Raw genomic sequence first — 72,089 nt, 5'->3', positions numbered from 1 at the left:
ATTGTTCCTCTCATCATTTCTCATCATCCAATATTATTTCATTAATTCATATACCATAATTTCTTCAGTCATTCCCCAGTTGATGACTATGTCTTTAGGTTCTAGTTCTTTGCCATGATGGGAAGAGCTTCTATTAAATATTTTTATACTCACAAATCCTTTTCCTCTACCTAATCTAAGGGGTAGACAGATGACACAGGAAAGTGAAGGTCTGGCACTTTATCCACTGTACCACCTAGCTGCTCAGGGCTGAACACAATATTTAAGATGTGGTCTGACCAGAGCAGGACCATCATTTCCAGAATTCTGGACATTTTACTTGTCCCACTTCTGAAGATAACTTCCTGATATGCAAATGACATATTTCTTCTGTTTTATCCATATGGATATCACCAAAAGGTCAATGTATGAAATGTATGGAAATATGGAATTGAATAACGTGAAAGATTAGAGTTATAGTGTTGAGAAAGATCACAAGAATTTTATTGGCTCTGTCTTTTCAGATTTTTATTTGAGGCGTGATTTGGAAGTTGTTTGACGACAAGAGGACCTGAGTTCAAATATGGCTCCAGACACTTACTAGCTGTGTGCCCTGGACAAGTGACTTAATCCTGACTGCCTCACATCCAGGGCTATCTCTGGTCGTCCTGATTCATATCTGCTCACTAAACCCAGATGGTTCTGAAGGAGAAAGTGAGGCTGGTGACTTTGCATAGCAGCCCCTCACTCAAATCCAATTCACATGTATGTCATATAGTCATCACCTGTCTGTTGTCATGGACTTCTTTAAAAATGAAGGACAAACATCATCATTTAAGGGGTCATGATTTATTACTCTTGCACCAAATAGGGAAGGAATGCTTCCAAATGTTACCCAATATCACAGGGAATAGAGGGATAGTCTAATTAGCCTCCTATTCCTGGCAAGAAAATTAGGCAACACTATTTAACATCACACCCAACTGTGATAGTAACTGCTTTCAATTCCAGTAGCTCACTACACAATTTTGCCATCAGATGTCTTAGCCAGATCCCTCAGGAACCCGACCAACATCTTTCTCTGCTTTTTTTTTCCCATGAAATGTCACCACCCCTCCTCCTACCTTGAACCCCAATCATCAAGACAAATCCATCAAGGGTGCTCGCTGCCTACTGGGCAGTGGTTCACTTTCATGTTACCCCACTTATGGAGTGGTCCATAAAAAATGCAAGCATAACCACTTTTCAAGTAAGTGTTGCCAGTTCTGATCTCCATAAGTTTAAGAGTAGGAGTCTTTGGATGGAGAGGGTTGAAATGTGTTTCATTCCCCTTTTAAAATTCTCGTGGAGGTGGAGCAAAGCCAAGATGATAGAGTTAAAAACTTAGAGGACTTCTCTCGACATTCCCCTTCACATAACTTCCAAATCATGCTTCAAATTAAAATCTGGAAAGGCAGAACCAATAAAATTCTTGTGGGAACTTGTGATCTTTCTCAACACAACTCTAATCTTTCATACTATTCAATTCCATACTTTCATACATTTGATACATTGACCTTTTGGCAATATCCATATGGATGGCACAGAAGAAATGTGTCATTTGACCTGGTGCCCTGGTCTGACCACATCTTAACATTGTGTTCAGCCCTGGGCAGCTAGGTGGTAGAGTGGATAGAGTGCCAGGTCTTCATTTTCCTGAATTCAATTTTGGCCTTGGATTCTAACTAGCTGTGTGACCCTGGACAATTCACTTAACCCTGTTTGCTTCAGTTCCTCATTTGTAAAATGAGTTGGAGAATGAAATGGTAAAACCATTCTAAGTACATTTGACAGAAAACCCCAAATGAGGTCATGAAGAGTCAGACATGACTGAAATGAACAACAATATGAAGGTGATGATTATGGCCTTGTCAGACCACTTTTTAAATATACACGTCTTAAATAAAATTAAATAATAAATCAGCTCTGGGTACCACATTTTAGGACATTAATAAAAAAGAAGTTTGTCCAAAGAAGGGTTGATTAGGATAACAAGGGGACTCAAAATCAAGCTACTCTAGTACAAGGGTGGGAGATCCCCTTGCACCCCAGCTGATATAATGACAATGTGTGAAGTATAATCTGATGAGGGGAGTGAAGCCCAGAAGGGGGTGTTATACTAGGAGTGGTTAAAGGAACTGGTGTTGTTTAACTTGTTGCTGTAAAAGAGAACATGGGGAAAACATGATAGCTGATATTTTCAATTTCATTTTCACTGAATTCATATTCATATATTAATTAATAGTCCTTTTAGGTCATATAAAGTTGCAAGGGAGAGTAAGGTCAATGGAATTGGTTGGGTCACAAGAGATTTATGAGTTTTGCTATTCATATTCCTAAAGAGAAACTCAGATTGAGTCATCTAAGGGGGAAAAGAAGTGAGGTCTATGGTCTGATCATGTTCAGTTAACAGTCTTTCAAGGATGGACTCTTGTGAGGGGCTTATGCCCCAGGAGAAGTGCATAGAAGATGGAACTGGAGATCAGAGTGCCATCTGCTGGCTTGTACAAGCATTGGCCCCAGAGTAGCGATTCTTTTCTGTCTCTTAAGACTCTTTTGTTTAAAAGAGATAACTGGAACTAAGTGACTTGCCCAGGGTCATACTGCTAATAAGGTCACATTTGTACTCAGGTGTCCAGAGTCCAGAACTGGTGTTCCATCTATTGTACCACCTAGATGCCCCTCTGATCTATCTCTTTAGGGGTCAATATAAAGAAACACCCTTTACCAGATTTTTTTTTTTTTTTGGACCAGTGTATTACGAGCATGGAAAATCTCTCCACTGGTGATTGACAACCTATTTGGAACCTTTGGTCTTAGTAAACTGTCTATGCCACTGAGATTAAGTGACTTGTCTTTGGTCCCATTTCTAGTCTGTATCCTGGCAGAATTCGGGGGGCCCTTTAGACAAGCTTCCTCTCTATGGTGGTCCTAGGCTACAGTGGACTAGATGACCTTTAAAGATCCTCTTGACTTAATTCTGTGAATCCAGCTTTTTGCTAAATCGTCTATCCTGCAATGCTGAAAATGCAATTGCATTATTTAAAAGTAAATGTTTTAAATAGCAGACCATGAAGTTTTATAGCCCCAGATAGCTAAAAATCAAAATAAAATAAAACACTTGGCCAAAATCTTTAGTCTTAAGACCTTATTCAAATTAATAAGTACTTGGTAGACATCTACTGTCCATGCTAGACTTGGGATAGAAAGACAAAAATGATCCAGGCCCTCTCCTCAAGAAGAATTTGTTGCTGATTTGATTTTGTTTTATATGTAAACTGTTTCTTTTATTCCACACTACATCTCTATGATTCCTCTTCATCTAGAAGCTCAAATCACTTGGAATTGAATTCTCTTCTGAAGAGTTTTGCATCACCTAAGTGCTGAGATCATATGGGTCAGAGTAAATGAAGATAAGTATTGTGACAATTTAATGTTTGGATTCCAAGAAATTTTCTCAGATCCAAGAAATGGACAGAATTTTCTCAGTGAGACTATGAAGGATTCAATTAGGCAAGAAAAATGTGGGAGATGAACTACTTGTAATAGCCACATCATCTGAAGCAATGTTAGGGTTTCTTTAGTTTTAACTGGCACACCAAATGGTAAGAAGTTGTTAGAGATGTAGTCTCGGTTGGGTTCACAGGCATTGATTGAACACTACTATGTTCAAATCTCTGGGCCAAGGTCTTTTATTAGAGGCTCTTTGGTGGGGAAGGAAGTAATGAGAACATCCATCACCTCTAGTTGGGTGTCATCCAAGATCAGATCACTCACGGAAGGAAGTGTCCGAACCACAAGACAGCTGCTGTACTCACAATTTATTCTGCACACTTACAACCAATTGTTCTTCATCATCGTATTTCTACGCTTCTAGGCTTTCCATTCTGAGCAAATGGAAAATAAGTGGAAATCTGGAAAACATGAGTGTGTGAAAGCAAAAGAAGGCTTCCTGAATCTGGACAGGAGAAGTGAGACAAATTCCCTGGATGTACGTTAGAAAGAAGTTTGACATTGTAAAGGAAAAAAAAAAAAAGCAAATCTTGTCTCATCCATCCAAGTTCTGAGAGTCTTTTGTGACTGTAATCCACCTCATTTCTGGGAGTTATGTTCAGGTTTATAAAAATTACTTGGGCCATAAGTTTATAATGGAGGTACAACTTATAGAATAGTTAAGCAGATTTTCAGGTTAAAAAAACACACTCAAAAAACCATAGTATTTGGCCAGGGTCCTAATACAAATAGAGAAGACCAAATGCTAGAAGGTGAGCAATTCTCAAAAGAAGGCTTGTAAAGTATTAGTGGCAGCATATGAAAAACACTACACATCACTAATAGTATAAAAAATACACATCAGAACAGCTCAGCAAATTGGCAAGGATGACAAAAGTTGAGAATAGTCTATGCTGGAGAGGCTATGGGAGGTTGGAATATCACTACATTGTTGATGGAGCTGTGAATTGTTCCAATCACTCTGGAAGGCAATTATAGTTATGTGTGTGTGTGTGTGTGTGTGTGTGTGTGTGTGTGTGTGTGTGTGTGGCGTGTGGTGTGCATTTTGGAGGTGGGGAGGTGTTTGAGACAAACAGTCTGTCCCAGAGCCCTTTGAGCATGTGTTCTCTTGATGCAATCTCACATGTTCTTCAGAGAATACATAGGGATTGTTTCCAGGCTGCTCATCAACTGACTGCGAAGCTGAAACAGAAAATATTTACAGAAGGTACCAACAGGGCCTCTTTCCTGCCTGGCTGGTTCAAATGAGGAAGACACATCATTCTGATTCTCTGGGGAGAGGGCCCTCAGGTCTTAATCTCCCCACCTGAATCTACCCATGGTCATGAACACAGGTCTCTGACAAATGAGCCTATGTGAGACTGCCAAGTGATGAACACGCTAGGTTATGGCCTTGCAGACTTTGAAATGTTAGGACAGCAAGTTGGTCCGGGAGCAAAGCTTGGAGAGAAGTGAAATCTTGACCTAGCCCAGAAGTGCCAGAAAGGATGAATAACCTTGTTGCATTTGGAAGTGGTTTTGTTGGGAGGCAAATGATTTGGGATAAAACCACTCTAAATGTGAGCCTACTTTCCCAAGAGAACAAGGTGATTGGGGGAGAGGGGGGATTTCTTTGTACTTCTGTTCTTGCTAGAGTTTTTAAACTAAATATCCTTTTCTAATTAATATTAAGTGATATGGCATGGGGTGCTCATCATTGGTGGGTGGCATTAGGGAAAATACACCAGAATTAAGACCCTAGTTAGGGACCCCCCAATACCATGAGGTACCACTAGAACTTCATGGTTGTAGCCTCCTGGGGGGCTTGGTTCATCAATAAGAGTAGAAGTTTAAAGGCTACACTAAGAAGGTAACTAAATGAATCATGGAATTAAATGTTAAATGATATCTTTTTCCCCCATACATTATTTATTTTTTTATTAAATATTTTATTTATTTTTCCAAGTATATGCAATGGTAGTTTTCAGTAGTTATTTTTTTGCAAGGTTTTGAGTTTTACATTTTTCTCCCTCCCTCCCATGACATCAAGGAGGTGATGCCATGAGAAGCATATGAATTTGATTTGAGTGAGGGAGTACTGTGCTAAGTCACCAACTTCACTTTCTCTTCCAGAGCCAGCTGAGTCCAGTGGCCAGATATGAATTGGGATGACTAGAGATGGCCTTGGATGTGAGGTAACCAGGGTTAAGTGATTTATCCAAGGTGACATAGCTAGCAAGTTATCAAATGTCTGAGACTGGATTTGAACTCAGAACCTCCTCACACTCCGGGGCTGGTGCTCTATCCACTGCACCACCTGGATATCCCAATTATAATGATTAAACTTGACCCCAAAGAAGAGATGAGAAAAATGTCTCTTTGTAAGTAAAGACTAAAAAAGTATCTTCTTTTTAGAGATTAAGAACTATGAGAATGGAAGTTTGCTATCATATTTAATTGATATTAGTCAATTTTGTAGTATTTCTTTTTTCCCCCCCTCTTTGAAAAAAATTCTTTTTTACAAATGCAAATTTTTGCCTCTTGGCTTGCCTGTGAGTGAGCATTAGGGACTGTTGATTTTGGAAGGACACAGATCAGCCAAACACATTTCTATTCAGATGTCTCAGAAACACCAATGTTTGAACTTGAGAATTATGAACAATGAAGGAGAAAGAAGGAAAGGATAATCCATTCTACCACTTCACATGGAAATGCAGGGTTGGAGTTGGTTATGAGGGAGCCAGGATCTGGCATCAAGCATCCTTTTCTGCTCACTGGTCCATCCTTTCTAGGGCACTTGTGGGTTTTTAATTCTAGATGGTGGTCATTGGAGCTGATGGGCCAATCTGGAAATGCTGCTGAGAGTTGACTTGGGAAAGTTCCTGAGATAGTTCTGGACAACTTCCTTTCCCTCTTTTCCTTTCCAGGCAAAAGAATGGTCTTCTTTGAATTATTTAAATTGTTCATTTTCTATCTTTCTTCCTTTTTGGAGAAGAGAGAAGCTAAGAGAGAGAAGTTCATTTTGTTTCCTTTCTGCTGCAGCTCAAGGCAGTTGATTATTAAAACAAACTGCTCCTCAATTGTTTATGGATGCTTGTCCATTTAGTCTTTTTGATATAAAAAGAGGAAAATGACAAACAAGGGTCCTAGAGTGGAAAGAGCTGCATTGAGGAGATGTGTCTTTTACCCTAAAAGTGATAGACAATTTTACTCCTGTCATAGAGAACTAAGGTGGGAGAGAGAATAGAGCTTTTGTCCTGCTTCTAAAGAAATGAAAGAGGGGCAGCTAGGGATGCAGTGGATAGAGCACAGGCCCTAGAGTAAGGAGAACCTGAGTTCAAATCCAGCCTTAGACACTTTAACTCCACTGCCTTTCAAAAAAAAAATGAAAGATAAAATTTCACTCAGTTATGGCTTTTCATTAGCTACACTTAGAAGTACTCTTTTTTTTTTTTATCAAAGGTCCATGAAACCTAATTCCTTTTTTAGCATGAAGGGAAGGAGTGGGAAAGGGAAAGGGAGAGAGAAAGAATTAAAACTATTTCCCTGGAGAATGAATTAAAACCAAATCTAGGGTTTCTTAACCTCAGGGTCTGTTTACTCATTTGTTTATTGTTTTTGGAGGCAATCAGGGTTAAGTGACTTGCCCAGGGTCACACAAGTGGGTGTCTGAAGTCAATTTGAACTTAGGACCTCCTGACTCCAGGACTGGCACTCCATCCACAGTACTACTTTGTTGCCCCTACTGGTTTGTTTATAATATTTTGGTAACTCTAGTGTAATGTTATTTAGTATCCTATGAATTTCTTAGGTCTTTTATTTTGTTTATTTAAAATCATAATTTTGAGGAGGGGTTCATAGGCTTCACCAAATTGTCAAAGTGGCCCATGATCCAAAAATAGGTTTAAAAATCCTGCCCCCCCCACCAGAGTAGTAAAAGAAAACATTGAGGCAATATGTTTTATTACATCTGGACCATCATGACACATGAACTGCATCAAAATTGAGGAATGTGGTACAAAAAATAAGTTTTTATTCCTTACCCTCTCCTAACTTGTCAAAAATTAAGCATATAAACAGCAAAAAAAGTATTTGCACTTATTAAAATTTGCCTTATATTATCATTTTTCTGGCTACAGAAAAGCAAGCTTTTGGTTTCTTTCCTCACCTGTAAAATGGGGAAAATAATGTATGCAGTACCTAATTCTAATAGGGTTCTTGTGAGTAGGAGAAAGAACTCAAGCCATAAAAGATCTTTTAACACTTTACTCTGTGCTAGGTGCTGATCTCAAAGCAAGGGTAGAGGAACACAACTGAGGCTGCCAGTTGGGAAAGTGAGGGTTCTGCCCAGCTAGTTTAGAGACAAACAGTGAAGTCAGCTCATCTCTGCCCTCCGAGTTGGTATGGCGGTGGGTGGAGAAAGTGAATAGCTGATGAAATTTCAAGAAGCTTAGGGCTTTTTTTGCTGGTGGTACGAGATTTATCATCTCACTTCCTTTCTCTGGTGTTAGGGCCCCGAGTCAACATACCCCTCTCTTCCAGGGTCTTCTTCCCACCTAGTTGCATTTCCCTGACTCCTGGTGCCAGCCCTGTCTAGGCTGACTTGAGGATCCATACCCTCTGGAATCTGGATCAGTGAGGGAGATTAGAAATCTGATGCCCTAACTTCGTGTGAGGGTGGGGACAGTCTCATTCTCTCTTCCTTGGTTTTCTCAGCAATGAATAACTTACCCTTCATAGAGAAAAACATTAAATTAATGTTTGTCAGTGATCCTGATAGCAGCTGATGTGTTTCCTGTTAGACAAAGAATCTAGCCTCTCTCATGATCTCCCTCCCCAATCAACTTGGAATTGATTTAGCTTCTTTGTTCTTGGATTGTCCCTCCTAGCCCTCTAATTTTTGTGATTTAGAAAAGCTTTCTGATTCAGCAGATTCAAATCCCACCTTTTCCACTTACTACTTGTATGAACTTGGGCAAATCAATCCTTCAACATGCATTTATTTATTGTCTTATAATAAAGATTTTGAAAGCTAATATTAATAGGAGCAACAGAACATTACATAAGTGAGATTGACACTTATTATCTTCCTTATTTCAGAGATGAGGAAACTAAGCCTGTGAGAGATTAGGTGAACTGACCAGGATCACACAGCTAATAAGTGTCTGAGACAGGATTTGAACTCAGGTCTTCCTGATTATGTCCAGAGATCTTATCTACTGTTAGGCACTGTGAGATAATCCATGTTTTGATGAGTTTACAACCTAGCTGAGGCAAGTATGTCCATATTTGTGTGTGTGTATATATATATATATATATATATATATATATATATATATATACACATATATATACATATGAATTTATATATTATTTTATATATTACACACATTCATATATATATACTTATATAATAATATATAAATATGTATAATTTGTATAAATTAATTGGAGAGAAGAGAAGGCACTAACAGCTTAGGAAAACAGGAAAGGTTTCATATAGAAGGTGATGTTTGAGCTAAGCCTTGGTGTGAGTGATGAGTAAAGGCACAGAAGACATAATTTGCCATGGACGAGGCCAGTTTGATTGGACTGCAATGTACACTAAGGAAAGGGAAATGTGATAAGGCTGGAAAAGCTGGTCAGGCCTCCTGACTCCAGGGCTGGTGTTCTATCCACTGTGTCACCAAGTTGCCCCAGAAATGTTTTAATTTGCATTCTGACTGACTAGTAAAGGTAGTTATGTAAGGGGTCTTATAAGCTATATTAGGTTCCTTCAAGGCATAGCTCAGTTTCCACCTCTTAGGAATCTTTTCCAGATCCTCCCACCTCCAAAATTGTTACTTTTCTTGACATTTTAGTGGATGTAGAGTCAGAAAATCTGACTCCTTGAATCTAGGGTACACTACTCTACTTTGCAAGCTTCAGGACTCAGACACTGAATATCTACCATACTATGATGATCGAATGAGAGATCATCTCTAAACTTCTCTTTTTAAAAATGAGTCTCTTGAATTTAAAAAAATCTGCCCTCCTTTAAAAAAAAAAAGCTGGTCAGGTCCAGCTTAGGAAGGGTTTCAAATGCCAGATGAATTTAAAGTGATAGCTCCCTATCACTTTAAAGTCACTGACTGGACTTTATTGAAAAGGGGAGTGACCTGGTTAGGCATCCATTACCCTAAATATATGCTGAGAGAATTGTATTAGTTGATCCTCAAAGTGCTTTTTAGTGCTAAATCTGTGATCTGGTGTTCTCTCTCTCATATTCTCAACCAGGTCCAGCTCAGAAGTGTCATTCCCTAGTTCCTAACTTCCTCTGCTCTTCTGTTTCATGTCTCTAGAGGAGTGCCCAAGGTTTCTTCCTGGACTTTCTTCTTTATACTCTCTTAGTGGACAAATCAGCAATCATAGCTTCAATTATCTTTAGGCAGGTGATGCTCAGGCCTAAATATCCCATTCTCACCTCTTTACTAAGCATTTGTCCTGCATCATCAACTTCTCTTGGACATTTCAAACTGGATGACATAGGTATCTCAAACACAATGTGTCTAACACAGAACTCATTCTTTCCTTCCAAACCCTGCCTTCTGAATAGCCCAGTTGGGGGCACTACCATCCTTCTCATCACTTCTGGTTTGCAATCTTGGGAGTTAACCTTTCATTTACCCCTTCAATTCATTCAGTTGACAAGTTTTAGCAATTCTCTCTCAATAACGAGAGTCATATCTACATGTCTTTCTATTCACAGTCATCACCCAGTTCAGGCCCTCAACACTTCTCACCTGAAATATTACAATAGTCTCTTTCCTAGCCATTTTGACTCAGCTATCTCCCCTCTTCTCAATAGAGCTTCCAGCGGTTTTCTTAAAAAGTAGACAACTCTTAAGATGTAAATTGAAAAGCAACTGCATGGGGTTTCTCCATATATTAGGAGTTAGGTGGTATAGGAGATGAAAATTGAACTTGTAATCAGGAAATTGGGTTAAATCCTGCCTTAGACATTTACTAATTGAGTGACCCAGGTAAAATGAGAATAATAGTATCTCACCAAGGGATTATAAAGATCAAATGAGATGAAAACTTTTTCGTGCTATGTAAATGTTATTATTATGCTAATGAAATTATAGGTCTGGTTTAAAAAAGAGAAGTAACTCTCTTAGGTGGAAGCAGAGGAGCATATCTTAGACATGGAATTCCACTTGTGAAAAGGCATGGAAATGGAATGTTCTCTTGCATGCTAGTTTAACTAGACTGGAATGTTCTTAAAGGAGAGTTAATATGAAAAAAAGGTCTATGAAGGAAAATGGAGCATTAAACACTAAGATCTTGGAGAAACTACTTTTGTCAGAGCACTGGATCTGGAGAGAGCAGAGAGCCGAGTTTGAATTTCCCATCTTAACACGTTTTAGCTGGAATATCATTTCCCTTGCCATTAAAACTAGGACCAAATCTATAGTGCCAGTTTCACAGGGTTGTTTAAAGGATCAAATGTAATAATGCATTTGTGCTTAATAATATTTTTGTATATGGGGGGCACTTGGTGATGCAGTGGAGAGAGGGCTGGGCCTGGTCAGGAAGGCCTGAGTTCAAATCCAGTCTCAGACAGTAGCTGTGTTGAGCAAGTTGATGAATCCTGTTTGCCTCAGTTCCCCATTTGTAAAATGGGGACACACCAGAGAAGGAAATGACAAACAACTCTAGTATCTTTGCTAAGAAAACCCCATCAACTTACCTAGCCGTGTGGCCTTGGGCAAGCCACTTAACCCCATTGCCTTGAAAAAAAAAATCTAAAAAAAAAAAAGAAAACCCCATCAACAAGACCATGGGGTCATAAAGAGTTGGATACAACTAACTAAAGACCACATGTGTGTATATGCGTGTGAGAGATTTAGTTCTGCCTCTCTTCATTGATGTAGTCGAAGATAATGAACTTTTAATGTGTTCCCCAATTCACCATCCTATTATAACTTCATGAAATGTGAACACTTCTCTCCAGGGAGTAGGACGGGTGCAATGTCATTTGATATTGATGGGCAATGCGCCCAGGTGATCCTTGAAAGAAAAGCTGATGCAAGTTTGAGAGTTCAGAGCCCTTGAAGTCTTCTCTGACTAGCTCTTTCTCCACCACGATTTATCAGTGGAGCATCTACAAGAGGAGCTACTTGCTCAGGAAGAAATACATACACCATTCAGCTGCTGAAGGCTCATTTCCAAGAGATGAGAGAGCAACTATTGCAGACATAGTCAAAGAGACAGTCATAAAGAGGTAGCTTCAAGGAGCTGGACTTTTGGCAGCAAAGAAATCAGCAGTGTACCAGCCCTGGAATAGTTGTGCTGCAGAGAGGGTTCCAACAAGAAAAAACTTTGGGGGACCCCTACATTCCTGGAAGACTGAACACTGCTCACATGTTCACATGCATTTTTTTAACGTGTATGCTGTATAATCATTTAAGCAAGAGAACATACTCTATGGGGAGAATGTTTCATAGTCCTGTTCTTCCAACACCCCATAAAGATGGCTTTGGCTAAGAAATAAGTATACCCATTGCCTGCTTTTGAGAAGAACAATAATGGAAGCTGATGGAGGAGTGGTCTATAGGAGTCAAACACATGGCCCAAGGCTGCCTGGGACTCATAACACTCCTCTGTGTACTGAACCAAACTAAATAGAAATTGGGAAATATTTAAAAAAATAAATTAAAATAAATAAGACAAGATTATGCTTTAAAACTAGGTCAATATGAGGCTAGTAGGGACCCTTATGTACTAGTTATTTTAGAATTTGATACCCCAATCTACATGAGACATACTCAAATTTCAAGTGATTTTCAATCACTCTAGGACATAGAACTTAGCCTGTTAATTTGCAACATCTTCTATGTTTGGGGCCCTCTCAGGACCCACTGCAGAAGTTTGAGTGTAAATAATCCAGAAGCAGTATAACCTGTGTAAAAGACTTGGCTGTTGTTTGTCCTTTGTTTTTAAGGATCAGTGATATCAGTATCATGGGTGATGTCTTGACTTGTGTCAGCCTCACCTTCTCTTCCAGTCACAGAAGTCCAGTGGCAAGACAACAGTTGTAGTGGATAACTTTTCTAAGCTCTCATTGTCCCACAGCACTTTTTTTGGCCTGCCTTCGTGGCCAATGGAATAAATTGTTCTCATCCACCCATACTGTTTAGAGAAGTCTGTGGACGATTTGAAATAGTGATTTTAAAACTCACTGATGGATTTGAGGCCTGTCAGTTACCCTCCATCTGGCTTAGCCCATCTGCTCCAAGTTTACCAGGGTGTGGTCACTTCACCTGCTACAGCTTCTTGGAACTACAGGTGAGACATGAGTGCTAGGAGGATGAGTAGGCCAGAAAAGCAATCAGGCAGCCCTCATACTAGAGGTGCTAGTCCTTCTGGAATACCCATATCCCCTAAAAAGACTTTGTTAACTCTTAAGAGATATTATGGCACAGATCTGAGATGCAACTAATCAAAAAAGCATTGTGGAGTGTTGTCATTTGTATGTTCCTGGGACCTCAAGTCTTGCAACCTTGATTTAGGTTTTTGCTAATGCTCTTCTTCAGGTCACATTGCAGACATGTATATTTGTAGGGCGGGTTCTGTTCTCTGATATTTTTGATTTTGTTTCTTGGTAAGTTGGAATGGTAAGAGGAGCTAATGTAGATGGGGAAGGACTTGCTTTTTCTTTCCCCCTCCTTCCCTCTCCCCCCACTGCTGCAGACTGTATGAAGGGACTTGGGTCTTAAAACCAATTTTTGCCAGACACAGCAAATGCTCACAGTATTTGAAAATAGCAGTTGGCCTGAACTACCTAGGAGGAAACCAAGGCAGCTATAACGAGCCGGGAGGGGAAAAGAATGGCGATAGCGTCGTGTGATGGAAAGGGGCCAATATAGCTTGGTTCTAACCCTGACTCTTGATGTGAGTAACACGTCCTGTCAAGATCTAATCCCCTTGTGGGTTCTTCTTTTTTTTCAGATATCATTTCTTTCTTCTGTTTAGCCTATCTCCAGCACTTTTGACTGAAACAAAATGGTGACTTCCCTCCCTGCAACCTTCAGCTAGAAATAAAGCACTAACACATTTCTCTTTCCAAACAGTGAGCTCTGTCTGATAACAGCAATATGTTGTTTGTCCTTTATTCCTGAGGACCACCATCAGAGAGGTGATGACATGATGTGCATGGGAATTAAGACTGAAGTGAGAGAGGGCTGTGCAAAGTTGCCAACCTCATTTTCTCCTCTGGACACATTCCACAAATTAGTCTAGATTTAACTTCCTGTGATCAGAAATGGCCCAACCAAAACTAGTGCCCAATCAAATCCCAGAAAATACCAAGAAGTTAACAGTTGCCTTCCTAGAGGACACTGTTTAAAAATACCCATGTTCATGTCTAAGTTCTAGCTGACAGGCAACTCATTTGATGCAAAGCTTTTTGTCCCCTGATGGACACCATTTCAATTTCTCCTCAAAGAGCCATGTTCCAGAAGATCCTGACACCTATGAGTGGGCAGAACTACCACAGCTGAACAGAAAATAAGGGGTTTCCTGTGCCAGCAACTTCTCTCACCTGTGACAAACTTATGCTCTTCTTTTTATTTTTTTCTTAAGTATTTTCCTTCTGTTTGGGAAGCATGGTCAAAACCAACAGGACTGGTTGGGACTGGAGGAAGAAGAGGGAGAAATATTTTTCTGGTCCGACTTTTTTTTCTTTTTGCAAGGCAATGGGGTTAAGTGGCTTGCCCCAAGGCCACACAACTAGGTAATTATTGTCTGAGGCCAAATTTGGACTCAGGTCCTCCTGACACCACGGCTGGTGGCTTTATTCACTGCGCCACCTAGCTGCCCCCCCCCCCAACTTTCTTAAGGCCCGAGGGCTCTTTAACTCCAGCCTAGTTATAGGGATCATTTTAAAAAAATGAGCCTCTTAGAATTCTTTCCTGTTCTGGTTTCTTTATGAACTACCACATTGAGTAAATTACAGTGCTCCTGGGGTTGTTTTTCCATCTGTAAAATAAAGGGGCTGAATTAATTAAATTCCCACTCTAAAATACATTTGTTCTTGTAGTGAGACACTTTGGATTATTGTGTTTAACTGAAAAAAATTTATAATCTGAAACTTTTAGGGGGAAGAATACTGATCTTTGACTTTGCGAGGCATCATGGTGGAGAGGAGGGTTGGGTTCAAGTCCTTCCCTCTAACGCGGGTCATGTGACCCTGGGCTAGCCACTCCTGCTGCAGAAAGGGTACCAGCCTATGCTGCTGGGGGGAGTTTCCACAAGTCCATATCCCAACATGTGATATCACCAAGATAGGGAATCCCCAGGCTGCATTCTGGTCTGTTCGGCCTCTCCTCTGCTTCTCTTACCTCTTACATAGGCAGCTAACCTCTGGCCTAGAATCATTCCCTCCTCAACTCTCTTTAGATGCCTTGCCTCCTACAAAGTTCAGCTCAATGAGCTGACAGGCAATTTTCTGACCCCTTTTCTTTGAAAGTGTTGTATGTCCTTGTCCCAAATATTTTTTCTTTATTTACATTTTGTTTCTCCATAACAAATGAGCTCCTAGAGCAGTTTTGTTTTTGTCTTTTGTTAATTCTAGTACTCTGTATAATGGAAATTTAAAAGATGAGTCTTAAGTGTGGTCTGGGGTTCTTTGTTATCCATGGACCACTTTCAGAATGGTTTTAATTGCCCAAAATAAAGTACCTGGAATTACAAAGGAAAATGGTTATATTGAAATGTAGCTAACCATTAAACAAGGTCACAAGAGTCCAAGTTAAGAACCTGTGCTCTACTGGGAATTTTTGAAGCCTGATATGTTAAAGCTTGCAGTTGAATTACTATTGGAGTTTGAATGCTGTATTTAAAGCTAAAATATGATTCAAACTCTAGATGCTATATGAATACAGTGTTGCTTCTAAAAACAATTTTTTTGAGAAATACTGATTGGGCATCCATGTAGAAAGAATGCAGGGACTGACATATACTTTGTTCAAATAGAAAACAAAGTTTTAGATACCTATCTGTGTTACGCTGACCTGCTTTAATGATCTTGCATGTCAGAGACAGTATTTGAATTCACTTTTCTAACTCCAAGGTTAGCCCTTTATCATAGAAATATAGTCTTAAAGAGTGGCAAAACAGCAGAAAAGACTTAAAAAATATTAATGGACTTCTCCAAAGTTTGACTTTTAGTTCACTTATTTCTTTCTCCTAAAAGAATCCATGAGTATAAAAAGAGGGTCATAGGCTTTAGGGCTGGAAAGAACCTTTGAGGTCATCTGATTTAACCACCTTATTTTAACAGATAAGAAAAATGAAGCCCAAAGAGATGACTTGCTCAAGATTATACAGTTAATCAGCAGCAGAGCCAGAATTCAAACCTAAGCTTTCTGACTCCAAATCTTAACTTTCTATTTTACAATGCTGCCTACAGAGTAGCAGGAAAATTAATTCTGGCCATATTTTTTTTCAGTACAAATGATCACATTTGTATCCAGAAAGTAGCCAGTGATTTTTCTGGCAACACCTTGGTTTGTACTTCATTTTTCAATAAATCTAAACCATTAACAGAGCTGCTGAAGCAAGTTTAATTTGATTAGTTTATTTGACACATAATTAGGTCCATGGGTACAACCAAAAAAATAAGACAATCCCAAAGGCAGAAAAGATAAGAATTACACCAACATCCATCTAGAAAGGAAAAGCAACTATACTAATTTCACATGATAACGTAGTTATGTTCACAGCACCATATATCTCAAAGATATTTAAAGTGCTTTACAAACCAATAAGGTTGTCTTTTGCTGCAACCCTGACAATTCTGGGAAATAAATATATTGCCTTAAAAAGATCAGCCAAGTACTTTAAAAAGGGAAAAAAACCCGTGAATACTAGGTATGATCTTAGATTTAACAAAGGCCTTAAAAGGAAAATCCAAAGAGGAAGTTATGGGTTTAGATTTACCTGAAGACAAATGAATTTTTATTTTTTCCATCAATAACTACCCCTTAACCACCAACATTCTCAGAGTTTATGTTAATACTGTTTAGAAAGGTCCAGTATGTGCTTCTCTGGAGGTACCATTTTGAATCTAGGTATCAACTGAATCTGAAATTAAGATTTATCATTCAATCAGATGTCTTAGTTCAGGATCAATGCCAATGACTCAAGGCAAACTAATAAAAGAATATAAACTCTTGGTTTTCTTGCTTCTAACCAAAGCATCAGAATTTACTTCTAACTTCTTCAATATCCTGTCTCAAGTGCACTGAAACGTTAAGTCTTAGCCTAATAACTTGATTCTCATGTTACATTTTAGTAATGAGACAGTCCTTGCTTAAAATATACTTTGTTAAAAGCACTCAAAATTTAGCCCAACAATGTTTAAAAATTCTATTTCTTTTTCATAAATAGGAAAAATGAATAAAGTTTACTAGTCCATCCATTTCTCACCTATCTCTTTTGTTAAGACTCACACTACACAATATTACTTATCCCAGGCACACCCCCATTCAAAAGATAGGGTGAAAAATATTTATAGGTCATATACTAAGCAAATGTAAAATACTCCATGTTTTATGACTATTTTCAAAACACTTGATTCTTTAAAGCTTTAGGACTTGGTGGAAAATAAATTCAGTTTATTTTGTTAATTTATGCATTAATTTAGCAAGGAATTCATTTCAGTGCTATTGCCAAGTAAGTTCTTATAATTTATAGTTATCTCTTTGTGGCAGCAAGCACCAACAACACTTTTTAATTCCTTAACCCAATCCCTCTCCCTTGATCAGTCCTACTATAAAGAAAACTGCATGACATATGTAAACATCTTGTAAATCAGTGAATTCTTATCTTATAAACTTTTAATGTTTTTTAATATTCTCCAGTAGCTAGTCATGAATAACTAAGCAGAATTTAAATGCTTTTTAAAAAATAAACGTCTCAATTCAAGAATAGCATCTTTTTTCTGGTTTAATGATAATACATATCTCTGCCAACTGTTTATGTAACTCAAACTGAAGCTTGGTGTTTCTGCATAAAAATGCAATTCCTAAATCCTTCCTTTTCTCTACATAAGCACAAGCAACATAGTAAAATACAACGAATCTGAAATTTTACCCTGTAATTCAGGGTAAAAAATATTTAGATTCCGCCTAAGCTCAGTTTTGGAATGAGCCTGACCCTGACTCTTTAATCATATGCAACAAACTGATGTAAGGCTCATAGTCAAATTATCACTGGAGTGCAGTGACGCATTTAATGCTAAAATATGAAATGAACCATAGATGCTATATGAATACAATGTTGTTTATAACACTTCATTTTTTTCTTTGAAAAATGCTGAATGGGCATCCACATAGAAAGAAAGCAGGGCCTGATATATTCTGTTCAAATAGAAAACAAAGTTTTAGAATGATATTCTTACAAGGTGAAAGAAAAAAAGAAAAATCATGAATGGGGTAGATATAACTGGGTGTTAACACAGGAAATCAAATTCAGTACTGTCCATCAGCAATGATTCATCAACTCTATTAACAATCTTTAAAACTTAAGGAGTTAGAAAACTAGTTAACTAAGGAAAATACTAATTGGGTTATTCCAATTTAAAATAATTAAGGATAATAATTTTCTTCCTCCTGTTTTTTTCTTTTAGAAAGCTTTGCTATTTACCTTTTTACAAATTAAGCATTATAAATTTCCATTTCCCAGACCATGAATACAAGAGAAAATTCCATTAAAAAGAAGTCTTTCAACTTAAGGGGCAAAGGTTTGCAAAAAAGATCTTAGTTACTGTTACCTAATCTGCCATACATATACCCACAATTTTTGTTCTATACAATACACATACCAAAGAAATTTTTTCCCATTTAAATCAAAAGTTGCAAAAGTGAATGTGTCAGTTTGCTTTCTGTCTGCTAGTCTCAATGAATGCTGAGTAAGGAGACAGTTGAAGATGCTAAAATATATGCATATAAATATACAGATATACATACCTAAATATCTATATACATATATAGATATATATTATAGAGATATAAACAATGTAGGTGAGTGATATAATGTGTACTACTTAAATGTATTCCTCCCAATCCTAAAGATTTTTTTTTAGCAGAATCCATGTAAAAAATTAAAGCGAGACAGTAAAGGTTTTAAAGTTTTCTCTTTGAAAAGATGGTATCTTACAGTACATACAAAAATACTCTGAAAATACATACGACTTCATTTACAAAACATTGAATCAAACATATTACAAGAAGAATTACATGGTTATGGTTTTGCTTTTTTTAATAAATTGCATGCTTTCATGAAACTTAAAAAATTACTAAGAAATGCAATGAAAAAAGCAGTGTAAAAAAAAGACAACATGTAGTTTGTTAAATGAAGATTACAAAGGCCCTGAGCCACTTAATGGTCAGTTGTAATGGTCATTCAAAAATGCCTTTTAGATTTCAATAAAACCTCCTGCTTGTTTCTGCATGCCTGTCGGTGGAAAAAACCTGTTTGTTGTAGTGTAAAATGATAGTATAGAATTGTCATGCCCAGTTAATTCCACACTACAAAGATTATACTTGTTTTATGGTATTAATTTTCATTGATACTGGAATGAGTTCTGTTGCTCTATAAAAGCTTTGCAAAAACATGAGTTAACTAAGAAGGATGACATGAGATATGGTATATAACAATTCTACCATTCATACACTGACTTTCAGTATCCCGGTTATATTCTGATTTTTAATAAAGATGCATTTCACAGACCTCCATGGGAGGCAAGTTAGAAAGGATACATGGTGCTTCCAGTTTTTATTTAATCACTAGACTAATACTCTCTAGTAACCAAGCACCATTTTGACAGAAATGCACACAAAAATTAGTATAAATATTCTATGTGCCAACCTGTGGGAAAAATAATTTAAATCAACAATAGATAGAACAGACAAGTATATCTACACAAATTGGGAAAGCAGAAATGATACCTCACATTCATGAATTTGACATTTCACAACAAGGTTTCACTGACTAAGTAAATATGCTGACATTTAGTAGATTACAATTAAAGGGCATTTTTTTTTTGTTTTTAAATTTTCAGTTCCAGACAATGATTATAACACAAGACTTGAAGAGGGGGAAGAATCAGGACTGTTCTATGGCAGTCCATAAGGGCAAGGATCAGTCCCCATAACAGAGGAAGCAAGCATCTAAAGTTAAGGCAATAAAACTCCTAAACTTAAAGCCATTATAGAGAAGACTGTTTGACAGCAGGTGATTCTGGAAAAGTTACACACAGTAACAGAGTATCCTAAATCATCTGCAGGTCAAAGTGAAGACATAAAAATTCAATACCAGATAGGGTTTCCAGGTTGATGACTACTAACTCTCACCATATTATATGTGGAACAGCAACTGCAATAAAAAAGAGTAGCTGCTTGTGAGCCACTATGCCATTGCATATTTTCTTTTATGTGATGAGGCACATTGCCTTTACCGGTTAAGAGTCAATCGGATGGAATTTTTTATGACACGGATGTTATTTGTTGGAATAGGAGATGATGAATCTGGTAGTTCTTTACTAGGAAGTCTCTATGAGGAAAAAAAAGAATGAGTAAAAGTGAATAGTCTGTAATATAGTCTGTAATACAGTCTTTAAAAAATTAAGTGCTAATAATGTGCACCAAGTAAAAAAGGACTTCTCTAGTACCCCTTTCTCCCCTGCCATAAGTCTTTTAGCTCCTAACTAAATACAGCAAAAATGCCTCAAGCAGGTTAAGTGCCTTGTGATATTCCCAAGTAGCTTCTCACTCTTTTTTTTTACTTCATGTATTTAAGGAGTTCCCCATTTCAGGGGGGTGGGGGAGGGTAGGGAGGCAGAAAAAGAAGAGAGTAACAACAAAGAGGGAAATTCTTAATAATTATTCCTCTCTTTCCTTAAAGAGGAAAAACGGTCTCCTAAAGAGGGCATGGAGACTAGTTCTTCCTCAAGTACAATGTTGTCACATATATTGTGCAGCAAAGTTGGGAGGGATGTAGGTCACCCAAAAACAAAATTAGCTGTTGCTTTGAAAAGGGCAAAAATTCTAACACAAAGTGAAATTTGGTATCTGATATTGTTATCTTTTCATATTCCTTCTGCACAGAAAAGTAAATTAATCCTAAACTCAGATTGTTGTAAAGTCATTTGTAAGAAACTAGAACTGCAGGGAGAGTTGTACCTTATGTCATACTTTTTAAGACTACAGAAACAGTGACACCAATGGGTGGAATCTAGGGAGTACCACAGAATGAAACACAATTGTGTGATGGATTCACTCTTTGTTTTTTACCAAGAGTGAAATGAATTATCTACTTAAATTCTCCTCAGTGCTGTAGAACACATGTTCATGAAACTCAGTCTTTTCTACCTCTATCATTTTCTTTCGGTTACTCAAACTTTAATTAAAGACCTACTAGATATAATGTGTTGTTGTTCAGTTGTTTCAGTCAAGTCTGACTCTTCATGATGCCATTTGGGGTTTTCTTGGCAAAGATACTGGGGTGGTTTGCCATTTCGTTCTTCAGCTCCTTTTCCAGATGAGGAACCAAAGCAAACAGGGTTAAGGTGACTTGCTCAAAGTCACACAGCTAGCAAGTGTCTAAGGCCAAATTTGAACTCAGGAAGATGAAGTCTTTATGACTTCAGACTGACACTCTATCCACTAAGCCATTTTCAATGTAAAGAGATATTAAAAATGAGTCCTGCTCTCAGGGAACTTACAATGTAGATTAACTACACTTGTCCTCTACTTACCATATACTATAATAATTTTCTAAATAACCTCTTACACTTGGAGGAACCCCTAGAAGCAATCTTAGCTCTTAGTTGCTCTTGACTGCACAGTCTTCAGAAGCTTTAGAAAATGGTTCCTGTAGAAAGTGTACCAATTCTTACGGCAGTAGATGTTAGGCATCCTGCTCATTATAAACTTTCTTTCTTTTTTTCATTATAAACTTTCTTAGAGGATCTCTACATGATTTACATAAACCTGCTTTCTGATCTATCTACTAATTTTGATAGTAAGGACTGGGATAAAAGACAATGATCTTGTTTCTTAAAAACTAAGAAAGAAAGAAAAAAAATAACTAAGTCTTCCATAAAGTCCATTTTCCTTAGCTCATAATGGTCTCTTCTCTGGAATTCTAGAGTTTTAATAAATTTAATAACATACAGTTTAATACTTAATAGTTTGGTTTCATATATTTATTTTTGTCTTCCCAATTAAATGCTCTCAAGGGATTTACAAAAAATATTACACTTTATTTTTCCCACAGCACAAAAAAGAAAAAATAAGCATTCAAATACTTGTAATTTAAATAATTTACAGAACAGCTACAGAAGTTACAGTAGCTACTGTAAACTATTCATTACCTGAAGTCTAGATGTATCAATAGTTGGAATAGGCATAGACTCTCCTCCAAGATTCTCCTGAAAGATCAAAAAGGGGCAAGTGAGGCTTTGTCATTTACTATGAAACAACCTGTGATCATAAATAAGCTTTTCCAAGAAAAATAACTGGATTTAAAACATACTCACACACATACAAATGGAACACAGGATAAGTTTTATTTGCCTTGCCTCTCAAAAAGTACTTTCTATCATATATTATTATGTACTAATATTATGATCTAACTCTTTAAAACAAAGTATTAAAATGAGCATTATATACTTGCCATTGGTTTTCTCTTTCCATCTTTAGGGGCACAAGATTCTCTGAAAGCTGAATCAAGTCCAATAAACTATTAAGAATAAAGAATGAGTAAGTATTAAAAATAGTTTTAATTTACATTTAGTCACAAATAATTTTTATAATTTGGAGAATAACAAATATACATAACACAGCAATCAGTAAGTTAAAAGTGGGGTAAAGTTAGTGATGGAGGGGTAGAAATCAACATAGATTTCTTTATATGTTGCTCTCAATCTCTACAATGTGAAGAATCATCCTGATTTAGTCAGAAGTCAGCTACTAAATTCTTCCAAAAAATAACTCATGTATTTGTCACCATCTACTGGACATAAAGAAGATCAACACCATTAAGCAGATAATTATAATGGACATTTTAATCAAAAGTTAACAATCACAGCGTCTATGTAAGTAATACTACCTTTAATCATTTGTCTAAGCCCTTTCAATGATATGGGTGCTACTGATATGATTAATTTCATAATTTAAACATGTCCAGATTTTGTTTTCCCTAGCCATCTTTAATACTCATCTAGATCAGGAAATGGTAAACGATAATCTTGGTCCAAATATAGCCTACTGTCTCTTTTTGTACAGTCTATGAGCTAAGAATCATTTTTACATTTTAAAATGAGGTTTAATATTCTTGAAATCTGATTAGAGTGTGCTGACCCCTGATTTACTCCTCCCAAATAATGTTGAAACTCTTCCATTGACATCTTATTCTGGAGGATAGGCAGAAGAGCTCACTCAAACTGTGTCAGGTCTACCCAGCTATGGGCTAAGTGTCTTTCAGTCAAGAACTAGCAGAGCTAAATTCAAAGTAAGTCTTAAGTAAAATGTTGGCAAAGAAGTGATGACTTTTTTGGCAACAGTAATTACCAAAACCATCACATAAAGGGGCTGTGATCTATGGTTGGGAAAGAAATATTCATATTAAGAATATAAACTTCATAATGTAGGAATTGTGCCTTTTTTAAACTTTTTAATCTTCCCATTGCTTAACAGTGCTTTACCCACTGTAGTTACTAAAATATGTAATTTTGAAGTACTAAAATATGGCTGAAAATATTCAATTTGCTTTTAAGAAACCAGAAGAATGGAAACTTGAATGAAAATTTAAGAATAAAAATATTTTCTGTTAAAAAAAATAGGGTTAAGAGTAAGTTAAGCTAATATAATAAAATTATATTATACCTAAAAATATCATGCCTAATTAACTTATTTCATACCAAACCAAACTACTCATGTATTACTTTGCAGGGAGAGAATAATTAAATTCACATGGAGGAACAAAAGACCTAGGGGCAGCTAGGTGGAGCAGTGGATAGAGCATCGGCCCGAGTCAGGAGGACCTGTGTTCAAATCCAGCCTCAGATACTTAATTTCCTAGCTGTGTGACCGTGGGAAAGTCACTTAACTCCACTGACTTGCAAAAACCATCACCACCAAAAAAAAAAAAAAGCCAGGATCTCAATGGAAATAAAAAAAAGTGGGAAAAACTATCTTGGCAACAAATCTCAAACTATACTACAAAGTAATAATCATTAAAATGATTTGGTACTGATTAAAGGATAGAAAGGTTATACATTATACAATAATAAATGAATACAGTACCATACTATTTGATAAACCCAAAGACCCTATTTGAGAAAACTGGACAACAGATTGGCAGAAAATAGTATTAACCTACCTATCAAAGAATAGATTTCTCTCAAGAGATATATATTTATACCAAGATATTAAGGTGATCTCATAAGCAAATTAGATGAACAAGGAAGAATTTTTGGATGTGGAAGTGTTTGTGACTCAACAAGGAATACAGGGAAACACAGAAAGTAAAACAACCAACTTAATTATATAAAAATTTAAAGGTTTTACACAAACAACGCAACCAACATTAAAATGGAGAATATTAGTATATGAGGAAAACATTTTTTGCAGCAGTTTCCCTAAGGTTGTCTATCATGGATTCATAAGAAATGGATTCATTTTTATGACTCCAAGAGTCACTGTCCAATAGATAAATGATCAAGAGGTAGTCTTCAAAAACAAAATCTAAGTTCTTAACAATCATATGAAAAAATGCTCTAGATTACTAATAATTGTACAAATTAAAGCAAGTCCTACAATATTGACAAAGATGACAAAAGAAGAAAGTGACTACTGCTGGAGGGGCTGTGGGATGTAGGCACATTAAAAATTCTGCTGGCAGAGCTGTAAATTGGTCCTACAACTGTGAAAGGCAATTTGGAACTATGCTGCCAAAATAGTTTTATCTCAATTGTGATGATAACATTTGTCCTTCATTCTCAAAGACCTATATCAGGAAGTGACAAGGAAGTGAATTGGATTTGAGTGAGGGGCTGCTGTGCTAAGTCACCGGCCTCACATTCTCTTCTGGAGTCATCTGAGTCCAGTGGCCAGATGTGAATCAGGATGACTACAGATTGCCCTGAATGGAGGCAATCAGAGTCAAGTGACTTGCCCAAGGTCACATAGCTAATATAGGTCAAGTATCTGAGGCTGGATTTGAAAATTTAGGTCCTGCCGATTTCAGGGCTGGTGCTCCATTCACCTCACCACCGAGTTGCCCCAAAGTATACTAACCATATACTAACCATTATACCTTATAGTATATAGTATAGACTATAGAGATTAAAGAGGAAAAGGAACCATATATACAAAAATATTTATAGTAACTCTTTTCATAGAGGACTCAAATTAGAAACTAAGGGGATACCCATCTACTGAGGAATGACTAAACAAATAATGGTATATATATAAATGTAATGGATTATTGTGCCATGAGAAATTATGAAATGGACAATTCTACAGAAAACTAGGAATGTCTATATGATATGATGTAAGTGAAGTGAATAGAACAATTTATACGACATTATAAATTATAGAAAAAGAACTCTGAAAGACATCAAAACTGATCAATGCAAAGATAAACCAAATTCAAGTGACTGAAAATGAGACATGTTACTCACTTCCTGCCAGACTTAAAATGCAAAATGAGAGATATTTCTGTCCATGGCCAATATGGAATTTGTTTTGTTTGGCTCTGCACATTTATCATAAAGATTGCCTTTTTTTCTTTCTTTAAGTCCAATGTGAGTGAGAAGTAAACAGTGGGAAGGAGAGTTAACAAATACTTAAGATTGCCTTTTTTTCTTTCTTTTAAGTCCAATGTGAGTGAGAAGTACACAGTGGGAAGGAGTTAGTAAATACTTATAAAAATAAACTAGGTACACAAAAGAGAAAAAGTAAAACAAAGCAACATTTAGGCTCTAAAGACTACAAAAGGACTGATAATGTTTATCAGGAATATCTGAAATAATACTTGAACCAAAAAGCTATAAAGAGTGTCCCTACCTTTTCTATGTCTTTCAACCTTTTAGGAGATCCATCTAAAGAAGGTGAATGAGATCTTTTGGATATAACACTCTTAGATGTTACACTTAACATTCCATTTTGGTGCTGTTGTCCTTGGACTAGATTATGAGATGTTATTATACGAGGAATGACATTTCTTCCTACTACAGTAGGAATGGTGCAGATAGCTGGAGGTGATATGGATTTTAAGGTCGAATCAATTTCTGCAAAAGAGGAATTCTTTTAGACTATAACAAACACAGTGGAATCATCAGTAGCAAGAAGTCTTGATACATACTTGAACCAATAACCGGTATAGACAAGCCTTGAATTGGAGGTGAAGGAACAACATCAAAAGGCTTTTCTGAGATGGTGACAGGTGCTACTTCAGCAGGTTCAACACAGCTGCTGTTAAAAAGAAAAAATAATTCTAAGTATTCTAATGATTTAAAATGAACTGGCATGTACCACCAAAAAAAATTCCATATTGAACTTAGGGACTTATGGAAGATAGGGAGTCAATGAGATTTTTAGAAGCTCAAATGCAAAAAGGAAAATTTTCATTACTATTTGTTGACCTGTCACAAATCTACATAATATACCTTTTCTTATTCATTACACATAAATATCAAATGAGAAATTAAAAACTTTCACTAAAAGACTATACTCAAGAGCCCTTTACAAATTTTTTCTGATTAAGCATTTCTCACTTGTCATTTCAAAAAATCTGAAGGCTCAAGTGTAGTATATATTTGGCAAAATACCATATTCCAATGACAAAATTAATAAAGAGATTCATATTCTTCTAACTAAAGATTATCCTAACAAAACTATTTAATGGAAGATTAAATTCAAAACACAAACCTTTCCATTTCTACCACAGGAGGATTCTCAGGCTTGGGATGCTTGTTTAGTAACACAGGGGAATTAAAAGGTGTTCCATTATCAGTATCTCTGGAACTATCCAAGCAATTTCCATCCAGAGATGACCTCTTTGACTGAAGTCCACTAGCACTTCGACTGATATCTTGGAGGCTTTGCTAATAAAGAAAAAATTCACAGGATTAAAAATTAAAACACAAACAAAAGCTAAAAATTAGAGAAATAAAGAATATAGTCAACTCAATGATCTTATTAGGATGAAAAATTGTAAATTAGCTAAGTCAACTAAGAGCTAAGTTACCACTTACCTTCTTTTTTTTTTGCAAAATTTCCGCAGGAAGATAATGATGAAGCTGCTTTTTCTTTACATGAGTTGCTTCAATCTTCATTCCTTCTTTCAGCATGTTTATGTTGTTTGCTTGCCTATATACTGTAAAAGAGCATCTTGTTATGTGAAAATCTAACTTTTAAATGGCAACAGCTCTGGCTTTTCTTAACAAAACTAGCATTATTATGTATAGGCATACACTTGAAACTAAAACCTTAGAACATTTTCATTATCATGTCACCATTAAGAGCACAACATATGACTAGAAAATTGGCAGAGAAGATAAATGATCAAAATAAAAAATGTTGGGGGTGGCTAGGTGGCGTAGTGGATAAAGCACCGGCCCTGGAGTCAGGAGTACCTGGGTTCAAATCTGGTCTCAAGACACTTAATAATTACCTAGCTGTGTGGCCTTGGGCAAGCCACTTAACCCCATTTGCCTTACAACCCCCCCCCCCCCCCCCAATGTTACAGTGGCTGTGAGAAGTTAGGCACAATATACTGTTGGCAGAGCTGTGAAGTGGTTCAATTCTTGTAGAAATCAATTTGAAATTATAATCAAAAAAGCACTGAACTGTTCATACTTTTTAACTCAACTTATTACTGAGTAGGATGTGTTCCCACAAGGTCAATTACAGGACATTCTATAAATTCTCAATGCATTACTACTCTTTTAATAACTTGAAAATGGTTAAAAAAAGAGTGATGTGGTGAAATGTAAATGTGCCATAAGAAATGTTGAATGAAACAGAGGAATGTGGGAAGATTTGTATTTAATTGACACAGAGGAGAGAATGCAGAAAGGAACATTTTATATATGTATTATATATTATATATTAAATTTAAGATAATGTAAAGGGAAATGTTAAAAGACATCAGAATGCAAATTAAATTCAACATTTAATCTTGCTTCCAGAAGACTTCTCTAAAGGTGGTGTGTTAATGATGCAAATGTCACTAATAATACCATTTGGAATTGATGGGCAGGTTTGTTTCACTTTTATTTTTTTCTTTCTCTTTTAAATATAACATTTAGAAGAAGAATCAGACTAGTCAAGATTAAATTCAACAAAGCTTCTATTTTAACCAATATGAAATGAAGCCATAGGTAGAACATTTACTAAATCTGGAATACTCTGCTGCAAAGTCCCATATTCAGAACCCAAGTTCCCAATATCCTGTTCTGTAGTTCCCTTTTTCCATGCCTGACCTATGGAGGAACTTATTATAATAGCCTATGATCAGTTTTTCCTGGATCTGTCCTTCGTGACATATGTGTTGGATCTGGGTACAATTCAGTGGCATGGGTCCTGTCCCTCACTTTTTAATGGATAGGTGTCTGAAGGGTTAAGGGAAATCAAGGAAGCAAGGTAAAAAAAAGTTCTTTTTTTGTCTGGTGGGGAAAAGGCTATGAGAAATTTTATCTATGGCATTTAGGTCAAATATGCCTTTTCTGACTTTGAGGTTTGGCTCACCTTAATATTTTTAGGTTAAAAACATGTTCTAAATCAAGTAGAAAAAAAAAAGAAAAGAAAGGAAAGAAAAAGACAACTACCTGAAATTTATAGCTATGTGGTTAATTCTGAGCAATGATTGAGACTACTTGGCTCTTTCATGATACTGATGAAATTACATCAATGACATATTTCATCCTGGAGCTGAAACTGAGATAAGCTTCTGAACTTGATGTGCCTCACAATTCTTACAAATAGTTCAGTCTATTAAATACCAGTATTCTCACTAATTTCATCAGTGTTTCTCTGGAAAATACTTAGAATCTTTGTGCTTAGAAATAGTTGCTCACACTTATACAGCACTTACAGATTGTTTTATCTGTCTCCTTTATAATAACCCTGAAAGGTAGGGGGCTACTATGATTTCCATTCTACAGATTAGAAAACTGTGAGACTGAGATTAGGCAATTTGCCCATGGTCACACAACTATGACCTGTCCTATCTGAGAAGGGACTTGAATGTCAAGCTTCCCAAATCCAGAATTCCAGACTTGCCATGCTACAGAGGTCATCTGGCAGGAAATGTAGTTTCTTCAAGGATGTGTTTTGACCTTTCCACTTGCTGTGTCTACTCCATATTATTTTTGGCCATTTACTTTAACCTCTATGATTCCAGATTCAAGACTCAACAGAGGTTTATTACTTATTGCAAAAAGTATAAAATATCTCTTCTTGAGTTTCAAGACCCTCCCACAACAGGCTCCCATCTTATCTATAACATCTAGAAATTCAAATTCTATCCCTTGACATTTTAGAAAGCACTAAAAAATTTCATAGTTTTTATGTATGTTTTTTCTACTATGTACCATTGATAGTAAATCTCTCTAACCTTCAGGAAACTACTATAGCTACTTAAATTTAGAATAGATTAAAATAAATAGCTGGGGCAAGAGTTCAAAAAATGGAAGTATCTCTATAGAAAAAATGAAACATTTAGGAATCGCTTTATATGATGCTATTAAAGTATTTTTAACATTGTTTCAGCAATGCTATTCAGTTCTACTCATAGCTGATACCACATAAGCCATATGGCCAGAAAGGTCATATTAAGTCTATAGCACAGACTTTTATCCATGAAATTGGGTCAAATTAAAAAAAAATTAGTCTTACCTGTATCAGTAAAAGACTGAATATCATATGTTAAATCTATGTTAACACTTTCTGCATTTTCAACTCGCCGGAAAATTATTCCAAGGAACCACATTGATACATAGTCACTCCTTTTAAAAGTAGAAATAAAAAAATTGTATTTAGCACATTTTCTTAAATTTATAATGAAAATGACATACTTTATAAAAAAAAGAATTTCCAACCTTTTAGTCTGAAAGTTTTTTAGCTGAAGCATAAAACTTTATAAGGTCTATAACTGATAATGAACCTTCCTAAACAAGTAGCACTGGTTCAAGTAAAAAATTTAAAACTTACTCTTTATAATGTTCCTTGTTCCCTGGGAATGACTGAGGATTCACATGGGCAAGAGTAATAAATTCATTCCGCTCCAAATTTCCAACAAGAACCCGGATTTTAGATTCAACTAAGCCAACCCTAAAAAGAAAAATGGAATAATTTTCTTGGTTTTATGCCAGAATTAAATTTGGCAGCTTGCAGGTTAGCCACAGCAATAACACCCCCAATGTGTTCAAAGACACACATTAACTGTGGGCTAAGGTAACTGGCCTTAAAATGTAGTTACCTTTAGAACTTCTTACCTCTAGCCCTCCAAGCTAAGTTGTGTATGTGTGTGTATATGCAAGGAAACAGTATTTTAAAGTCCTTGTTCATTTTTAATTATTGAAGCATTATTGGACATTATGGACATTATTTAATGTCCACCCTATGGCTATGGTTCATGTTACCATTATAATTCACCAAAATTTATTACCTGCTTACTAAATACAAGGAATATTGTGATAGATGTTGGAAAGCCAAAGAAGAGTTCTAATGGGACATTCCACATTGGGGGAATGGTATGAATGAAAGTAAGTATAACATGTGTAGGAAATGGTGGGGTAATGAAGACAGCTGAAGTGCCAGAGAAGGTGTGATCTGAATTAAGCCTTGAATAGAGATAGGATTCTGAAAGATTAAGAGGGATAGTCCATTCCAGGTATGAGAAATGGTTTCTGTGAAACACAAAAGTGGGAGGAGAGTGGCATGTCAACTTTGGAAAATAGTTCAATCTGTGTGAGACATAGAGCATATGAAAAGGAGTACTAGGAAATGGAACCAGCGCATGGACAATACCAAACACTCAGCTTTATATTTTATCCTAATAGAAAGCTCATTGCTGCAGGGGAAAGGCTTGGTAAAATCTATGCCTTAGGAAGATCATTTTGTCTAGAGGCAAACAGACCAATTAAGAGGTAATCATAATAATACTTCAAAGAGATGGTCCAGAACTTGGGTGGTGGCAATATTTATTTAAAAAAGGGGACTTATGGGATAAATCTCATGGATGTAGAATAGTCCCTGATTGACTCTAGGGAGTAAGGAAGGGTAAAAGAGGAACAAGAATAGCTTTGAAGTTTCAAACTAAATATTTTTCATTCTTCCTAAATCTTTAAGCCTGTTCAATACTGAGATCCCATTTAAAATGTTCAATTTATAGGAATTTCCATAGGATCATAGAATTAGAGACCAACTCCCTCATCTAACTGATGAGAAAGCTGAGGGGTTTGCCCACACTCACACATGTTGTAGTATCTATCAGAAGTAGGCTCTGAACCCAGGTTCTCTGATTCTGATTCTACAATTCTTTCCACTGAGCTAAGTGACCTTCCAAATAAAGTATTACAAAGAGTGAGGCTTATTCAATTTAAAAGATAGGTGTTTACTGATCAGCTACAATAGGTGCAACATTAATAGTCATAAGTAACACAAAAATATGCTAGTTCCTCCTTTCCAAAAGCCTATAATCTGGCTGTAAAGACAAGATTTTTATAAAATCATATTCCTTCTGAGTCACCTCCCCTTTCCCCGTTTATCTATCCAGTTATTTCAACTTTCAACCATCTGGAACTTTGCCATGAATTTTAAAAGGTCTCAGAGCTTCAAGAATGGTTCCAAAGTCCATGTATTTATGTATAAAATAAGGTAGTCGATTTGGATTATGAGAAGCAACTGTGGCTTACTGATAGGCAGCAAGAAATGACAATTGAGGGAAGGGGTTTGAAGAACTAAAGATAATTAAAATAGTTCTATTATTCAAGAAAAATATTCCACAATATGGCTATTGAGGACATTGTTGGATTGCAATATAATAGAATAATTATATTCATAATAAACTTGAATCATCATAAAAAAGTTACTTATTGTTTAAATTAGAAAAACATATTTTAGAAAGACTTCAATTAAAAAAGTAGTTAGCAATTAAAACAAAAGGTAAATTCTAATTTCCCAGGAATGCTATCTTATTCCCTGATGATGAAGCATTATCACATATGCTTCATTAGTTCAAGGACCCATGATTTTGTTGTTAGGGGTACACCAATATAGATCACAACCCCTTCATACACCTTAGCAGATGGTCTTTGTGAGCTGCTATGGCCAAAAAAATAATCACCTGGTGGCCAAGCCTTTGATGATGAGCCTCTCCCTCGGAAGGCAGACATCCACTCCATTGCCGGGCCTGTACTCGAAGCCAGCTTGGTAGGACCTGCTAGAACTTGTGCTCCACTGGCATAGCCTTCGAGAACCCAGGGTCCCCTCCATGCCATGATGAGTAGGAAGGACTTTAGTGGAGGTACTATATATAACTAAGTGCTAAATTGGATATAATCAAGTGACAAAATGCATGGTACAGACAATAAATGGTATGGGCAAATAGGAGGGGAAGATAGCAATACTGACCAGAAGTATTAGAAAAGGCTTTATGGAGGAGGTGAAGTGTAAGATAGGTACACACTGGGCTCACTCCTCTAAGTCTCAAATTAGTTGGCCAAAATAAAATGTTATCACAAACAATAAAAAGATATTCTAGCAGCTTGGTTGTGTACATGACGTTTCAGACTGTCACTTAAAACGGAGTCTGATACCCTTAATTTTATATATTAGATGGTAAGTGTGCTGCCAATAGGGATTCTGTTCTTTGATCCACTTGGTGACCTAACTTGATTCAGATGACAGATGGGCGGGTCACAGAAGCAAGGGTATGCTTTCAGGGGTGCCAGGAAAGACCTACCTCAAAATAATGGCGATCCTAGTTATGAGAGTTGAATTTCATTTTAAAAGGGATAAGCCTTTCATACCATAATTAGAAATAAGGCTTAATTGAAAATCTGGGAAAGAACATATCAATCAAAGTTAGACTAAGGGTAGAAGATCAATATGTAGAGGGATAGCACTGGAAGGGATGACACTGCCTAGGAAGGGAAGCTGGGGACAGAAGACAACCTTTTTCTACTCATAATTCTGACCAGGACTGGCCTTAACATGTGCACAGTGGTCTATGTGGTCTAGAATATAGAACAGGGATAAGAGAAGGGAAACTGCCTTGCACATGCACCATTAACTCCCAGCTATCCCCCAAATTTGAAAAAATTTGCTCAATATCAGTTCTTAAATTCAGTGCCACTAAAATGGCTATTCAATCTCAAAGCAGAAAAGTTAAGGATGCTGTTAAGGCAAGGAAATTTCTTACATCTAAGTGGCTGAATTATACATTTGAGGTTAAAAATAGGAAAAAAAAGTAGTCTTACCATTCTAAATGGTTCTCTTCTGTGGATGCACTGGCAGTCAATACTATATAATGTCTATGAAGAATTTTCAATATTAAATGGCCATTGGGGATTCAAGAAGGAAGTGAGGGAAAAAAAAGAATAGTCAATCAGAATATATACAACATTTCCATTCTACAACCACCATGAATCTCTGTGTCTCTTCTTTAGTTAGTTATAGCAATGTAATTAAAGTACAGTCTTATATGGATTTGTCTTCACTGAAGTGGGGTAAGCACTGACATCAATAGAGATTACAACCCCTAATGCATATATTATATGAGAGAAATGGTCTAACGTCCAAAAACCAAATTTTAGAACCCCATTTAAAAAAACTATTTTAAAAAACCTCTTAAGCATGAAAATAAACATTGTTTTATACATAACTTGCCCATATATACCACATTACATTCCATGTTATCAAAAACATAAAACTATAAAAGTTAAATATAATATAGAACATATTTCTATCACACATCTAACCCATTTAGACAACCCCAAATACCTGTATTTCTGAAAAAAATTTGGTGGTTCAAGAAGTTTGGACCAATCTGATTTTCCTTGAAGTATTTCACCAGTTACTGCAAGACCTGTTTTAAAACAGACACAAAAATCTGCTGTTATATTTTTCTCTTAGAATCCCTGAACTTTTGGGTAAAAATTGCAACTTAGCTGATTCTTTTTCAATGTACAAAAACAAAGTTTCAATCATACTGAACTGTCTTTTTATTGGAAATTGAATAGAATCAACATTACCAATTTCAATAGACCTCTAAGAATAAAGAAATCAAAATAACCTTTAAGTATTTTTTCCTTACCAATAGTTACAATGCTTTTTTGATTTAAGAATTACATTGCCAAACCTAAACTTGTTAGTCACAGATAAAAGGACACAAACAGTAGAGAGCTTACCTTGCTTGAATTCTTCTACCATTACTGTCCGAGTTGAAGTGGATACATTATATGTAGAATTTTGTTGTGGATAGGCAGGGGTGATTATGGGCATGAGATGATATCTATCAGATGGATTTACCTATGAAATTGGATAATGAAAGTATTGTCTTATTTTATTTAGTTAACAACCATTTAGTGAGCACCTACTATGTGGAAGTAAGCTATTTCATTGGTTCCCATATCATTTTCCCCCAACCTAAAATACATAAAATAGGAACACAGGTCAAGTCATAATAAAGTTAATAAATGGCTATAAAGAGAATAATGCAGTAATAAGCCTGACCTTGGACAACTTTTAAATATTGTGGTGGCAATAGCAAAAATGTGTTTTTGTCTATTTCTTTTTATCTATCAACAGAGCAGAAGGGAAGGAACAGACAGGAGAGGCAGGCTAAAAGGCAAATAGGGCCAGAATCATCACAAATAGATCTCAGCTTGGAGAGTAATTAAAGAAAAAATGTAACGAATTATTCACATACCCTAGGATCCCAAACAGGTAAATTCAGATTGCTGTCTTCAGGTTGTTTCAAAAGCACTGGATTTGGCCATTCCCTATATAATTGCAGATAAAATCTTTTTTTTTAAGGAACTTGAGAAAATATCAGAACTGCCATTTTTGATCCAAATTTTATGAGATGGAAACCTAATTCTATAGCAGAATCAACTTTTGTTCATAAAACACAAATGGCCTGGGTAAACAAGTCATTTAAAAAAATATAAAAGGGAAGGATTCTTGTTTCAAAGTAGTGTCTGTCTTCTTCAAGAGTTATAGATTGCCTTAAATTAAGTATCTAAGAAATAGACCTGGAGAACTACTGGCTGCACTGGAGTTCACATTCCCACCTCCATTCCCCATATCCTAGTGTTAGGGGAAGAAACTTAATTTTAGTATAATGAATATGTATTATATACCAATTATCTAAGGCATTTTAATAGTAAGTTATCAAGTTTAGGAAGGGGTTATTAGTGTTTGAGGGAAAGGGTAGCTAAGAGGAACTGTGACAAACTAATTATTCATTTGAATAATTTGTCTACTGTCAGCATCAATTGAAAGTGGGTTAGTTTTCTCAATCCAATAACCACTTAAGCATATAAGCATTGTGATTTACTATACAGATAGCAACTTAAATAGGTGTATTATATTTCACCAAGCTGAATATTATTTAAATGTGTTTTTTTTAACTAAGTTTAATTATACTTGCTATTGATGTAGACATCATCCCTGAATCAGAAGGGAAGTCAGAGCAGACTTTGTTAGAGCAAAGATCAGAACCAGAGAAAGACTTATGGCATACAACTGAAACTCAATTCTTATCCATTTTAAACAAGTTACCGACAATGAAAAATGGACAATGGATTATATAATGGATTATAATCATTTTATAAAGAAATTTAACTGATGTAAATCAACTGTCAAAACCGGATGAAAGGAGCAAAGTTAACAAACACTTGATTTAAATGCCAGAAACATTATGCCCAAAAGTAATACTAGTTTAGAAATCATTGGTACAGAGGATTATAAACAATATCAGCTCATAAATAGCAGTATGAGCAGTGGAAGGTAACAGGTGACAAAAAGCTTGATAAATCAAAGTCATTGTGAGGCCATTTAAAGATAAAAATAAAAAAAAAAGTAGAAAAGATCTGTGAATATTAAAAAATTTTTTATTAATCTTTTCACATCACCTACCATTTCTCATTATAGTCCTTTCCTTTATTTCTTCCTTTAAAAAAAAGTAACAAGAAAAATGGCAAATCTAACTGTAGTGGCTCAACTGATTTTTCATAGCAAACTTTTCACCATTAAAGACATTAGTGACATTTGGTTTCTATTATCAACTCTAGATATGTATATAAAAATAAATAAGATAACTAAAGAATTAGGATACATAGAGGTGACAGTTATGATGGCAATGAGGGATTTATTTATAAGCTATCTGAAGGAAGGAAATACATCAAAAAAAATCTTACTGACTGAAAAAAAGACTTATGAACCTCATCTATCTATAAGAAGTCTTTTAAGACTTTTGGATACATATTAGCTTTTAACAAGCTAATGAATCATCTTTTTAAATCTTGGTGTGGAATGTGTTATGTTGAAAAAAAATATGTGTTCTGTAAGTTTTATTTGTTATCTAGTTGTTTTAGATTTATAGAGTAATTAAGAAGAAACTAACATAAACTGCAACTATAATTGATCCCTTGTAAAATTAGTGTTTTGGCTCAAATTTGGCACAAAACATTCAGCACTGGGACGAAAGGGGAAAAAAAATTTTGGCACTGAAAGAGCTAGGATCACACAGCTGACTCAGATAGTGAGTAAAAGAACCAATCGTGCTCATTGTTTGTTGCATAGGAAAAAAAGCATTTCCTTCTAAACAGCAAAATGCTGCCTTTCTAAGGCTCTCTTCCAATAAGTTTTCTCTTGTCTATATATCAAAATCATTTTAAGATTCCTTGAAAAAAAATGTCTTTAACTACAAAGATAACCTTGAGCAATGACCCACTGATCATAAACATCAGGCAAGACATAAAACAGAAATATGGATGCTTTCTACTTTGATGGAGGTGTAAAGTCTAAGTTGATAAGAGATTCACTATGGATGGAAGGGGGATAAGGTGGATGAGGGTAAGGGGGAAGAAGAGAAATTCCTCTAAGATGTTCCAGGGCTTGTGTTTCCCTGGAGATCCTTCTATGAGAAATCTAAAACCACTCAAAAGACTTTGGCTTAACTATCCACATACAAAAAAAGGCCCAAGTATGTGAAGAATGTTTATAAATTAGACTTTAACATACAGTTGGATAGTAGCTTTTTTAATCAGCACGTGTATCAGGAAGATATTAAAAATGAAAGTGAACTGAACCCAGAAAAGAGTAAGAGCTCAAGGAAGGACAGCTGGACAGTTTCCAGGAATTTGAGGCCCCTTTAATGTCCCCAAACATCTCCCCAAATTGTCCCACCTTTTTAAAAACCAACATTCCACTACAGCTGTTGTACTGCTGTGAGACACAAAAAAAGCAACAAATAGGTGTATGTGTGTGAGCATATTGCAACACATTAACTAAATGAAATTTTGAAGAACAAGGATTGATGATGGAAAAAAGATGGGCTTGTTAAATGGTGAGGGATGACAGGTAGACAGTCTGAGCCCAATATCTTCATGATGTTAGAAGAAAACAAAGTAGACCTCCAGCATATTGGGTAGATCCCCTTTGTTGAGTGGTAAGGACAGGAGTTGTCCAAGATGGGTTTGGCATGAATGGCTTGAATTTGAAGGAAACATTCAAATCAATATGATTCAAGTGAGTAATAATAGTTTGAGTCTTTCTATATATTTTTCAAAGGCATAAAGTGATTAAATTTTCATGTCTGCTTCTTTGATCTAATCTAGTGTGTTAAATTATCATTTAAGAATTCTGCAATAGCTACTCATACTAGACCCCTTTTAGGTACAATTTGAGATCTCTATTCCTCTTGACCTAAGAATGAATGACAGAACAGTGGTAGTTACTAATTTTTTGCCCTTACCAATGGGATTAGATGTGAGAATGGGAACTTCTTACAGCCAACAGTCCTTCACTGCCTGAAAAGTATTTTCTGAGAAAAAATATCTTCCTAATACACTCTGAAAATTTTGTTAAATTTTACTATGATACTTCAAAAGATCTAGAATTTTAATAACATTGTACTCTTTTCCCAGTACATATCAAAACTACTCAATACCTTAGTAGATTATTCAAAGTCTCATCAGACTGCTAGGACCTTCCAGAGCTTGTATTCCATTAGTCTAGAGCCCGCCCAGTGCCATTTCCATTGCATGAAAAGGCACCAAAGTATGTTAGCAGATGTCTAACTTTTAAAATAATTGATATCATCTAGCTATTCAAAGCTAATAAAATGTTTTAGTACAGTAAATAAATTTGCTATAATATGAAATTGGTCATGGTAGGGTTCTACTTTTATATGCTAGACCAAATAGCAACCCTAAGGGAAGATAAAATTTACATCAGTGTAAATTAGAATTTAACAATAAATGCAAAACAGTAAAACTCCAAAACCCCCCTTCAATTTACTATTAATTTATAGAATACACATTCAAAAAACTTAAGTTAGAGAAATAAATAACTTACCATTTTGAAAATACTAAAAAGAACTTGTGGACTAGAGTTGATGCTGCTGCATTTGGATATAACTGACAAGTTCTTGCAACCAGCATTGCCCAAGAAACACCACCAAGAAATCCTAGCATGTTGGAATAAATCCCCCGTCCTAGGATAAATGAATATTAATTTAAGCTACATTCACCTGGTATTCTTAATGTCAATTTTTGCTACTTTTTCTCTCAAGGAAACAAAAGATCTTTAGAAAAATGCTAATCATGCCATCTGTAAAGCAAGGCCTTAGGTCTAAATTTAAGTTAGTTGTTTGAGGTTTCCCCATAGAAAACTATTATAGACAATGGTTATTGTTTGTCCTGGATTCTTAAGTCCATAAATGCCTGTTTCTTCTTTTTTCCAGGCCAAAGTAGCTCTTAAGCCAAATTTTCAATTAAGTTTAATCTGGTGTAAATATCAATTTAACCTTCCTTGAAAAAAAAAATCTCAATTTCTAGTGGTGGTGGTCTATGTTCTAATAATAGTACTCCCCCAATGGTTTAACCTATAAAGTGCTCCATAATTCAAACTGCTCTATCCCTCTAAAATAAAATTTTCCATTCTCTTAATACAGATAACCCCTCCTAAATGATCTGATTTATTACAAGGGTATAAATAACTACAATCACATAATTCAAGAAATAACAAAATCCATCTTTAACAACATAATTAACATAAATGAATTTTTAACAGAATTTCAGGTAATATAAACCTCCCCTTCCCTCAACATTTTAAGGTTGTAGCCCTTCATGATGTCACTGGTTAATTTTTTCTAAGTTACTACAGTTTTCCTACTGGAAACTTTTTTCCTTCCTAAACTTGTATACATGTTCTCTAAAAGTAGAGCTGTCAATTTCTGAGGGTCCAACAAAATAAAACATAAAATTCTATATAAATGTTTTTTAAGTAGAAAATGAAAATACAATATAGATGTTAATTTGTGGTTTTCTAAGCCAATATGTAGACCACAGGGATCACTTTCTTTTGGATTTGACTACACTGCTTTAAAAGCAACACTATAGTGGTTGTTCCTAAACTTTTAAGCTAGCTATTTTCAGGTTAGGAAGAAATGTGCATTCTAATTTTACTTAGTGTCTGCTAAAGGCTGAAAATTAGAAAAAGTAGAACTTACCAAAAACATTTAAAAAACATGACTTGGAAGTTAGTTTAAACCTAAATTTGTTTACCATGACAAATACAACTATTTGTAAAAAGTACCATTTTATTCATGTGAATCTTACAAAAGAGGAACCATTAGTATCATTCCACTTTATTTTCTATGGGGTTTAAGATACTCAAACCCCTGGTATTACAGACAACTAAAGTATTAATTTAATACAATTCAATAGTATTATTGAATACTTTCTTATTTCAATAAAGACCTTATTTGGGTCAATAAAAAGCAACTTCATAGATTCAATTATACAAAATTAAAGTAAAAACATGACATGTCTTTTTTTTAATATTTAAATTAGAGATAGTAAATAGGCATCTATTACAGAAAGCAACATAGAGCAGATTCATCACAAATCCTGAGCCCCAGTATGACAAAGGTCCTGAAAAACCTATTTCTCAGCATTCAGGAGTATGGTAGTTACTATCTGCTCCACATCCAGGGTATCTTCTGGGATGTCTTCTTTCACCTATGAAGCTATAGGACCTGGGAACTCAATCACCAGCTAATATCTACTACTGCCAGTATTTCTGAGCTCTGAATTCAAGCCTTCAATCAAGAGAGAGCATATCTTAAAGGTGAACTACATGGAGAGACTGTAAATGTCTCTGAGAGTTTAAAGGGTGACAGAACCTGTGTTTTGGGGGGCTCCATCTAGGAGCTGAATGCTTAATTGTGTGGTGTTTTCTGGGCCTAACACCAATACTTAATTCAGGTTCACTTTGGGGATAAACTAAAATGCCCTTAAGTCATTGAACATTTGACAAAAAACTAAGTTTATTTTACCCTAATACAGGATTTGCAAACAATGATACAGAGGCACTTTGACAAATGTAGCCTCTCTTATTTCTTCATGGAAACTCCTATGTCAGCATATCAACAGGGCAGAGCAACTCCAATTCACAGACAGCCATCAAGTCCAAGAAGCTGCAACTTTTATGTCCTCAGATAACCAGGAAGCTGAATCAAGGAAGTTGGGACCTGAAGGGGACAGTTTTGTCCATTTGTTTAGGGAAAGGATTAGAGAAGGAGGAACGTGAGCCAATCAGACCTGGGGGACAGCTTTGTCTCCTTTTGGAATTACTGGGAAGGAGAGGCCTAGGTCTCTCCATTTTGGGGAGTGAAAAGACAAGTGGGGGTGCAGGCCCTATCACATTCAGTGGACATCATGCCTTCCTCTCTTGGGATCTTTTCAGCCTAATCCATAAGGACCCAATGACCACTGACATATACCTAAGGAAGGGTCTTGGAATCAGAAGAGATCCTAAGCATCAGGAAGACAAAAGCATGGAGGGTTTCCAACAAAGAGACTAACACCTACCTAAGAGGTCCTAAGTCTTAAGAGTATATCAAGTTATTCTTTCAGAGATGTGGAAATTGGAAGATGAATGCTTGTTCCACAAAGAAAATATCTATCCTCTGGGTATGAAGAATCTGAACTGCTATAGATAGTAAGTTCAGTTAGGTCTGGGTGATCAGAACACCAACTATATTTACTGACCAAGATGTCCAGTGAGAACTCCATGATACTTCTACCCCATCTCTATCAGGCTTAGTCATTCTAAGACTCTGTCCCCAATCAGGACCTTGATTAACTCGTTACTCCATCCTGTAGCAGGCATATAACATCAATTCCTGTTCTCCTAATCCCCGATTCAGGTCACTATTTGCTCAGGCAACATCTATTTTAATTTCCAGATGCCTTAGTCCAACCTTTTCAGAGTTCATTTTCTCTTCTACTCTTCCATTCTATTGGTTCTTCTGAAACTCTTGCTCAACCAAGAACTTCCTTTCAAATAGAACTTTTTATGTTCCTTGTATTCACTGAAATCTAGTTTCCCCTAGAAGACAGTGGATCTTGACTACCCATTCAGTTCTAGATGTAGCTTTTCTCCCAAACCCCAACTCAAAAAGTCAAGAGAAGAATAGGCACATTCAGATCCTTCCTTCCTTCTGGTAATATCACTTAGTAACCTCCCTCTAAAAAGTCACTTTCATCTTTTTTTCACCTAGTTCAGATCCTGGTTTTAGTCATATCCAAACCTCTAGGTTCTTTCTCAAGGTTAGTGTAGATCATACCTTCAGTATCTAGACCTAGATCACACCTTCCTTTCTTTCATAAAGCAGAGTATGGGACTTAATATATTTTGATATTCCCTTACATAGCTTAGTCTTATAGTTCAATCCCAATTCTGAGGATCCTACAACTTACCCTACTTCAGTCACTTTGAGGGCTTGACCTCAGTAAACAGCAAGTATGCTATTTTTATGATCCTGAGTACTGTAATTCTTCTCTTGATTAAAACCTCCTATGCTCACTTCCATCTCTTATTCTTCCTTACTGTTCTTTCAATTTTTGTTGTCTTATGATCTCCAGGCCTCAAATGGATCTCACTTTGCTTGCTTCTATCAATCTTGACTGTGTTCCACCAGTTCAGTTATACATGACCCTCTATTCTTGAATCATTTGAAATCTTTTGCTTTCCCCCTTGTCCTGTTGTTTGTCATGCCTTATCAAACCCAAATCTTGGATTATTCTCACCATATGCTTTCTTTTCCTTCTTCTGTTCTTATGGCTGAGCATGGGTTGAACATATATCATACAGATTCTTCTTTCTTGTCTTTCATGATACTACTCTCTCCTGGTTCTCTTCCTACCTCTGTCCGGCTATTCCTAAATTTCTTTTGCTTCTGAGAAAAATTTTAAATTACTGACAAAATTATTGAACAAACAGAACAGGAAGCAGTAAATGCAAAAAAAATTTAACATGACTTCATCAATCTACATGCCATACTAACCTTATTTCCTACCTGACAAAGCACATTGCTCTATAATTTACAAAGATTTTACTCATATTATTCTTATGAAAAAAGATAGTTAACTAGATAATACAATTAATAGGATTCTGAACATGATGACTAGCCAGAATAAAAAAAAATAATCAATGTCAATTTCACAGAATCACAGAATTTGAGATTTGGAGGGGATCTCAGCAACTCTCTAATTCAACTCATATATGGAAGCAATCCCCCCAAATGACATACCTGACAAGGGCTACCAGCCTCTGCTTAAAGATTGCTAAGAATGAAAAACCTACCACCTCTTGAGGCAGTCCATTCAACTTCTGGATGGTGCCAATCATTAGCAAGCTGCTCCTGACATTGAGCCTAATTTGACTCTTTGCAAATTCCAATCATTACTCCTGATTCAGCTCTTCAAGGTTAAAGAGAACAAGTCTAATCCTTCAGTCACATGACAGCTCTTCAGATTATCTGAAAACAGCCATCATATGTCCTATGAGTCTTCTTTTCTACAGAATGAACATGGCCAGTTCTTCCTTCAATCCTAAAGTCATGGACATAAAGGTACTTCGTCATCTTGAATGTTCTTTTCTAAAAGGACACCCACGGAAGATCTGAAGATCTCTTCTAGCCTTAACATCAAACCCTTAACAAATATTCTTTGAATCCAGGTATCCAATCAATACTAAATCTATTTGCATTGTCTAATTCACATTTCTCCATCTTTCTATACAAGAATAGTATGAGATAATTTATGAAAAACTTTGCTAACATTTAATTATATCCACAGTATTTCCCTTACTTTCTAATTTTAGCAATCTTGTTGTGTGGGGGGGTGACAGAAGGTTAGACTTGCAGGACTTATAGATGAAGTCATGGGGGCCCACAGTTATCACTGCTTGCTTTCAAAACATCTGTCAAAAATTTCTTTAATGATTCCTTTCCAGAATTTTCTGAGAAATCAAATTCAAGCTCACAGGAGTGTTTGTAGTTTACAGACTTTGTTCTTTCCTTTTTTTGAAAATCAGGACATTTGTTCTCCTCCATTCTTTGTGTTATCTCTCCCTTTTCCCTAAGATTTTTTCAAATATCACTCCCACCTGTTAGTTTTCAGGTCTGAGAATGTAATTTTTCTGAACCAAGGAACTTGAATTCACTAAGGGCAGCTGGGTGTTTTCTTTCCCAAGGTCCAACTCCCTGAAAATGTCTTTCTTCTTTGCAGAGGAAACAAATAAGGAATGAGCAATTCTGCCTTCTCTCAGTTGTCAGTTATCATCCTATCCAACATAAGCAAAAGCTGTACTCTCTTTTTGACTCATCTTCTCTTCCAAATATATCTAAACAATACTTTTTGGGGTTTTTTTAGCTCCCTCTGAGCTTTAGTTTTTTTTGACACCATTTTTATAGTATTGTGCTCTTATATTCAACTTCTATCATTTGGTCTTACTTCTTATCTCCTACATATTTCTTTTTAAAAGATAATCCAGTTCAGGAACATCTCATTTTTCCTCTTCATTGGAATTGCTTCCCTTTTTCTTCAAAATTTAATTCCTGAAGATTTTTTATATTTGCTGAGAGATCTTGCCTGAAACATTTCAGACCATGGGATACTTTCTTTTCCTAGTATTCTCTGAAATATGCTTTCCTACACATACATACACACACTACATAGAGACAGAATATGTGTTTATATGCACACACACACACACAACATAGAGACAGAATATGTGTTTATATGCACACACACACACACACACACACTGCAAAGACACAACAGAAAGTCTTCAATGGAATGCTCCAGAAGTGTCCAAGACATTTTAAATTCCACATATCTAAAACCAAACTTAATTTTCTAAACTTCTCTATTTCTGTTAGAGATATTACTCTTCTTTCAATTTCTAACTTTTATAACCTTGGTGTTAACCTTGATTTCTCAATCTCCTTCACACCATAAATTTCATTAGTTGCTAAATTTTACTGTTTTTATCTCTACTAACATCTGTAGTTTTTTTTTTTATCCCTTCTCTCTACAATCTTAGTTTGGGCATTAGGTTATTGTAGTAGTTTTCTAACTTGTTTCCCTGCTTCAAGTCTCTCTCCTAGGCAGGCCATCTTATACCCTGTTACTAGAGTAATTTTTCTTCATCTTAGATTTGACTATGTTTGAAAAATAATTGTTGCTTAGTCACCCCATTGTTTTCAGTTCTCAGCATATTATTTTAGAAAGGATACTGATAAGATGCAGTATGTTCAGATGAATGGTGAAGGGCCTTAAATTCTATACCATATGACAAACAGTCAAGAAAGCAGATGTTTAAAATGTGGAAAAAAGCAAAATTGGGACATGGCAGTTATTTTTAAGAATTAGAAAGGCTATTATACGGAAGGTTTATTTTATTTAGCTCAAGGTCAGAACTAGGATCAATGGATGGAAGTTGTATATAGGCAAAGACTTGATGTGTTCCTAATTCTGTTATTATTCCCCAGCTCAGGAATGTTCAGTGTCTTCCCCTTTTCTAATGCATTCTTCAATACATTTACCAAATAAATGTTCCTAAAATATAGTTCTGATCTTATTTTCCAGCTCAAGAATCTCCAGGACTCCCTTTCTACTAGAATAAAATCTAAACTTCTCACTCTGGTATCTAAAAAGGCCTCTATTACTCTTCCTTTCTAGTCTAACATCTCATCACGTCATCACTTTCACATAACATTCCCTCTCTCTTGCCTCTGTGTTTCCGCATATGTGGTCTTCTAACTTCTCCCCACCTTTCTTTTTCTTTTTTCTTTTTGGTAAGGCAATGGGGTTAAGTGGCTTGCCCAAGGGCCCCCACCATTCTTTTTTTTTTTAAGTTTTTGCAAGGAAATGGGGTTAAGTGGCTTGCCCAAGGCCACATGGCTCAGTAATTATTAAGTGTCTGAGACCGTATTTGAACCCAAACACTCCTGACTCCAAGGCTGGTGCTTTATCCACTATGCCACCTAGCCACCCCTACCCCCACCATTCTTAATCCATGCCTGGATGCCCTGATTCCAAATCTTCAGCTCTGCGACTATCCGATTTCTTCCAAGGTTCAGAAAAAAAAAAGAAAAGAAAAAAAAGAAAAGCTCCTACACGAAGCTTTCCTTGAAACTCTCAACTGTTTGTGTTCCCTCCCTCCCTCCTTCAATTAACTTACATTTGCTTATTTATTTGTTGTATTTCTCCAATAGAGCATAAGCTACTTGAAAGGAAGGAAGATTTCATTTCTGCTTCTGTATTCCCCAGCACCTAGCATAAGTTATGTGCTTAATAAATAGTGGCTGAATTAAATTATAAACCTTTAAGTGCTATTTAAATGCAAGTTATTAATCATCTTTTAGAATATCTTTAGAGGTTCAAACTTCCAAATATTCATGAATTCAAATTAAGGCTAAAGCAGCATATTTATCAAGGCACAAGGAACAAAGTAATGAAGCATTATGATTCACCTTATTGCATATCACAAAGTTGCTTCAATCTGCAAAAAAAAAAAATATCAGATTTTTTCCCTATTGCATTACTAAACAATGCAAGGGTGAAAATTCATGAGTGTACATCTATATTATAGAAAATAGTGTATCTGAAATTAAAAAAAACAAACCAACCACTGGTTTTAAGCACAGCATTCAGCAAATATGAACTTTTTGGCCAAGTCTCTAATTCTTTATCTAGAAAGAAGTGATTATAACATCTTCACTAGTCAACTTTACTTACTCTTTGCCCACAGTTTGACTGCTCTAAGAGTGAGTCTAAAAGTCTCCTTATTTGGCACCAAATGCAAAATTTCATCAGTAACTCTGCAACCTGAAAGATATGAAGTATTTATGTATTATTAGGATAACAACCCCCCCCCAAACCAATAATTCAATTACTTCATGGGCTAGCATCTTTTTAAATGCTAAAAATGTGAGAGTATTGAAAAATGTTAAAAGAATTATTTTCTGAGAACTTGCTGTTATAAAAAACATTAATATAGCATAAACTTTTCTTTCAGAGAAGAAATTTTCTTGGTTATGGAGTCCTTATTATCTCAGTCTTTTTTTTTTATGATGCCTCTAGACTGAAAGATATGCTTAACAATTCAGTTTATTAAATAGTTAGGTCAAGAATTTATCCTTTGGTTCCCCTGTGAGCTTGGTGCACAGCCTGGAAAACAAGGCTCTATAAATTAAAACCATACCAGTAATCTGACTGAATACTGAAAAGAAAGCTCCTAAATGGCTTAACTCCTTTTGAACTATTAATTTAAAGCAATTTGTTGTGGTAATAAGTGATATTGAGAATAATAAGACCTGTCTGAGCTCTAATTCCACCATTATGTGGTGAGATTTAGTCAAGCCAAACCTCAGTTCACCGCTTTACAAATTGAAGATCACAGAATTTACACTACCAGTATTGTGCAGGGCTATGGAGAAGAATCACATGAAATCATATATTAATGGCTAACAGCAGTCTAATTCTCAAATACTAAGTTACAAACTTAAGATTCATCAGGTATTTTAGAAATAAATAACTTTATTCTAAAATATATAATCTGAGGTTTTTCTTTTAAATCTTACCATTGAGACTTCTAATACACCTTATATCTAGGCTTCTCAGACGTGAATCATCTCGGAGATCTAAGTTATCAGAAACAGTCTGTATAGCCAGTCTTGCAAACACAAGGTCAATCTTGAGAAGGAACAAAAACATAACAAAGTCGTTAAGACAAAAACTAAAAATAGAAGCATTCAAAGATAAAAGTTTTATATAAAATATCTAAAAATATGAAGAATCAGAACTACTATTAGTCTGGGAAATTTTACTGACAGAAACTCAAATATACTCAAATAAATCTTATACCAGAGAGCACTATAGCAATATATTAGACAACTGTGATTATTTTTTAAACAAAAAGAAATTATTTCAGTTATACATGCTAAATAAAGAAAAAAAATCATAAAAATTTTATCAGGGAAATAATTTGTAATAAAAATATTATTAATTCTTACCTCAATACCATCAAATTCAAATTTGACTACTGGCACATAAGCATCTTCTACTGCCTATCAAAAGAAAGCAAGAAACATTTCTTAGGTGGAATAGAATTTTTCTTAGTCCTCTTTTACTACTAAGGGAGAAAAGCACCTGCTTCTTTCACATTCTATTTGTTCTCAATCATGAATTTCACCAGGAAAACAAATCAACCATGTCCTTGGAAGATCCTTTAAAAATATTTCAGTCACCTGTAACTAGTTTTGCTTAATCAAACATTTTGATGAACAATTTTTAAATTTAAAGGTGAGTTGTTTTGAAGAAACATGTGAGTTAATAGAAAATAAAATATAGTTCCCCAAAGAGTACCATTAATACAATAAGCATGTTAAGACCAGGGCTTCCTTAATTCAACAAAGTCTTCATATATCTGGTAATGAAAATATTCTTTCAGGGCCTTTGTAGGGTATGTTCAAATTTATATGGAAGGAAAACTCCCTTTTGCACAAAAATATATACTCCTATTCAATCCATTAATGGGGGAAAAGTAAGGAAGGTTGAAAAATTACGTATCTTAATTATAGGTCTTATAAATCCCATCAATTTTGTATTGTAATTTCCAACTTCTATCCCCCCCCCCTTTAAGGTTTTTGTAAAGCAATGGTGTTAAGTGGCTTGTCCAAGGCCACCCAGCTAGGTAATTATTAAGTGTCTGAGGCCAGATTTGACCTCAGGGCCAGGGCCAGATCTTAGATCTATCCACTGCACCATTTAGCCACCCCCCAACTTCTATTTTCAATGGTTATAAATTGATTTGAATTAGTTATCTGATAACACATTGTTGAGAAAGTGCAGATTTGGAAGAATTCACTATGAATTCTAACTCAGCTTTCTTTTTAAGTGGGCAAATCACTCAACTTCACTGGACCTCAGTTTTTACATCTGCAAAATGGTGTGTGTGGTGGGTTAAGACTATCTTTAGTCTGTGAGGTCACTTTTAATTTGAATGCCTATGATCTTTATAAACTCATTAAAACTGAACTCAAATGCTTCCCCCCATAAAGATTTTTCCTTAGACTTCACTTTTTTTTAACTGTAATCCACTTATATATCACTGTATTTTTGTTAACATATATATCTTCTATTTCCTACCAGACTTTATGTCAAGTCTGGGACTGTGTGTTATAAAACTTTTATTTCTCTCAGCATCTTTAAGCACTTTATATGTTTACTCAGTATTTACTAAATGAAAGATTCTAATTTCCTGACCTGTAGTTTTAGGCTTTTTTTTGGGGGGGGAGGGAAAGGAAGAGAGAGGGGAAAAGGGTAGTGGTTGTGGTGTGATACTATTATTTCATTAATTGAAGGAATCCCTGTAGACAAAACTCCTTCTGACAATAAAGGTCAGCAACTGTTCAGCAGCTTTAAAGTTTTAGAGAAGAACCAGGGAACTGAAAACCAGGGACTTTCCCAGGATCACAAAGCTGATAAGGATCAGAAGCACAACTGGGTCTTTCCAATACTGAAAACCAGGTCCCCATATACCATGCCATGCTGCCTCCTGAAATATTGTACTTCTAAAGCATCATTAAGTACTAAAAGCCCAAAGACGATCTTGCCTTCAAAAATGATCTCACATTACTTATCCAGACTTTGGCCCTTGAGGATTTTTGTTGGATTGAAGTCCAGAAAAGCTAAAAGTTTGGACATCCCTGTCAGTGTAAGAGATCTAGTCCAATCCCTTTCATTTACAGATGATGAAAACTGAGAACCAGAGAAGTTAAGGGACTGCTAAAAGTCACAGAATAAGGAGGCAGCAGACCTGGTACCTGAATGTAGACCTCCGAGTTCTAAAAGTATGCTTTTGGCTCTACAATGCTGTCTTTGTGATATGCTATAGGTATCAGATTCCAGAAATTCAGAATGCAAAATTCAAGCAAGCTCCTTAGGAAAAACACTAAACTTAAAAAAATCTACTCCCAAGAATACTTCACCAGAGAGAATACTCAAAGAAAAATTCACCAAAATGTAACATACAATTTGGTTGAATTCATAAAAATCAGTATTTCCTTCTCAGTCCTCTCTAACTACTTCTACTTAATATGGTCACTAGTATTTTTCACTTTTTGAATAGGGAAATGGAAAGCTTCATTAATTTAATCTTAGAAAAATAATTAAACATTTTTAAGACTTGCTCCCCCCAAAAGATTGTTTTTATTGATGAAATATAAAACCTAATATTTTTCATCAATATTGAAGTTAAGATTATTAAATAAAATAGAAAAATAAATACTTGCCCTTAAATTTCTAATTCCATCCTGATGTTTGAGTTTCTCAAAAAAGGACTGGAAAAAATCAGATCTTTCCACATGTCTGGGTGCAACACACAGTGCATCAATATCAGCACCTGGAAATACAAAGTATCCCCCTTTTAAGGAAAAAAAAATGCTTAACAATGTTGTTAAAATAGTAAAGAATGTAAAAGTTCATACCTTTAGTGTGTACCCCTAGTCTGTAAGATCCAAAGGTAAAAATCTTACCCCCAACATTAGCCACAACAGAAGGTGGAAGATTCTGAAATGAAATGAAATTTAGGAGAAAATCACAGTAACATTCTTTACACTGAAACTCAGCAATAATACAACAGAGTAATAACAGATGTATCAGAGATGGAAGGGACCTCAAAGTTCAGCTAGCTTAAACTATATCTGAATACAAATCTCCTCTATAAAATCCCCTAACAAAGTGGTCATACAGACATCTGATTATCATATATGATCACTGAATTCAGAGTTAAAAGTATCCTACATGTCATCAAGCCCAAGACTCTCCATTTTACAGATGAGGGAACTGAGGCCCAGAGAAATTAAATGGTGTGCCTAAGGTCAACAGACAGCAATTGTTAAGAAATGAACTCAGATCCCATTAACGCCAACTCTAGCACTTTCCACTACACTGACCTACCTCCCCATTTTTTTTTGTTTATTTTTTTAATGGGGTTAAGTGACTTGCTCATGGTCACACAGCTAGGCAATTATAATTATGTGTCTGAGGCTGGATTTGAACTCAGGTCCTCCTGACTCCAGGGTCGGTACTCTATCTACTGCAGCATCTAGCAGTCCCCCCCTCCCATTACTTATTAAGGTAATACAAACTAAGTTGGGCCATTTTTCCTGTTAGAATTTAAATTAACTCTGTTAACATCCATACATTGCTTTTTAGTTCTATTCCCAGAGGATGAGAAATATAATTTCTCTTCTTCAAACTCCTCACTATTGCAATTTCCATCCTCTTAGATGCACTAATTTGTCCATGTTCTTACTAAACAACAGAACACAAAACTCTAGATGTAGTCTGAATAACAGTATTACAACCTCCTTCATGCCAGACATGATAATTTTGACCCTATCAACTTACTAAAAGGATTACTAATGACCAACCAATGCCAAATCACTGCTATTTCCTTAGTGTCTTCTTTAAAACATGGGGCTTAACAGTGCTCCAACACAAGAGAGATTAGTTAATCCTCTCCTTAGTATTCATGGGTTCTTTTGATCTATGGCTATTTGTTCCAGCATCTTCATTGTTCCCCCCTTCTAATCCACTAAATGTGGTGGTGGGAGTGGGGAAAGGAAAAGGCCCTTGTCCCTCTGTCCTTTCTAGATATACTAAGCCTATCCTCATGGCTGAAACTATTACTTCAACCAAGTTCTATTCACACATATTCAACTAGCCTGATGGACATTTCTACCTGAATGCTAGTCAGTCACCTCAAATATCATACTGAAAATTTAATTAATTAATCCAATGTATGAAAGGAGCCTCTCTCTCTCTACTCCCAAATAGTCTGTCCCTCCTGATTCCATCAGTCTCCCCATCATCAAACCCCAGGACAGAATAAAGCATTTGTTAAACATTTACTATATACCAGACAACCATGCTAAATATTGTAAAAACAAGCAAAACAAGCCACTCCCTAGCCTCAAAGTGAAGAAAAACAGTTAAGAGTGGAGCCAGAACAGAAGATGCCAGGTTTCTTTATGGTGGCCCCCGCTCTAAAGATAATCAGCCTCCACATCCTCCTTTTTTCTGGTGGACATCTTTTGCTTCAGTACCATCTGGAGCAGTTTTACTATAATCTGCTAGATGTGAACTATTCCACAAGGTGGTCTGGGGACTGCCTCCCTACCCTCCACCTTATTTCACATGCCTCCAGCCTCATTTTCCTACTGCATGGTTCTGTTTTTAGCATAACCTGCAATAATTCACTATAGCCACACACACAGCTGCTCTAGCAAGACTGGTGGTCTTATTTTCCAGACACATTATGAACCCTCTATAACTAGAGCCTAGGTGCCTTGGCACCTGTTTCTCCTTACTTAGATTATTCTTCCCCTATTGCCCACTTTTCTGAAACCATCCTTCAAAATCCAATGGTGCTCTGTGAAATCCTTCCTGGCCAAGACACAATGAGCTCTCCTGTCCAAATTTCTACACTTGAGAGTTCCTATATCATTCCTCTGACATTTAGTATCTAAACTTACAGAATTTCACTCATCTCCTCAAATAGACATAAGCAAGCTCCTTGCTTAAGGGTCAGTGCTATACTTCCTTGTATTCTTTCAAGTTAATTGAAGTATCCTGCACATAATCATATATTTATACAAGTTAAAACCACAAATACCTTCTTTGGATTAATAGAATATTAGTATATTAGGAATACTGTAGAACAAGTCTAATTCCTTTTCCAATTTATATAGCATTAAATACACAAAGATAATTATGACATTCCTCACAAGTCCTCTGTTGTCCAGGCTAAATATCTCCAGTTCTGTCCCTGTCTTGATTACCTAACCCAATAGACAATAGACAGTAATCAAGATCCTCATTAAAATGTGGTACTTCAAACTGAACACATTCATAGTTTTAGAGGTTTAGCTTTGCTATTATGGTAGTTATTACCTAAGTTGAAAATGTTTTAAATGTGTTTATTTGAAAGTAAAGTTTCAAATAAGTATCATAAATCATATGCACTACTCAAGCTGAAATCTATTTATGGTCTACTACTACTTATACTTCAAACAATAAATATTTAGCAGGCCTTTTCTCAATCCTCAGTCTTTCTGACTTCTCTCCAGCCTTTGACACTGTTGATCAATCTCTTCTCCTTGATACTTTCTTCTTTCTAAACAAACTCAATCCTTCTTCCACATGATAACTTCCCAAGTACTTCAAGAAATCTATAGTGTCACCCTGAGTCTTCTCCAAGCTCAATGTGTTCCCTTCAAAAAAGGCCTTTTACCATCCTGGTTGCCCTTCTTTGAATAGGCTCCAATTTATCAATGTCCTTCTCAAAACCTGATTCCCAGGATTTGGGCATTCACAATTCTCTGGATGAGGTCTGACAAGAGTAGAGTATAGTTAAGACTATCACCTCCCCATTCCTGGAAGCTATGCTTCTCATAATGCAACCAAAGATTGCGTTAGCTTGCTTGGATACTGCATCATACCACTGAATCATGCTAAGTTTGCAATCCACTTAAGTCTCCAGCACAATTGCTATCTAAATATGCCTCTCTGATCTTGTCCCTATTTTTTGTATTTCTTTTTTGTACTTAAATCTCAGACTTTATCTTTACCTTTATTTAAGCTCAAAGCTTTAGCCTGACAAGGTATTTTTAAATTCTGTCATTCAGGGTTATCTCTCCAAACTTTATGTAATCTAAAAATTTGATGAGTATGCCTTTATTTGAGCCACTGATAAAAACTGTTTAAAAAGTATTACACCAAGCACAGATCAAATTCTATGACAGGCAAAAACCATACATGCTTGTAAAGTGCCAGTAACAAACATTGCTTCAGTTTAAATGTAACTGTTTAAAAAACAAAAAAAACCCAACCCCAAACTTTAGGAAAATCCAAGTGATATTACTTCACTAAAATTTTTATTCTCATATTTCTTGAAATTTGTATTATTAATCTAAGATCATGACATATAAACACAGCAAATGTGAAAATACATTTTCTCACTTGAAAGAAGCACTCACTAATCTGAAGTAAATTACTGTTGCCAATCTTGAGGCTCTAAAGAATAATTCAAATACATAAGTAGCTTATACATAAGAAAAGGATATATGTATAGGAAATAACGAGGTTACCAACAAATCTAAACAATTTATAGAATTTCTTAAGTGTTCACATAAGTAGGAATTACTGAAAAACTATTTTCAATTCTCCACAGTTCAAAATCTGTATGATTATGCCAATGGGATTAAAGTCAATAGTATTTGGTAGGATTAGTGCTAAGTGAATTTATTAGTTCTAATTATAGACCTAAAGGACTACATAACACTGTAACATCCTATCTTTAATAATTAGATATAAAATTAAATTTATAGAAAAGGAGCTGCTGAATCACCATGGGGGGGAACACTAATTCTAATCACAATAATAAAGGACTCTCAATTTCATCTAGCTAAAGTGAGCCAATTTGGGGTTGCATTCTAGTTGAAGACATTTCCCAAATTACTTCCTAGTTAAATTGAAAAAGATGATTTTACCCAAGGAGGATACTTCAATGATCACAGGGGAAGAATGTTGGATAGTAGGATTTTCCCCTGAGGTGGGAAGTAAGCTTATTGGAGACAGGACAATGTCTTAGAAGAATAGCTTTTGAGCCTTTCTAGGGAAAATCAGGAACTTTGTCACCATTTTTTTCCAGCTCTTCCCCAGCAAAATAGGTCCAGGTTTAGGGCTAAAGTAAAAATGGCAAGCAGGAATAATCTTCTTGAATGAATCAATGAAAACAAATAGGTAAGAGGTCTTAGGTAAAGATGAAATGGGTCAGATGAGACAAATGGAAAGTTAACTTGGAAGATGAGAAAGGAGTTTGCCTGTGCAAGTTGGAGTGGTACAAGCAGAAAAGTTTGATTAGAAATTAGAGGATCTGAATGTGAATCCCAGTTCTTCTATTGACAACACATGTGATCTCATGTAAGTTTACAATCAACCTCAGGATATTAGACTCCCTCATCAGGGCACTAGATAGCAGTGACTTCTGAGGTCCCTTACAGATTTATCTACAATTCTACAAGATCTATGTTAGATTAGAAATATCAAAAAATACTAAATCTGACTAAAGGATATGAAATAGAGCCATTTCTCTTCCTGGAGGAAGGGTTATTTGGTGGCAGAGTTGAAACAATTCCTGGAAGATGAAACTTCTACCAATACATATTGACAAATGTTTGATGATCTAAATATAGAAGGCTGCCTGGTTCACTGAGAAATTAAGTGACTTGACCATGGTCAAACAGTCAGAAGGAGTTAAGACCTATATCCAGCTGTTATCTCTAAGAAACATTTAAATAATAAATTTCAAAGTTGAAAGGGACCTTAAGAAGCCCGTAGTCTAACTGTATCTGAGCAGAAATCTCTATAACCTCCCCAAGGAATAGTAATTTAATTTTTGCTTAAAGACTCCTATCTGTGGAAAATTCCCTACCTCCGAAGACGGCCCATTTCCACTTTACAACAGCTCCAATCATCAGTTTTCCCTCACATTGGCTCAAATTTGCCATTATTCATTTGTTCAGTGAAATTTCCTAGAATTATAAAATGACTTTTACATTATACAAGTATGATATTATCTAACCTCAACTATTTCAAGTATCATGAAGAACTGAGAAGACAGTAAAAAAAGAGAAGCAAAACCTACCAAACTTGAAAATTACTACACTACATACACTATAGGTAAGTTTAGAATAGATATTGACAAACTAGAATCCTGGGGTGAAAATCTAATAAGATGAAACAAACTTAATAGGGATGAATATAAACTATTAACACTTGGGTTCAAGAAACAGACTTTATATATACAAGTTGGGAGAGAGAATCTTTGAGACAAAGACATAACTACATGTTCAATGCATCGACAGTAAGATTCAGCAGCCCCAAAAGCTAGCAGTCTTGTAAGCTCATTAAAGGTACATCTTCTATGTATAGGGAGGCTTTGTTCTTTCTTCTGCCCAAGTCAGATTAAGATTATGGTTGGAGGGTTCTGTTCAGATCTGGAATCACCTTATAGGAAGGACAAAGATGAGCTAGAGCCAGAGGAAGGCAAACAGGATGGGGAAACACTAGAATCCTGTCACAGAAGACCTGCTCAAGGAACAGGGGTGATTTAGTTTGGAGAAGAGATGTCTCAGGGCAGCAGATTACTGTCTTCAAGTACTTGAAAGGTTAGTCAAAGTGAAAGAGGGATCAGATTTGTTTTGTTTAGAAAGAACCAGGAACAACTGAAGTTGAAAAGAGGCATTTGCTAGATGTAAGAGAAAATTAAAATTAAAAGAGTTATCCATGATAGAAATGCTTTTCATTTGGAAGTTGTGCATTCACCTCTCATTGAAAGTCTTTAAGAAAAAGCTGCTGAAATGCTGAGTGTATTAGAATATAATATGAATGTATTATAAATGTTAAGTGTATTATAAGTATGAGTTGGACTAGTTGGCACCTGAAATTCCTTCCAAATTTGAATTTCTATTAAAACCAAATGTGCAGAGTGTCCTCTTAGGTTTTTCATTATGCCTTTAATTGAGACTCCTTTCATGTCTCACTTGAATCTTGGATCATGGATCATTCCATCATGGATGGAATGGGGCCTTTCACAAAGATACTTAATACGTGTAGAACCAACCAAACTGAAAAGCAATCACTCAGGTTTCCTACTTATTCTAAATAAAGTTCTAACAAGCTAATTAGCTCTTTCGCCTCCAAGCCCACAATAGTAGCAAATAGGGAAGAAAAACTTCCAAAGGAGGCCATGTTGATATCAGAGACAAGCAAGATGTGCTAACAGGGAAGAATCATAAAAAAATATACCTAAGAACTCAAAACATAGCAATATAGGCCCATTTAATATGGGAGTAAATGGTCCAACTACCTCAATAGCCCTTGAGGATGCTGCATAATAACTGAGGATATGGTATAAGAAGTAACAGCCACCATAATTTACTTTTTTCTTAATCTCAATGCATCATTATCATAGTTTAGGCTACTAAGGAGACAAAAGACAAAGAACGTGAAAATTACTTGAAAGATTTCCAAAAAAATTTTCTATATACAAAAAAATTTAAATTTAAAAAGGTAAATAAAAGCCTCACCTCTCTAGATTATTTAGATAACAAGACTATACAAAATGACTTGCTGAGGATTCCAGATACCAAAGGAATGTGGCAAGTATTTTAATCTTGTCTTGTCTTTGTTTCATCACTGAAACTTTGAAAGATATCTGGAGTTTACTGACTAGATTCCTTTCTTAAGCCTAATCATTTTGGCTCTTACTGATTGGCCAATTAAGTCCTAGGTCAAGGTCTACCTTGGTCATAGTTTAGGCCCTGTCTGGCTCAGAGTAACTGTAAATAGCAATTCTTTCTGTTTTGATCAGAAACCCTGAGAGGTCTACCCCTCTCAGATTGATTTTTTTTTTTGACTAGGTAAAAGAGGCCATTCTTTACCTCATTTCTTTCTTACCTAGCTTTAACCACTGAATGAGCCTAGTGTAAAAAGGCCAAACCCACTGTATCCAGACCCATCCTCAGTTATCTCAGAGGAGAAAGTGAGACTGATGGCTTTGCATAACCCTCCTCACTTAAATCCAATTCACTTGTAGGTCATGGCATCACCTTTTTAACAAGAATGAAGGACAAACATCCTTTTGACATAAAGAGGAGTCTTACCTTACTTTCACTGAGTTCAGAAATCCATTCTTTTACCAGATTATTCAGTTTGCCAAGAACAACAAGCCTACAATAAAAAGAATAGGTTTTAGTTTGGGGGGAAGCAAAAAAAAACCCCTCAATTTTAACTAGAATGGTATCCTTTGAAATGCTGTTTCAGCAGACAGATCAATAACTGTGTTATACAGACTAAAAACAAAAGCTAACATTTGTACAGGGCTTATGATGTGCCAGGCACTGTGATCTTATTTGAGCCTCACAACACTCCTGGGAGGAAGGAGCTGTTATCATCTCTTTATAGAAGGAGGAACAAAAACAAACTGAGGTTAAATGACTGGCCCAGTGTCACACAGATACTGGGCTCTTGAGGCTGGATTTGAATTTGATTCTGAGCCTGTCCTGCCTCTATTGTGTCAGCTAGGGTTCAAACTATTCCTAACATTTCGTGCATCATGATTATTTAGAGGACAAGATTTTACCCATATGTACACATCTGTATAAGAAGTATTAGTCCTATAATGGATGGTATATACCATTTTAAGATTTACAAGTCATTTCCCTCTCCATAACCTTGTGAGATAGGTAGTATTTTAGAGATGAAAATAACTGACATCAGAGAGGGTAGCTGACTTTTCCATCCAGGATACTGCTTCTTTCATTGAAGAAAATGATTACAATTAGCCTCATTCTAATTTTCTAACCTTATTTCCCATCAATTCCTCTCATGTACTCTACATACCAACCAAAATTGGGAATACTGAATAGTCCAAACATCACCCACATTTTTGCTCATACCCTATTCCACACCTAGAATGACTTCCCTAGCTCAGTTCCTTCTTTCTATATCATGCTTTTCAAGGTTCAGCTTAAATACCATTTATTCCAAAGGCCAATGACTAGCTTTCTTTTAATAGCTTATGCATATATATCCCTTATGTGGAGCTTGACACTCTCCCTCATACTGTAATTATTCATATAGATTTTAATCTAATCTTTAATCTAGACTGGAAGCTCTTGGAAGTCAGAGATATTAATCTTTGTATTTCTTACAGTACTAGTATCAAATTTAAATAAAAATAGGTGTCACTTAGCTGTATGAGGGACTCTTCAGGCTACATACTGACAGATTTAAAATGTAATGTTATCTTTTTTTATTGTATTTTTATTTATTTTGTTAAATAGTTCCCAATTACATCCGAATCTGGTTCAGTTTGCACTCAGGAATCTTGGAGATTGCATGTTGGACACTTGTCACAGAACCTTGTACATGGAAGGTACCCCAATGTTTGTTAAAAGAAAGATATACCTGTGATTTAATTCCTCTTCATCTTCAAATACACCAAATGGTTTCATGGCTTCAATTAACTTCTGTGTATAAATATGATCTATTTCTTTGGGAGATGCCAGACTAATTGGAGACGTGATTCCATAATGCTTCTGACGCTGGGTCTCCAGCACAGCACTTCTACTTAAGGGGGAAAAAAGGGGAAAAGAAAAAAACCATCATGAGATATTGGTTCAGTAAATCAATCACATTTTAATTTCCCTTTAAAGACTTACTAAAGGCCTATGCCAGGGTGAGGTTTCACTTTTTTTTTTAGTTTTTGCAAGACAATGGGGTTAAGTGATTTGCCCAAGATCACAGGGCTAGATAATTATTAAGTGTCTTGAGGCTGGATTTGAACTCAGATCCTCCTGACTCCAGGGTTGGTGCTCTATCCACTGCACCACCTAGCTGCCCCTAAAGTTTCATTTTTAGTCACAAAAAGCATTAATGATTTTCTTGTCTTTGGCTTTTGAAGAGGTCAAGGATATTATGACTTTCCTATGTATTAGCATTAAGGAAAACTGTTCCACTTACACAGTCAGTGCTCAAAGTCAGGGTCCTGAATAAAATCTGAGTTGGCGCCATTGTCATCACAACTTAATGAAGTAAAAATCCAAGTTTGTCTGAAATTGCTAAAGGTGGGTGTTGCTAATCTTTGCATTAATTCACTTTTTAATAGGTTAATATAATGCTTTGAGTTAGGAAATGAGAGTGTCTAAGTGCTGGGGGGGTGGTTTTGTGAGGTGGGGAAGTGGATGAGGTACTAGAATTTTCAGAGCTCATACACATATGAATGTCTAAATTATGAGATAACAACATTCAGCAGATGTAAGATTATTCTACTTCAACAGTTAGCAAATCTTCAGTTTGAGAAAAGTCTATCAGTTAACTATTCACCCATGGAAATAGGATATAGTTATTTAAAAAATAGTCTTTATTTTAAATGTCATTATTTGTAAGGTCAGCAAAATTTAAAACATTATAGTAATGTGACATACATTCTCAACTGAGCCTTTCAAGCCTTTAAATAACATAGATGTTGTCATCCTCCTTTTACAGATGAGGAAATGGAGATTGAGAGATGCAGTCACTTATAGACATCTAATAAGTGTAGAAGGCTGGATTCCAACCAAGGTGTTTAGTTGCCATAATGATGAGTAGTAGTAGCCTCTTAAGAGTTCTACAGAAAGCTGGGAAGCATCTTCAGAAGTTTTCCTATATTCCCTTCTTCCTAGCCTAGGTAGAAGGAAACATTCTCTTCTTTGAGAGAGACCTTGGGGAAAAGGGGATATGGGATTAGACCAAAGAAGGAAAAGGCTACTTGTCTTGGGCTTTCAAGAAAGAATCTTATTTATGACAATAATAAATATCTATTTGTACTGGGACAACCTGATGTCACAGTGAATAGAGTGCCAGGTCTGGAATTAGGAAAATCCAAGTTCAAATACAGCCTAAGACACTAGCTGTGTGACACTGGGCAAATCATTTAACCCTTTTTTGCCTTGGTTCCACATTTGTAAAATGAGTTGGACAAATGGCAAACTGCTTCATTATCCTTGCCAAGAAAACCCTGAATGGGATTAAAAAGGGACAGATTTGTCTGAAAAATGCCTGAATAACAACAACAACAAATGAATGCCTGAATAACAACAAATAAAATCATCAACTCACTCTGAAAAGGGATGACTATTAATAGAAAAGTCAAATTATTTTAGCAGGGAGAAAAATATCTTTCCAGTTCTGCCTCTAGTTGAAAAGGATGTACTTTCTTTCTTTGATTTCAACAATTAGTTGAAAATAGTTAAAAGCTGTTACATATAATAGTTATAAGATAGTTTTATAATGTGCTATAAGACAGTATAATAAAACAGTTATGACAGTCTAATAAAATAGCTGTTATAAGATAGCATAACAAAATAGTGGTATAGTATAAAAGTTAGACAACAGCAACAGCAAAATTGTTATAAAATGGTATAATAAAATAGTTATAAAAAAGAAAATAGTTATATAGTATAGATAGTATAGGACAGAGAGAATAGGATAGTTGTAAGATAGTATAACAAAATAGCTATCAGACAAAGAGAATAGAATAGTTATAAGATGGTATAACAAAATAGTGATATGGATATAGTATAAAAGAAGATAGCACAGCAAAATTGTTATAAAACAGTATAATAGAATAGTTATAAGAAAGCAAAACAAAATAGTTCTAAGACAGAATAGAATAGTATAGTATAGTATAGATAGTATAACAAGATAGCTATTGGACATGATAATAAAATAGTTATAGGACGGAGAGAATAGAATAGTTGTAAGATGGTATAACAAAATAGTGATAAGGATATAATATAAAAGTTAGAAGATAACACAGCAAAATTGTTATAAAACAGTATAATAGTTATAAGAAAGCAAAACAAAATAGTTCTAAGACAGACTAGAATAAAATAGCATAGTATAGTATAACAAGATAGCTATCGGACAGGTAAAATAGTTATAGGACAGAGAGAATAGAATAGTTGTAAGATGGTATAACAAAGTAGTGATAAGGATACAGTATAAAAGTTAGAAGATAACACAGCAAAATTGTTATAAAACAGTATAATAAAATAGTTATAAGAAAGCAAAACAAAATAGTTCTAAGACAGCCTATAATAGTATAGTATGGTATAGATAGCATAACAAACTAGCTGTCAGCCAGGATAACACAGTAGTTATGGGACAGGGAATAGAATGGCTATAGATGATACAACAAACAGTGATAAGGCACAGTATCATAAAATAGTCGTGACAGACCGCGCAGAATGGGCACTACGGGACATCACGGAACACTGCCAAGGCAGCCAAGTGCGGTAAGTCTGCTCTGTGACAGACCGTGCCAGGGGCAGCACATTTTGGTAACAAAACACGTTAGAAGAGAAGCGGGCACTAGGCCGCAGTCTCCGGGCCGCGGGGGCGCTGCGTGACCGGGCTGGGCTGTCTGCGGGGTGAAGGGGGACCCGGGGGGCGGCCCCCGGGGCAGCTGGGCGGGCAGCCCGGGGAAGCCGCGGGCCGGGGGCCGCCCCTGCGGAGCCCCTCGAGAGGAGGGGGCCGGGGTCGGCGGACAAGCGGCAGCCTGGCGGGGGCGGCCGGGCCGGCCCCCCCCCCCCCCCAGCGGCATCAGCCGGGGGACACGCCGCGGGTGGGGGTGGGGAGGGCCGGGGCCGGGGGCAGCCCCCGGGGCACCTCCCAACCGCCGCCCGCCCGCCCGCCCGGCCCGCACTCACGCTGACATTTCTTTCATAGCTTCCTGCGCCTGCCCCTCTGGCAAGAGCGCTCTCCTCGCCTCGGCCCGGCGCTCCTGCTGCTGCTCCCTCCGCTCGCTCCGGCTCCCTCGGCCAGCCGCCCGCTCGCTCCGGCTCCCTCGGCCAGCCGCCCGCTCGCTCGCTCGCTCCCTCACCGCGGTCAGCACCTCCAGCCCAGCGGCGCGGCCGGAGCCCGCGGGCCCGGCCCTATTTATGACAATACAGCGCGGCCGCCGCCGCCGCCAACGCCAACATGGCGCCCCTTCCCGACGGGCCCCGCGCGGCCGCCCCGGCCCCGCCCCCGCCCCGTCCTCCCCGCCCGGGGCGGCCTGGTCCCGGGGCGGCCTGGGGCCCGGGAGCCGCGGCGGGGCCGGGGCGGCCTGGGCCCGGGGCGGCCTGGGGCCCGGGAGCCGCGGCGGGGCCGGGGCGGCCTGGGGCCCGGGAGCCGCGGCGGGGCCGGGGCGGCCTGGGGCCCGGGAGCCGCGGCGGGGCCGGGACGGCCTGGGGCTCGGGGCGGCCTGGGGCCCGGGAGCCGCGGCGGGGCCGGGGCGGCCTGGGCCCGGGGCGGCCTGGGCCCGGGGCGGCCTGGGGCCTGGGAGCCGGGGCGGCCTGGGGCCTGGGAGCGGCGGCGGCGGGGCCGGGGCGGCCTGGGGCTCGGGGCGGCCTGGGGCCCGGGACGGTCTGGGGCCCGGGAGCGGCGGTGGGCCCGGGGCGGCCTGGGGCTCGGGGCGGCCTGGGGGAGCGGCAGCAGGCCGGAGCGGCGGCCTGGACCCCGGGGCGGCCTGGGGCCCGGGGGTGGCTGCGGCCCCAGGCCTGGACCACTGAGTCGGGGGCCCCGCCTGCCCCACGGAGTCCTCGCACTCCCCCCCCCCCCCCCCCAGTAGCTTTCTTAGAGGGAGAGAATTGCATTTTGAGATGAACAAGCACGAATTTTACTTTATACTTTTGTTGACTTTTACTTTTATTACGTTTTTACGTATTTAAAATATATTTTACTTTTAACTTTTTTTATTGATCCAACTTGCTAATTGGCCAAAGTTATTTAATTTTTTTCCCTCCCTTCCACATCCATACTCCCTTAGTCATTAAAAACTCCAAAAGGGTCAGAAGTCTGTGTCGGGGGACTTCCTGCCAAGCCCTCTGGAATCCTGACCTCTGAAGGCTCCTTTAGATCTTTCAGATCCGCTTCCTCCCCAGCCCTGTAACACAACTTGATGATAAACCACAAATTGTTCTGGTTCTGCACATTTCAGGCCCCATCAGTTCAGAGAATTCTTCCCAAGTGTCTGGAATTATATCTTCATTTCTTAGAGAACACCAACTTTAAATTACTAAATTACAACCAGCATTAAGGTTCAGGCTTTCTCAATTTGATTTGAGATTCTTTTGGTGTCAGTCTGCCTCTCTCCCTACTAGTGGAAAAAAGTGGAAAACAAAATGTTTTTAACAATGCATTGGGGGGGGTGTGAAGACAAGATGGCAATGTAAAGGCAGGAACTCCCCCAGACCACTCCAACTACCTCCAAATAATGACGAACCAAATTCTGGAGGGGCAGAACCCACAAAACACTGAGCAAAACAATTTTCCAGTCCAAGGTAACTTGGAAGATTGACAGGAAGGGTCTGTTACATCTGGGTTAGAAAGGACCCACAGCATATCCCAGTCTGCGAAGGAACAACCTATGGGGCACCTGGGTCCATAGTAGCCTCATAGCCCAGGGATTGCCAAAGACAACTTATACATTCCCCTGGGAACTAGGAGCAGGTCTAGGGATCCACCTGGCAGCTGTTTCCAAAGCACAGAGCACTCAACATCCAGTTGATCCAGGACCCCAGTCTCAGGAAAAGGAGCAACAGAGTTTACTACTTGCTGTGGAACAGGGACCCTCTTCACGGTTCCAGGACAGAGGGCAGTGTTTGTGGTCATCCACAGACCAGAGTACAGGCCAGGAGAGCAGTCAGGACCTCTCTTAAGACTTTGAAGGAACTGAGACTTGCAGGTCCCTGGAGGTATCTCCAAAAACAGCTACAAAAACTCTCAAAAGCTTGGGACCATGCATCTTCCACCCTGGATGCAGTTAAAAAATCTAGTCATAGGCTGGGGGAATGAGCAAACAGCAGAAGGAAAAAAAATCCAACCATAGACAATTATTTTGATCCCATGGAGGATCAAAATATACACTCATAGCATAACAAAATCAAAACTTCTAAATCCAAAGCCTCCAAAAGTAATAGGAAATGGTCTCAGGCTATGAAAAAACTCAAAAAAAAGGTTTTGAAAATCAAGGGAGGTAGAGGGAAAATTGGGAAAAGAAATGAGAGAGATGCTAGAAAATCATGAAAATCAAGTCAGTATCTTGATGAAGGAGATACCAAAAAACTGAAGAAAATATCATCTTAAAAACCAGTGTGGGTCAAATGGAAAAAGTCCAAAAGGTCAATGAAGAGCAGAATGCCTTAAAAAGCAGAATAAACAGAAGGAAAAGGAGATATAAAAGCTCTCTGAAGAAAAGAATTCCTTCAAATGTAGAGTGGAGTTAAGGGAAGCTAATGACTTTGTGAGAAATCAAGAAACAAAAAAGAATGAAAAACTAGGAGAAAATGTGAAATATCTCAGTGGAAAAATAAAGGACCTGGAAAACAGATCCAGGAAAGATAATTTTAAAATTAATGGATTACCTGAAAGTCATGACCAAAAAAAGAGCCTACACTTTATTTTTCAAGAAAATTTTCAGGAAAACTGCTCTGATATCCTAGAATGAGAGGGAAAATAGAAATTGAAAGAATCCATTGATCACGCCTGAAAGAGATCCCCAAATGAAAACTGCCAGGATTATTATAGCCAAATTTCAGAACTCTCAAGTCAAGGGGAAAACATTACAAGCAACCAGAAAGAAGCAATGCAAAAGTTACAATCAGGATGACACAAGATTTAGTAATTTCTACATTAAGGACTTGTAGGGCTTGGAATATGATATTCTGGAAGGCAAAAGAGATTGGATTCCAACCAAGAATCAACTCCCCAGCAAAATTGAACATTCTCTCTCAGGGGAAAAGATGGACATTCAATGAAACGGGGCTTTCAAAATTTCCTGTTAAAACAACCAGAACTGCACAGAAAATTTGAACTTCAAGTACAGGACTCAGGCAAAGCATAGAGAGGGTGGACAAGAAGGGCTAACTATGAGGGATTTAATGATGATGAACAGCTTGTATTCCTGCATGGGAAGATGATACTGATGACACATAGAAACCTTCTCATTTACTAGAGCACTTAGAAGGAACATATGTAGACAAGGCACAGGAGGGAGCTGAATATGAAGGTATATTTAAAAAAGATGGAAATAATGGGGGGGAGGGAAAGGAGAGATAGAATGACTAAGATATTTTATGTAAAAGAGGCAAAAAAAAGCTGAGTGGAAGAGGGAAGGTGAGGTATCTCTGAGGTATCCTTGGAGGTATCTCTGAAAACAGCAACAAAAACTTTCAAAAGCTTGGGACAGTGCATACTCCACCCTGGATGAAGTTAAAATCTAGTCATAGGCTGGGGAAATGAGCAAACAGAAGGAAAAAAAGAATCTGACTATAGACAATTACTTTGGTCCCATGGAGGATCAAAATATACACTCAGAACACAATAAAATCAAAGGGGAGAACATATACACTCAATTGGGAATAGAAATCTATCTTAGAGGAAAGTTAGGAGAGGAAAGGGATGGGAGAAAGGGGGACGGAGGGTGGGGAGTGAAGGTGATAGAAGGGAGGGAAGTCAGTGGCAACACACTTTTGAGGAACAGGGTGAAAGGAGAGAGAGAGAGAGAATAGAATAAATGAGAGTGGGGGAATATGATGGAGGGAAACACAACTAACAATAGCAACTGTGGGAAAAAATGTTGAAGCAATTTCTCTGATGGATGTTTGATAAACAATGTTCTCCATCCTAAAGACTGAGCTGATGGTGTCTGAATACAGACTGTTCTCACTTTAATTTTAGTGAAGTTTTTCTTTGAGTGTGTGGAGGGGTTATGTTTACTTCTACAACATGACTATTGTAGTGATGCTTTTCATGGCTATATATATATATATATATATATATATATAGCCATGAAAAAATATATATATTTAATCTTTGCAAGGCAAATGGGGTTAAGTGGCTTGCCCAAGGACACACAGCTAGGTAATTATTAAGTGTCTGAGACCGGATTTGAACCCAGGTACTCCTGACTCCAGGGCCGGTCCTCTGTTCACTGTGCCACCTAGCCACCCCTATATATTTTTAACCTACACCAAATAGCTTGCTTTCTCAATGAGGGGAGGGGGATGAGAGGAAGGGTGAGAATTTGGAATGTAAGGTTTTGGAAGTAAATATTGAAACTTGCTTTTGCATATAGCTGGGGGAAAATTTTTAAAAATAAAATGAACAACTATGTATAGTCAAGCAAAATAAATTCCCACACTGGCCATTTACAAAAAAATCTCAATATGCATATTAAGTATATCACCTCTCTGTCAGGAGGTAAATACTATTCATATCTTATAAAAAGATGAATGCCAAATGGATATATATGGAAGATATAAAAGTTCTCTTAAAAATTATTTTGAATTGGGGTGGCTAGGTGGCGTAGTGGATAAAGCACCAGCCTTGGAGTCAGGAGTACCTGGGTTCAAAACCGGCCTCAGACACTTAATAATTACCTAGCTTTGTGGCCTTGGGCAAGCCACTTAACCCCATTTGCCTTGCAAAAAAAAAAAACCCTAAAATTATTTTGAATTTAAGTACCAAATAAAATGAACATTTGGGTGGGGGGTCATAAAATAAACTTGAACAATTACTACATAGAAATTTGTTTCGAAAAACATTTGGACATATAAATTAAAAATAAACAACTATATTTGAATTGGTCAGTCTTCAAGTGACTGCAAAGTAGCATCAGTTTTTTTAAAATCTTTAAACATTTTTTTATTTAAGGCAATGGAGTTAAGTGACTTGCCCAAGGTCCCACAGCTAGGCAATTATTGTCTAAGGTCAAATTTGACCTCAGATCCTCCTGACTCCAGGGCTGTTCCCTCTTTATTTTTTTAAAATCTTAATAGTATTTTATTTTTCTCCAATTACATGGAAAGCTAGTTTTCAATATTCATTTCTGTAAACCATTCTCCCTTCCTCCCTTTCTTCTCACTTCCCCCTCCCTAAGACAATGATCTGATAGAGATTATATTCATCATCATAATGAACTTATTTTCATTTTAGTCATGCTGTAAAAGAATCATAATAAAGGAGAAAAATCAAGAGAAAGCAAAAAACAAATAAGAAAAAGTGAAAAGAATATCCTTTGAACTGCATTCAGATTTTATAGACCCCAGCTACTGGGATAAAGATTACCTGTTTGAAACAAAATTCTAAGAGAACTGGATAGTAATATGTAAAAAGTTAGATTTACTCATACCTTATAACAAGGTAAGCTCCAAGTAGATATTTGTGAATTAGATCAAAAAAGTCACATCATAAACAAAGAATGGGAAAAAACTTCCTACTAGATATATAAATAGAAGAAAAGTTCATGACATTCCATTACATAAAAACAGATAATTTTGATCATATAAAATTAAGAAATTTTTGTACCACAAACCCATAAAGCAAGGGGGTTTAAGATGGAAAAAACTAACTGAGGTTATCTTTTCAGCAAATTTCCTCTGATAGTCTCTAGGAATATAAGAAACAGTTTCAAACTTATTAGAATTAGAGTCATTCCCCAATTTGATAGGTGGCCTAAGGATATGAATAGGCAATTCTCAATGAAAACAAGGTCATGCGAAAAAAGATGCTCTAACTCACAATTAAAGAAATGCAAATTAAAACAATCCTGAAGTTTCACTACAACCCAATTATTGACAAAGATGGTTAAAATAATACAAATTACAAATGTTAAAGGGGCTGTGGAAAAACAGATACATTTATGAACCATTGATGGTCCAGTGAACTACTCCAGACACTGAACTAAAACAATTCAGAATTATACAGAAAAATTATACCATGTCCTTTGATCCTGCTAAACCTATACTAGGTATGTACCCAAAAGAGATCAGACAAAGAGGAAAAGGTCCTACATGCATAAAAATATTTATAGGAAAAATTGGAAACAAAGGGAATATCCATCATTTGGGAAATAGCTGAACAAATTATGAATATGATGGAGTATTATTATCATTTAATGAATGAGAAAAGAAATGATTTCAAGGATGTGAAAAGGCTCATATGAATTGATGAAGAATGATATAAACAGATCCAGAAGAACAATTTATACTATAACATCAATATTACAAATAATGAACAGTTTTGAAGGCTTTTATGAATTGATGAGTAATGAAATGAATAGAACCAAGAGAACAATTTATATCCTAACAACATCATAAAAACAAAGCTTTGAAGGTGGTAAGAATTATGATCAACATACTATTCACATCTTGACAGAGAATTGATGAATTCAGGGTGCATAATGAGACTTTTTTGAATATAATCAATGAGAGAATGCATTTTTCTTAATTTTGCATATTTTGTTTAGGTTTTTGCAAGGCAACGGGGTTAAGTGACTTGCCCAAGGCCACACAGCTAGGTAATTATTAAATGTCTAAGGCCGGATTTGAACTCAGGTCCTCCTGACTCCAAGGCCTGTGCTCTATTCACTGCTACCTAGCTGCTCCAATTTTGCATATTTTTTACAAGAAATATGTTTTCCTTTTTTCTCCCTAGATAATAGTAGGAGGGGAAAGAAAATATATTTCTGTTAAGTAACAAAAAAAACCTCCCAACACTTTCATTAAAACTACTACTAGTCTTTGGTTTAGAAGAGGACAACACCAATCAACCAAGTGATTGGTGACTTGAGTTGCACATTTATATTTATTATAATGAGGGGTCTGCTGTGCAAAGGCATCCTTTTGACTTGCCTTTACCAGAATCATTCCACCCTTGGGCTTGATTGAGAGGAAACAGGACTATTGGAGATTGTCTGGCTTCTGCAGGAGTCTCTTGGCCTTAAATTGGTTTAGCTTCCTCCTGTATCTGTAAGGCAGCATAGCATTCCATTAACTAGGGGCAAGCACCAGCATGTGACAGCTGTCCACAAATTGCAACTCTCAGGTACATCCTCACCTGTCACTATCTGGACTAATTGTATGGCCTTTCCTTTCAGACCTTCCCCATTGACTTATGAGCTACTTGTTAAGACTAGGACTTTGTCAGTTTACCACTCATAGAACTTTAAACAAAACAAAGGAAGAGACTTCTGATTTTACCAGTTATACAGGTAGTAAGTTTCAGAGCTAAACCTGAAACCTGAGATCCTCTGTATAATCTAGTAATCTTTCTACTATATTAATAAAAATAGGTCTATATCCCAAATACATCAAAAAAGGGGATGGGGAGAACTTATTTGTACAAAGATATTTATAGCAGTTCTTTTTGTGGTGGCTAAGAATTGGAAATCAAAGGGATGCCCATCAATTGGAGAATGGCTAAATAAGTTGTGTTATATGATTGTAATGGAATATTACTATGCTATAAGAAATGATAAGCAGAATGATTTCAGAAAAACCTGGAAAGATTTACATGAACTGATGCAAAGTGAAGTGAGCAGAATCAGGAGAACCCTGTAGACATTAACAACAATATTTTATGATGAAAAATTATAAATGATTTAGCTATTCTAACTATCCTCAGCAATACAATTATCCTTCTCTCTCTCTCCCTTTCTCTTTCCTTCCTTCCTTCCTGCCTCTGTCCATTCCTTCCTTCCTTCCTTCCTTCCTTCCTTCCTTCCTTCCTTCCTTCCTCCCTCCTCTCCTCCCTTCTTTCCTCCCTCCTTCATTCCCTCCTTCCCTCCCTCCCTCCCTCCCTTCCTTCCTTCCTTCCTTCCTTCCTTCCTTCCTTCCTTCCTTCCTTCCTTCCTTCCTTCCATCCTTCCTTCTTTCCTCTCTCCCTTCCTTCCATCCTTTCCTCTTTCCTCTCTCCCTTCCTTCCATCCTTCCATCCTTCATTCTTTCCTCCCTCCCTCCCTCCCTCCCTTCCTTCCTTCCTTCCTTCCCTCCTTCTCTCCTTCCCTCCCTCCCCCAAATATGTATGACATATCTGATTGCTTACCATCTCAGGGAGGGAGGAGGGAGGGAGGAAAGGAAGAATAGAATTTGGAACTCAAAACTTGAAAATGCCCAAATGTTAGAAAATTGTTTTAATATGTAATTGAGAAAGGGGAAGAATGAGAATGTTCTCTCTCTATAACAAACTAGAGATCCTTTTGAGAATAAAAAAGTGATGCTAAAGTAATTTCCAATCTAAGCCTTTTTAAAAATGTCTTTAGTATTAAAACATTTAATTAAACTTCACAAAGATGTGAACTATTACAAATAATTTGGAATATTTATTATACCTCAGAGCAATTCAATAGAGGAACCATGCTCTCCATTGGACAAGTTCACCTACTAAATCATAGTCTTGGAGAAGAGGAACTCTGGGTCCAGGGAAAGATTGTAATCTTTTTGTATTGAAATAAATCTTGTAACTTTTTTTCTATACTATTATAGTGTTTTCCCTTCTGTATTGGCTTTTGTGAACCCATTTAGCAATAAGTCTAGAAACAGAACCCCCTCCTTCCCACCCCCACAGATCCCTATGTCTTTAATCCTAAAACCACTCTGAACTCAACAGTAATTGCTTATACTTCTGACCTTGATCAAGTACACTCCCTAGGTGCAGGCTCCAGTAGATGGTTACTTTATACCAGGTGTTAATTAAGCACTGCCCTTGGAGTATGTGCAGTACACTTGCCCTCTGGCCAGGTGTTAACTACTCCTGCATAGGTGTTAACTACTCCAACTAGACCCATGTGGCCCAGCTCCACGTGGCTGGATCCAGGATGATCTAAGCCCAGCTTCCTTGTCATGACTGTTTCTCTTGTTTCCCTTTCTTAATTGTCTTTTATTCTTAATCATTTTATTATCCTAGTCTTAATCATCTTTATTCTCCCCCAGCCCAGCTTGGAACTCTCTTCTTTAACCTTACTATCTTCTTAACAACTCACATTCTTTACCTTGTGAAAGAATCTAACTTGTGAACTTTTTGTAGTAACCTCTGAACCTTTTGTAGTAACTTGTGCAACCTGTGAATTAAAGTCTATGTCTTTCTTTATCCTCCTGAGTCAAAGTCTGGTGATTTTGTCACTTAAAGGAACTACAGCTGGCTCCCCTCCCCCCACCCCCACTCTTGGACTCTGAAAGGTGAGAAACACCCCTCTTTTTAAGTCTACTCTCCCCACCTGACTTCTAGCACCTGGGTTTAGTGGGAGAGGAAATGTGAGGTAGTGTGAATTCCTGAGAATCTCTCTTGGGAGAGACTGACTGACCCAAGGAAGCAGGATGCCAACCATGGGGGGAGGAGGGTCCACTCCTTTTCCTTTCCAGTTGGGTCACTTCTGGAAGGCAGGTGTGTGGGTGTTGGTAGCTCAAAGGAACCACTACAGATTAAATTTGTGTATGAAGGATTATTTTTTGGAACTTTAGTAGAGCTACACTGCCTCTATCTCAGGCTCAAACACTGTTTAAATACAGACATTTTCAGAAAAAAAAATGAGACATCATAGTCTCCATAGCTGTTCCCTTTAGCCACTTTATCTGGTCTTCCAAAGCTCTTTGGTTTTGGAGCCTTGCCAGTGTTAGTTGATCAATTCTGCCCTGCAGTCACCTCTGTGTTTCCTCCTTGTTCCTTTCTGAACTTTCTTGTTCCTTTTTTTCCTTCGCTGAGACCCCCCCCCCCCTGCATGTTGGATAGTTTTTGGGGTTGTGCCTTTGACACCCCTCCCTTTTGTTTGTGTGTATGTCTGTTCAGGTACCTGTGTATGTTTATTGCTCTGCTCAGTACTTATATTTCTACTGTTAACTAGTACCAGAGTTTAGAAACAGGGCTCAGAGATGGAATTTCTTCACTGGGACTCCCACAACTCACCCCCTCTCCCCTAGTGCATTAGGCAAGCAGGATCTTTAAGCTGCACTAGCCCAAAGTATGGGGTGTCCCTAGGAAGGTTCAAAGGAATCCTGCCTTTTTACCTTGGCAAGATCAGTGAATGCTGAGATTTCAGAAACAAAGTTCTTTTTTCTCTTTTTAAAAAAATCTGTTTCTATTTAGTTTTTGTTTTTTCTGATCCTTGATTGGTAGTTATTTATTTTCTTTGTCCTGATTTGACCAAATCTGGTTTTGTTTTTATTTTCCCTCCCGAACAGAGAAGTGGCTTCTAGCGAACTGTCATTTTTCTTCTATGTTTTTTTTTCCAGCTGTAAAATGGGAGAATTAGAATTTCTCTTTTAAAATCTGTGATTTAGGTAGTATGGATTTTATTAATGCAGAAATTGTGGTTTTGAAGAGAGAATCTGATTTTCCAATTCCTAATGGGTAAAAATGACCATTTATTTTTAAATTTTGCCTGTGGCAATCTTGGTGCAGTTTCTCTTATCTCATTCACTTGGAGACTGTCCTTGTAATGTAATGGGCTTTTATAAAGCAAAGTTTGTTTTAAGAGAATTGAAATCAAAATAAGAGAGGTAGT

The 72,089-nt window shown here is 36.9% G+C and overlaps 1 protein-coding gene across 5 annotated transcripts; it reads right to left on the bottom strand.

Annotated features, from left to right (window-relative positions):
• Nucleotides 1-19,576: 19,576 nt before the first annotated feature.
• On the bottom strand, nucleotides 19,577-61,710 carry PAPOLG (poly(A) polymerase gamma). Of its 5 annotated transcripts, none has more exons than XM_074206723.1 (22): nucleotides 61,477-61,690; nucleotides 58,193-58,354; nucleotides 56,887-56,953; nucleotides 49,642-49,723; nucleotides 49,443-49,556; nucleotides 47,167-47,216; nucleotides 46,735-46,846; nucleotides 45,890-45,979; nucleotides 38,154-38,292; nucleotides 34,501-34,573; nucleotides 33,980-34,100; nucleotides 33,573-33,657; nucleotides 33,050-33,103; nucleotides 29,778-29,897; nucleotides 29,463-29,572; nucleotides 26,819-26,940; nucleotides 26,493-26,668; nucleotides 25,927-26,033; nucleotides 25,629-25,852; nucleotides 22,234-22,299; nucleotides 21,932-21,988; nucleotides 19,577-20,109 (listed from the first exon to the last, which is right to left on the bottom strand). In XM_074206723.1, the coding sequence occupies exons 1-22, from the start codon at nucleotides 61,491-61,493 to the stop codon at nucleotides 20,011-20,013; spliced, it is 2,247 nt and encodes a 748-aa protein (XP_074062824.1). In that variant the 5' UTR covers nucleotides 61,494-61,690; the 3' UTR covers nucleotides 19,577-20,010. The 5 variants fall into 5 exon arrangements, with proteins under 5 accessions (XP_074062824.1, XP_074062829.1, XP_074062814.1 ...); XM_074206728.1 differs by having other exon boundaries at nucleotides 58,193-58,351; XM_074206713.1 differs by having other exon boundaries at nucleotides 25,927-26,036; nucleotides 61,477-61,685.
• Nucleotides 61,711-72,089: the final 10,379 nt, after the last annotated feature.

Source organism: Macrotis lagotis, chromosome 1, assembly GCF_037893015.1.
Source record: "Macrotis lagotis isolate mMagLag1 chromosome 1, bilby.v1.9.chrom.fasta, whole genome shotgun sequence".
Lineage (NCBI taxonomy): Eukaryota > Metazoa > Chordata > Mammalia > Peramelemorphia > Peramelidae > Macrotis > Macrotis lagotis.
This window is presented reverse-complemented; position numbering and strand designations above follow the sequence as displayed.

Excerpts from the sequence above, each read along its gene's own strand:
- PAPOLG (XM_074206713.1), bottom strand. Across the intron at positions 49,724-56,886 it reads CTGAACTCAGTGAAAGTAAG|AATCTTCCACCTTCTGTTGT; the intron begins GTAAGACTCCTC and ends ATTTCATTTCAG. Across the intron at positions 34,101-34,500 it reads TACCTGTTTGGGATCCTAGG|GTAAATCCATCTGATAGATA; the intron begins GTATGTGAATAA and ends CCAATTTCATAG.